This window comes from Silurus meridionalis, chromosome 4, assembly GCF_014805685.1.
Source record: "Silurus meridionalis isolate SWU-2019-XX chromosome 4, ASM1480568v1, whole genome shotgun sequence".
Classification (NCBI taxonomy): Eukaryota; Metazoa; Chordata; class Actinopteri; order Siluriformes; family Siluridae; genus Silurus; species Silurus meridionalis.
In genome coordinates, this window is record NC_060887.1 from 16,203,039 (window position 1) to 16,262,614 (window position 59,576).

Genomic DNA, 59,576 nt, shown 5'->3' on the forward strand with positions numbered 1-59,576 from the left:
TGAGGAAAAATTGGCCCATTACATTAGGCTCCTTTATCACACACCCAAGCATATAGCAAGCAATGTATAACATTCTACTGAGAACATGTTATCATTTAAATAAGATATATTCTTTGTGTTACAAGACATAAAAGACTAAATATGTTTTTATTTTTACACACACACACACACACACACACACACACACACACACACACACACACACATTTTATATATAGTTAAACACACACATTACTTTTAATAATCTTTTAATAATCAGAACATTTTTAAATTTACCTAAATGCACCTTAAATCAATACTTTTCAAGTTTTCAATACTCTAATCAACATGGACATGGAAAAATATGGATGCTTTTTGCAAACATGTGTTTATTATTAGTAAAACCATACTCAACGTAGAGCATAAAGACAAAATATTCTTGTAAATGTTTTAAAGTAATGATGGTGTTTTAAATTACGTAAATCATCAGGACACCAAACGAAACTTTCGCTGTGTTTCCACACGGACGGTTTTAATTGCAGGATGTGTGCATCATGGGTTTTTTTTATTTTTATCTGGGGATTAGGGAAACAAGTGTCTGATCCATTACCACAGTAGATGGCGGTAATACTCTACTTAAGAATGTGAACCGCCAATAAGAAGAATCATGATGGTATTTGGTGTTTGATTGGAGACTTAGCACATCAGTAAAACAAATATTTAGTGATAAATTATTTTTCACTGGAGTTTTATTTTATTTTTAATAAATAAAATAAATGTGTGCTGTGTTGAATGTTTTAATTTGCCTCTTATATTTATTTAATTATATTTTTATTAGAAAAAATATAATTTGCTGATTAAAATTTTTTGTTGTAGTTTTATAGTTAGTCTGATCACTTGAATTGAATGTGTTGAACACAACCTTAATAGCAATTCCAAAAAACAAAACAAAAAAGAACTGTGTACTGTATGAATTATTTAGTATTGGGCATAATGTGTGCTTTTGATGGACAGTCCAGGAATAATAATAATAAAAAAATAAATAATAATAATAAAAACTCTAAGGCTCCAGTTAATAGCCAAAATATTATTGCACAAATTTAAATAATGAGCCTGGAACTGGAATAGGTGGATCATGTTCAGTTTTGAATTTGTAAAGGACTTGGGCTGAGCATTGAGCAATGGATGTGGTACATTAGATTAGATTTTTTTTTATACTGGAAGCCATGGTTGCAGTTTTATTTTTAAATGTTCAGGCTTTGTTTAACCTTCTATTAATTGCAAAACTAACTGTGATGTTAGATTCCTACTCACAACTTTACATAGTCTGTACTTTATTTAGAACACTATTGCTAAAAGGCAAGAAGCCAAAACTAGGTGAGTATAATTCACATGCAGCGACACTTCTCATTTATCACTAACCCTCATTAGACACATGTAGGACAGCATCCTTTAACACAATGGTTCTGTACATGCAGGACCCAGCAATAAAATACTCACATATTTTTCACCACTCAGTTCATGTTCCTCTAAAAGTACTTGGACATCTCACTTGTCCAGCCATATCTGGTTCTTCCCCAAACTGTTACAGAGAAGTTGGAGACACAATTGTGTAAGATGTCCTTGAATGTGATAGCATGAAATGTTCGCTTCACTTGAGCTATGAGACTCAAACTTCCCATTTGCACAAAGGCAGCTCCATGAAAATATGGTAACAAGATTTGGAGTAGAGGATCATGAGTGGTCTGCTACAGAGCTCTGATCTCACTACTCTGCCTTTTGGTTTGGGCTGTCAATTGATTAAAATATTTAATCGAGATTAATCACATGATTGTAACGAGATAACTTGTGATTAATCGCTTTATCTGTTCTAAATGCACCTTAAATTAATATTTTTCAAGTTTTTTTATACTCTAATCAACATGGACATAGAAAAATATGGGTGCTTTATGCAAGTGTATGTTTATTATTAGTGAAACCAAACTACACATAAAGCATAAAGGGAAAATATTCTTGTAAATGTTTTAAAGTTAATTATGGTGTTTTAAATGACGTAAACCATCAGGACACCAAACAGAACTTTAGTTATGTTTCCATACGGACGGTTTTAATTGCCGGTGTGTGTGTGCATATCAGTACAACAAAATTTGTAGTGATTAAAAATGATTATCTGGTGCAGTTTATTAAATGTATATATAGTAAAGAAAGGACATCGTAAATATGTGTTGCATTTAATTTAGCCTATTTTATATTTATTTATTTATATTTTTAAAAAATACAGAAATGCACGTTGCATTAATCGTGTGTAAATTTTTTTTTAATTGTTACAAAATAAAAGATACAAACAACAAAATGTTATATGTGTGTGTGTGTGTGTGTGTAAAACTGAATCAGTTGGTTATGTTGATTTTTGCAAGATCTATACTGTACGCTAGCAACTCGTCTGTCATGTGACCGTCATGTGACTGCAGGCAGCCGAATGATCAGGAAGTGGAGGTTTTGTTTACAAAAATGTTGCTCATGAGTGCACATTAGTGGTACGTTTACAAATGGCTTGAATGGAAAAGACTTATGTACCTGTAAATAATTTACAGGTGAGTGTTCACGAATTATAGACACTGTGTATTGTAAAATATGATCGTTGATGACTGGGGAATATGAGCAGGTGTTTTCTCCTTCAGCAAAGTAAGCTGCAGCAGCAGAGGCAGTATGAGGAATACGGATCTGTTTTTTCTGATCCTTCTACTAACGGGGACATTCACACACATCAGAGGTTGGTTAATGCATTTCAATACTGAGTGTGACTGATTAATTAATTAAAATTGCTTTGTGAATATTTTCTGATCAACAGTAGTGTGGGGTATGTCTACATCTAATGGTTTTGCTCTTGACAAGTGAAGTTTACTGAAAAATAATATATAAAGCTGTATACATAACTCAAATGTTCCAATCTAAGGTTAAAGTTCGGCGAATTTGAGTGTGTTTGTGTGTGTGTGTGTGTGTGTGTGTGTGTGTGTGTGTGTGTGTGTGTGAATTTGTCCCAGCAGGCAGCAGTGAATGTAAGGCGAGATCTTTTGGACAGAGCTCAGTAGTGTGTGAGTGTAATGCTACATACTGCGACTCTGTTGGTCATGTCAGCTTGCCCGCTGTGGGCCACTTCCTGTCGTTCCTGAGCAGCAGGGCGGGTGCGAGACTTCAGAGGAACCAGGGACCTGTGCAAAAGAACAGCACTGGAGCAGGTATGGAAAACTGCAGCTGTTAGTAATCAGTGGATCATCCTGTTCTCAGCAGTTCTCAAAAAGGGAAAAGATCTCCAGAAAACAAACCACCAACAAGTGAGATTGTGGTATTGTAAATAACATCATGGTGAAACAATGTGCACATATAAGAGTGGCCAGAATGTGTTTTTACTGCTCAGATTGCAGAATTGCAACTAACTGGTGAAAACAGCCGTGTAATCTCCTTTTAAACACATATCAGCTTCCTCTTTCGTAATACCTCAGTAAGCCACCAAAATAAGAGATAATAGATGTTTTCAGTTCCACGTATGATACACTCCATGTGCTGTTATGCAGAGTGAAGAATTCAACAAATATAACAATGTGTGGAAGAAAGATTCTGAACTGTAGCATTACACATTTATTAGGACATCATTAAAGTTGCTAAGAATAAATCTAAAGTGACTATTCCCAGCACTGACCCAGTTTCTTTCTTGCCTGCTTGTCTCTCTTAGCTCTCAGGATCACTGTGGTCCCCACAGAAAAGTACCAGCATGTTAAGGGCTTTGGAGGAGCCATGACAGATGCGGCTGCCATGAACATTCTCTCGCTGTCGAGTAGAGCCCAGGACCAGCTGCTCAGACAGTATTTTTCCCCAGAGGGTGAGTGAGAGAGAAAAAAAAAAAACAACAGAGAAAGACAGAATGGAAGAGTTATAGGTTTTACGGAATAATAAGGGGATAAAATTGTGTAAAATTAGTATTCATTATAAAACAGGATAGACGTATAAACGCTGTTACTAAAATTAATAATCTTTTAATATTAGGTAACAATTATAGTTTTACTTGTCACATATTTTGAATATCAAATCTTTTTTATGCTTTACATGTAAAACACTAAAAGACACAAATAAGGCACAAATGAAAGAAAAAACAACAACTACAAAACGTTCCAAAAACACAAATAAGTTAACAATAAGTATATTTAATCTGGGTGTAAATCTTCATAAGGATGGGCAGTGATGTCATGGTTTTAAATTTGCATATGAAGTAAGCCACATGAACCATTCGCATTCTGCCTGTCATATGTTTATAGGTATAGAATACAACATGGTCCGAGTACCGATGGGAAGTTGTGATTTTTCGACTCGTCTGTATACATACGCCGACTTGCCAGAGGACTACAGCTTGCGTAACTTTAGCCTGGCTGAAGAAGACACGCGCATGAAGGTAGAAAGGCACGATTGATCCTGGTTGTGCATCTAATTACGGTAACTTTGTGCTAACAATCATTAATAATCCTTCACAGATTCCTTTGCTGCAGAAGGCACAAGCCCTGTCTGCTCGTCCACTGTCGCTGTTCGCTTCTGCCTGGAGCTCACCAGCTTGGTTGAAGACCAGTGGTGTGCTCATAGGGAAGGGGTCGCTTAAAGGAAAGCCTGGGGGCAAAGCGTATAAAACATGGGCGCAGTACTATATAAGGTAAGCAAACTGTACTATTAGTATGCTTAGTCAGAGTCATCACATTTTACTATTTATTTTCTCATGTCCAATAATAAAGGAGTGACTATCCAATCTGTTGTGTCTTTGAGGCAGCTGAATACCCAATATACATTGTTTGAAATATATTTTTTTGTGCTTTTTACACTATTACTAATCTAATTCCAATGAAAACATGCTCCTAATACTTTTTGAAACAAGTAACAAGAGTTCCTTTACTCATTTTTTTTTCTTCATCTACCTACCTGATATTCCTCTCTCAGATTTCTGGAAGAGTATGAGAAGCACAATCTCTCATTCTGGGGGCTGACCACAGGAAATGAACCCACTGCAGGTGAATTGACCAATTACAGCTTCCAGGCTTTGGGTTTTACTCCTGAGCTTCAGCGCGATTGGATTGCTATGGACCTCGGTCCTACACTCCATTCATCTCCATATTCCAAAACCCGCCTTATAATCCTAGATGACCAGAGACTCCTGCTTCCTTACTGGGCCAGAGTGGTAAGTAAAGTAAAAATGAGGGGTGGGATGGTGCACATTTTGGATTAGCCGAGACTCATGTGCATGTTAGGAGCTAATAGGCATGGTACATAAAACAAGTAAATCTTAAGAATAAAAAGAGAAAAAAAGGTCAGAGCTCTCAGTGACTCTTTCTTGCTGTAGGTTCTGAGTGATATTCATGCCGCTCAATATGTCCACGGCATCGGCGTTCACTGGTACTTGGATCAATTCGTTCCTGCCAAATTCACACTGACGGCCACACATGACCTCTACCCTGAGTACTTCATTTTGGGCACAGAGGCGTCTACTGGTTGGCGCAATATTGACCGTGGTGTGCGTTTGGGCAGCTGGGAAAGAGCTGAAGATTATGCCCATGACATTATAGAGGTATTCCAGGGTAATTAGTTCATGGCCATTTCTATTCTAATTTTACATTGCATAAAAACGCTGATGATGGCTGTTTATTTATTTATTCTTTTGTCTAATTTGTATTTATCAATGCCCCAAAGTAGCATATTAAATATTCTCTGAGCTTTATTCTTCCATTGTTACTGAAATATATCTTTATATCTTTGTTTTAATGCAGTACAGACACCTTGGACTACAATGTAATTTTTTTTATGTGAACATTAATGTTTCTTATTTTGCCAGCATTTTGTTTAAAAAAAAACACCAAAAAACTCTTGCTTACAGGACCTAAATAACTATGTGGCTGGATGGACAGACTGGAACTTAGCACTCGATATGAGTGGTGGACCAAACTGGGTCAAGAATTTTGTGGACAGTTCCATTATTGTGGACCAGAGCAAAGACGTCTTTTACAAGCAGCCGATGTTTTACAGCATGGCCCACTTCAGGTGAGCGTGTTTTAGACAGTCACATGCATGTCATAGAAGGTGTGTAAAGTTCAGATGATGTCATGTGCTGCAGTGTTCATTATAGGCACTTGATGACTTTTTGATGGATTTAATTTGTTCTTTTTTTAATTCGTTCCTTTCAAATATTTAATTCAACACTCGCAGCAAGTTCCTGTGGGAGGGGTCTCGGAGAATAGGGCTGTCTACTTCTGAACACACCTCGTTGGAAACATCAGCCTTCCTCAGACCTGATGGTTCAGTACTGCTGATTGTCTTAAACAGGTGAGAAAAACAACAGTTATATATAGTTTTATAACCACAAATGAGAGAACATTACTCATAATCTTACACTCCAGTACTCATGTTAGTTCTCACTCTCCAGTGTTCTGTATTGTTGAAAGATTTGTGATTAAACTCTTGATGTCACACAAATGAGGATGGGTTCCCCTTTTGAGTCTGGTTCCTCTCAAGGTTTCTTCCTCATAACATCTAAGGGAGTTTTTCCTTGCCACAGTCGCAGGCTTGCTCATCAGGGATAAATACACACACACCATTCACCTTGACTGTTGGTTTCTGTAAAGCTGCTTTGAGACAATGTCTGTTGTGAAAAGCGCTATAGAGATAAACTTGACTTGACAATGGATGTACTTGAGTTAAATTGAGAGATACACTTTGTAAAATATGACTCCAGTAAACATAAAAATGTTCCCTTTAAACTTTCACTTGAGTAAAAGTACAAATGTATTTGCCTTCAAATGTACTTAAGTATCCACAGTACTATGATTTATTATGGCTATAATGTTCCTATTTTTATTTCTGTCACAAAACTGTTGTTTAATCAACTCAGTTTATGGGAAAAGCCTCTGTTACACCAATCTATTAATAGAATGATATTAGAGTTAAACACTGATTGATATTTATAAAAAATTTGCAAATAAGTCCAAGGGTGTTGTAGTAAGTTTTTCAGTAGTAAGTCAAGAATTTATCCATCACCAGCAAGCGCCAATCAAAACTATTTGGTGGCTTGCTGTGTGATTGACCAGTTAGGTTTTTTCCACTCATACGTAAAAAAGGAATGATTGATTTCACAAAATGTAGTTGAGTAAAAAGATATTTTACTTTGAAATGTAGTGAAGTAAAAGCCTCCCCAAATAAAAAATACTTCAGAAAACGGATTTCATTTCTTTTGTTTTTGTCCACCACTGATATTTATATTAAAACTGATGTCGGTGATAATTTGTAATTGTCGTTATTCCTGTGAGGTGTTAGCAGTTGGAACTTGTCCCCACGCTGATGTCATGGGGGATTTTGCTCGTACAGGTACAAAGACATTTAAAAGAAACAGTTTTGCTGTTAAGATGATAAACACATAAGCAGGAGCTTCTTTTCTTACTCACGAGTGAATGTAGAGATCGGGATTTGAAAGAGCTGGACAGGCTGCATGACCAATGTTCTGCTGCATCGGTTTCTTTTTATATGACTGCAGATGTACGCTCTAATTCCCTCTTGAATTGTTATCCACTGCATTGTGGGTAATGTAGGAAGCCATTGCCCAAAGTGAAAATAAAGCAACATGATGTTAAATAAGTTTAATTGACAAAAGCCAGTTATAAATGATAAACATTCATGTGCCATTTAAGATTTTTTCTTTAACCTTCACAGCCTTTACATTGTGGACATGGTTTTTTTAGTAATATAATTGTAAAAATATTAGTAATACTGTATAAATCATGAAAATATTTACATGGTGATTCATATGCTTGGGGATCCTGGGTGTGTGTGTGTGTGTGTGTGTGTGTGTGTGTGTGCAGGTGTACTGGTGTAACTGTAAATAAACAATGGATAGATAAAATATTCACCTTTTCTCAATCCACATTAGAATACACTATATTGCCAAAGGTTTACAGACATCTGGTCATAAGTACGGTATGTGCTTTTTGAGCATCACATTCCGCATTTAGTCCCAATTTACTCTTATAATTCCCTCCACTCTTTTGGGAAGATGTTCCACGAGACTTTGGAGTGTGCTTGTGGAGATTTCTGTTCATCAGCCATAATGGTGTCAGTAAAGTCAGGTATTGATGTAGGTGAGGAGACTTGAGATCAGAGCTCTATAGAAGGCCACTCATAATCTTCCTCTCTAAACTATCTATCTATCTATCTATCTATCTATCTATCTATCTATCTATCTATCTATCTATCTATCTCTCTCTCTCTCTCTCTCTCTCTCTCTCTCTCTCTCTCTCTCTCTCTCTCTCTCTCCTCTCCTCTCACTTTGTACACAGGGGCATTGCCATGCTGGAACAGGTTTGTGTTTCCGAGATCCAAATTATACATCCAGATATTTTATTTCCTACATTGTGGTAATAGTTTGAAGAACCACCACATACAGGAGGAACAGTCAGATGTCCCAATACTTTTGTCCATATATTGTATCTTCAAGCTTTATGAAAACAATACTTTTTTAATGCATCTCTATGGTCAAAATAACCTGAATATGATCCCTGTACTATAAATGTTTTTTTGCCTTAACACAGCATTTTATAATGTTTTTTTTTTGTGTGTGTGTGTGAACCTACAGGTCTGATGCTGAGGTGCAGTTTGAAGTATGGGACCAGACCCTGGGCTTTCTGCCTACAAGTGCTCCTCCTCACTCCATCCTCACACTACTGTGGGCCACATCTTAAATAGCAGTATTCAAGTATAGGTACATTTATGCAACCATTAATGGAACACTAAACATGCAAATATTTCAGCGATGCTACAAATAATCACACTGGAAATCACTAAATCACTCTAATAAAAATTATATCTAGCAGTCATGACTGTTATTTAGTTAAGACACAGCAGTGAAAACTTTTTTTTTTGAGGTCACAATGATGATCTCTTGACTAAAACTGAATATAATATACAGTATTGTTCAAAATAATAGCAGTACAATGTGACTAACCAGAATAATCCAGGTTTTTAGTATATTTTTTATTGCTACGTGGCAAACAAGTTACCAGTTGGTGCAGTAGATTCTCAGAAAACAAACAAGACCCAGCATTCATGATATGCACGCTCGTAAGGCTGTGCAATTGGGCAATTAGTTGAAAGGGGTGTGTTTAAAAAAATAGCAGTGTGTGCCGTTGACTGTACAAACTCAAAACTATTTTGTACAAACATTTGTTTCTAGGATTTAGCAATCCTGTGAATCACTAAACAGTTATGACCACAGTTTTTTAAAACTGCTTCACATCTGTGTGGCATGGAGTCAACCAACTTGTGGCACCTCTCAGCTGTTATTCCACTCCATGATTCTTTAACAACATTCCACAATTCATTTACATTTCTTGGTTTTGCTTCAGAAAACAGCATTTTTGATATCACCCCACAAGCTCTCGATTGGATTAAGGTCCGGGGATTGGGCTGGCCACTCCATAACATTAATTTTGTTGGTTTGGAACCAAGACTTTGCTCGTTTACTAGTGTGTTTGGGGTCATTGTCTTGTTGAAACAACCATTTCAAGGGCATGTCCTCTTCAGCATAAGGCAACATGACCTCTTCAAGTATTTTGACATATGCAAACTGATCCATGATCCCTGGTATGCGATAAATAGGCCCAACACCATAGTAGGAGAAACATGCCCATATCATGATGCTTGCACCACCATGCTTCACTGTCTTCACTGTGTACTGTGGCTTGAATTCAGAGTTTGGGGGTCGTCTCACAAACTGTCTGTGGCTCTTGGACCCAAATAGAACAATTTTACTCTCATCAGTCCACAAAATGTTCCTCCATTTCTCTTTAGGCCAGTTGATGTGTTCTTTGGCAAATTATAACCTCTTCTGCACATGCCTTTTTAACAGAGGGACTTATGGGGATTCTTGAAAATAGATTAGCTTCACACAGACGTCTTCTAACTGTCACAGTACTTACAGGTAACTCCAGACTGTCTTTGATCATCCTGGAGCTGATCATTGGCTGAGCCTTTGCCATTCTGGTTATTCTTCGATCCATTTTGATGGTTGTCTTCCGTTTTCTTCCACGTCTCTCTGGTTTTGCTCTCCATTTTAAGGCATTGGAGATCATTTTAGCTGAACAGCCTATAATTTTTTGCACCTCTTTATAGGTTTCCCCTCTCCAATCAACTTTTTAATCAAAGTACGCTGTTCTTCTGAACAATGTCTTGAACGACCCATTTTCCTCAGGCTTTCAAATGCATGTTCAACAAGTGCTGGCTTCATCCTTAAATAGGGGCAACTTGATTCACACCTGTTTTTTCACAAAATTGATGACCTCAGTGATTGAATGCCACACTGCTATTTTTTTTAAACACACCCCTTTCAACTAATTGCCCAATTGCACAGCCTTACGAGCGTGCATATCATGAATGCTGGGTCTTGTTTGTTTTCTGAGAATCTACTGCACCTACTGGTAACTTGTTTGCCATGTAGCAATAAAAAAATCTACTAAAAACCTGGATTATTCTGGTTAGTCACATTGTACTGCTATTATTTTGAACAATACTGTAATATCCAATCTGGAATGTTTTGCAGTGATTTTAAGTTGATTCTGTAGCTTTAAGGTACTTAGAGGCTGCAATATTTTCAATGTAAAAAAAAAAAATTCCAAAAAGGTGTTATGTCCACGTGTGAAAAAGAGATGTAGAAGCTTTAATATGCATAATTGGTCATTAACAGAATTTACAGTGACTTGAAACTTCAACATGTGCTTGACCTGCTTTTAATGTGATAAATTGATGACAGTTTGAAGCAACATGTACATAATTGGATGGAAACAATTCCATGAGGTTTTGACAGTAAAGGCTGCCATTATCTTGAGAAGACAGCACTGGTTCTAGGAATCTAGTGATGCGTTTAAAAAATGCATATGCCATAACAGACTGCTCAGTCAGAGGAATGCAAGAGGCTACAGTTCAAATACAAACAACAGTAACCTTTGTAAACCATGTCTGACTTTCATTACATGAATCTCATTGTTGTTAACACAGCTAATTGCTATTGCTTCTCGATCAAACACAAGCACAACGACCTTGTGTGTAACCAATGGCAATTTATCAGGCTAAAAACTTGGAAAATTACTATTAAATGAGTATTAAAATGCACTACAATAAGTTAGGACAGGGGAAATAAAAAGACATAAACAAACTTGTATATGGATGCTGTAGACAAAGCGACCAACAAAGCATTTCAATTAAATAAAATGCTGAAATCAAATGGTGTCCTTGGCTTTTGTACATATGAATCATGTAAAATTTTATGTAAACCTGTTTTAACCAAGATCAAGGTTAACTGATTTTTATTCAGTTTTATCATCATCAATACAATAACAACACATGATTTATATAATATATATTTTAATATTTAGGGATTCACCATTTTATATGCAGTATTCCTTTCCTTTTGTTTTTTTTTTCTCCTTTGAATGAGCTTCTTGAACTAAAATTATTTACAAAAAAAAAAAAAGAAAAGAAAAGGAGTGATGCCAATAAGGGGACGATGAGAGGGACACCGTGTGTGCCTGTGATATTTACACCTGGGAGAAGTGCACAGATGGCAAGAGGGAGAGGAAAGAATAGAGCTCCGAGACTGGAAACGACTACCAGGACAGGACAACGTGACCCAATGAACAGGCGCGCTAAGCGGTGAGAGAAAAGAGGTCAAGGGCAACCAATCAGTAGAATAAGCCTTGGGGACCCACCGAACCCCACGGCTATTAGGCTGAACAGCGGTTGGCTCTTTGTAGCGTGTGCAGTTCAGCTTTATGGGTAGTGCATAACACTGCACATTTAAAAGGAGGATGGCTCAAATAGCGTTATGCCTACAAGATGACTGGGAACATGGACGGCCTTCAGAGTCAGTAGCCTGGGAAAGCAGACGCCAGGACGAGAGGTGTTAAGTGCAAACACCTCGGAATTAAGGTCAAAGTGTCGATGCAGAGACGAAAAGGAGGCTACAGACAGGCCACGACAGACGAAGTGTTGAGCGATAAAAAGTAAAACGGTAAACAAGCCATAGTAGACCATATGAAAGTGGTAAGATTGAAAATGGATAACGAGAGAGAGAGAGAGAGAGAGAGGCTGGCGTTAAGACAAGGAATGCCGAATATTGGCAAATCCTCACGCGTTTGTTGTATTGAGAGTTAGACTGAAACAGCGGAGATGAAAAGAGGCGTGTGTGGGCATCTCAGTAGGACCATCTTTCCTGTGTGCGGGGCTCCGTGTTTACGGAAGAGGGCTCTGAGGGGGGCTGATTGCTGCTGTCCTCTCCACTCAAACTCTTCCTGCATACCGGACATGTGTCATGCTGCAGAAAGAAAGGAAGAGAGAATTCAATAAATGTGAGGCTTGTGGACATACATATTCATCACATTCAAATGGTAACCTAGTTACTGCCAATTACCTGCAGCAATCAGTCAACTTGATATATATTTTTCTCCCATCATTCACTCCACAGCACATAGCAAAGCTACCACTACTTGAAAATCAACCTAAACGGCTCATATACAGGAGACCTTGAAGACCGATGTGTGAATAGCAATATCAAATAATCTGCAACACGGGGGAGGAACATGGAATCACATTTATTTCCAAGTTATTAAATGCTGTAGCCCTAAATAGCTGGCTAGAAAATGCTTGGAATGGCTTTTCAGGCACTTTTATGTAGATATTTGTGAAGACTTTTTGCATTGTCGCAATACAGGTTTGCACACATTAATTGTTCATAATCATTTACACAACCTTCTGATCCAAAGTCCAACATCTTAACCACTGAGCTTCTTCCAGTCATATTTGGGGTCATGTCTTATTGCACTTTACAGAGAGGAGAGTAACCTTTAAATCCAGTCACATGTATAGTGCTTTCTTTTAAAATCAGGTTATATAAAATTTTGGTTTAATAATCACCATGAGTACACTTTTACCACACCTCTCTACATAATGATTTGCCAGGACAAAAATTAGATAATATCATATATAATATAGTAATGGCTACTGTGAAATATATCCAAGTTTCATTTTCATAGTATTGTCCCTTAAGAAGATATCCTAAATGGTTGCTAAAATGTGAGGGGTGTACTCACTTTTGTAAGATACTGTATGTTTTAGTAAGTATGAATAGCCCTCATGCATCTTTTTAACAATTTAAAGCATCTTCAGTAAAACTGGCAGACTACATTTTAAATGAAGTATTTTGTAAAATATAAGTAATATTATTGGCACTAAAATAAATGGTGATTTTTGGTAAGACTCCCCGACTCCCTGTCCAGACCCAGTCTCACCAGTTCTAACCAGGGTACAATGCAGTCACTGTGGAAGAAGTGGTTGCAGGGCAGCTGCCTGACTGGCTCCCCGACTGTGTAGTCCTCTTTACACACCGGACACTCCAAACTGCTGTCTGTGTAAGGAACAGAGGAAGGAGGATTCGTTTACAGATGCAAAGTGGCCTTTTTAAAGTGTTCTAATTTTGCAAAAGTCCAAAAAGCAACACTAGCTAGCTTTTTGTGGGGTAAGAAAAGGAAGGCCATGACAAGGGGGAACATAAAGAAACTGACCAGCCTGTTCCTGAGAAACAATGACTGTGGGGAGGGAAGAGATTTTCTCTTTCTCTGCAGGAGGAGGACCTGTGTTCTCGAACTGACCCAGTAACTGAGCGTGTGTGAGCGAGAGAGAGGGGAAAAGTTATTATTTAAAAAACAAAAAAGAACATTTAATCAGTTTGTAACACTCATACTACTTTATTTGCAAGTACCTGTGTAATGACTGCATCCAGACCCCCCTGCCCCCAGGCATAGTCACCAGGATTTGAGTGCAGCATGCCTGTCCTGATATCACAGGGACACACACGCACACACACACACACACACACTTTACACAATGTCACTGATTAAAAATAACATATTACGATGTCAGAATGATGTTTTTATGGTAACAATTATTGTATATATTATTTTGACCATATTTGTATTTACCATGAGAGAGGAGGTGAACCTGGAGCACCTGAATTGGCAAAAAGGCCAGCAAGAAACTGTTGTACTATTCTAAAAAAAACAAAATAAAAAACACAAAAACAATACAGAGTTAAAAAAACAACAACATTCCTTTGCAATTTATACACCATTTTCTCTTATATACACTTTACCAACCAAAGCATTACTTAGTCATAATGGATGCTACAGCTTATAAAAGCATTGTGTACTATGAGGTAACAGTTTTGGGAACCGCCATATTGCTGTCCAGATACTTTTGGTCATATAATGCATCATACTTACATCTTATAGTCTTTATTAGTTTACACACACACACACATATATATACACACACACACACACACACACACATATATATATATATATATATATATATATATATATATATATTACACACACACACACACACATACACATACACATACACACATACACACATACACACATACACACATACACACACACACACACACACACACACACACACACACACACACACACAGTACAGACCAAAAGTTTGGACACACCTTCTCATTCAAAGAGTTTTCTTTATTTTCATGACTATGAAAAAAGTAGATTCACACTGAAGGCATCGAGGGCTATTTGACCAAGAAGGAGAGTGATGGGGTGCTGCGCCAGATGACCTGGCCTCCACAGTCACCGGACCTGAACCCAATCGAGATGGTTTAGGGGTGAGCTGGACCGCAGAGTGCAGCATCTCTCGGGGAACTCCTTCAAGACTGTTGGAAGACCATTTCAGGTGACTACCTCTTGAAGCTCATCAAGAGAATGCCAAGAGTGTGCAAAGCAGTAATCAAAGCAAAAGGTGGCTACTTTGAAGAACCTAGAATATGACATTTTTCAGATGTTTCACACTTTTTTGTTATGTATATAATTCCATATATAATTCCACGTGTTAATTCATAGTTTTGATGCCTTCAGTGTGAATCTACAATTTTCATAGTCATGAAAATAAAGAAAACTCTTTGAATGAGAAGGTGTGTCCAAACTTTTGGTCTGTACTCTATATTATATTATATTAATATATATATATATATATATATATATATATATATATATATATATATATATATATATATATATATATATATATATATAAACTGAACACATCATTAATTAAAAATGGCATTTAGCAAACATCCTTATCCAGAGCGGCCTTACAATTATACCAACGTATACAGTACAGAACTGAGCAGTTGAGATTTAAGGGCCTTGCTCAGGGGCCCAGCAGTAACAACTTTGTGATACTGACCTGACCAACACCTTTACCACTGAGCTACCGTTTGCCTATATTAAAAAGTGTAAGGACTGCCAACATGAGACACGCAGCATGAACAGTAAGTGGGCTCATTAAAAGAAGCACACGGTGACATGAACAAAAAAATTTATTTGAAAGGATGTAGCAGTGAAGCAAGTGTGCAGTTCTGCAAATAAGACACACTGGCTTTCTTTCCTTTTCACCCTTATCAAGGAAATTAAAGTCAAACAGCCAATGTATTCTTGTTTAAATAAAAAGCAAAACAATTTAAGCTGGACTAAGTGAGAGACTATATTTAAGAAGAATGGCGTTCATTCCTCATTCCATCGCTCTGTGTGGCACAGCACCTTAGTGAGACTCATTATACTGGATAACAGCGTACCTATACCATGCAGTTTTTATTGTCTACCTCTGGAATCTAACCATGTATCATTCTTGTCTTGGTAGCTCTGTTCCCTTCTTAAAGACTTTAGTAAATCTCTCTTAAATTAAAGACCAATAAGATGACTTATTACAAGACAGATGAAATTCATATTTCATATAAAGTGACTTTACAACTAAACAGAAGAGATTAGCATTCAAACTTGGCAACAGGCAAGCAGGAGGCACCTACAACATTCTTGAGAATAACCTGAGGCGATACAGAGAAAGACAGAGGGAAGGGAAAAAACAAAAACCAGACAGTGTGTGTCATATCCCGATTAACTGATGAAACCTTTACTGGGGTGTGATATATACAACTGTGTCAGAAAAAAGCTTGAAGATAAATGGAAGTAGTACCACCGAGCCAAAATGGGTGGAACCCATAAGGGCGGGACTTACCCCTCTACAGCAGGAGAACGATCCGGCCGACTGCTTCCTCTGGATCTGTATCTCCTCTGTGTGTGCAGGCGAGGGGGACGGCTGGGACCCCAGTGCTCTCCTCCCCCTCCTAACGGGCCACCGAGGGTCCCGCTGAGGCCCCCAGGGACAGAGCCACCAAATGGTCCTCCTCCCAGACCTAATCCTACAGCACCCCCTGGAACCCGTGGCTCGGAGTCGGGGCTGTCCAAATCCACTGTGAACGGCCGCTCCACAAACAGAAGCTGCCAGAGCTACAGCAAGGAGATGTGTGGAAAGAAAAAGCTCTTATTACTACAAATATGTAGTCAAGAGTATAAAATGTGCTATATGAAATCGAAATGATGTTGAAAACTAAACAACATTCCTGCTAAAGATGCAGATAAGACAGAAGAATTTACTACTAGTGAAGATAACGAAGCTGGACACAGAATCAGCAAATGTTCCTCCTGCAAATGTGTTAAATCACAATCTCTATAAAGCTCTGAAAATGCCCACCTTACATAACAAATCAAGTGAATACATGTGTAGCACTTAGAGAGGAAGGCAATACGTCGAATAAACAAAACACCATAGAATTAGTTACACTACGACCAGAAGTATGTGGACACCTGACCATCACACCAGCAAGTGCTTGTTGAACATCGTTATAGTTATAATAACCTCCACTCCTCTGGGACCGCTTTGCTACTAGATTTTGGAATGTGGCTGTAGAGATTTCTGTTCATTCAGCAACAAGAGCAATAGATAAGTCAGACACTTGTGTTGGGTGGGGTGGCCTCGTGTGCAGTGTTCCAGTTCATCCCAAAGGTGTGAATGAGTAAAGTTCATTCTGAGTTAAGCCACGAACCCCGCCTTCATAAACCCTGCCTTCATAAACCCCGCTTTGAGCGCATGAGCATGTGTGGGCCCTGCATTTCCAGGGAAAATGTAGTGTAACAGCATGCATTTATTTTTATTTTTTTTAAGACATGCTATATTTTTGTGTGCTTCGAATTGTGTGTCAAAAATCTGAGGAAATCACATATGGGTGCAGTGGCCAGGTGTCCACAAACATTTAAACTCATTAGCAAAATAAACAAACATTTAAATAAAACAGGGAAGCAAAAACACTCTTGGTCTCATCAATATGAGATACATTCTATGTATCTCTATGCTATGTCCTGCGTCATTAATAAACAAGCTTCAGTTAGTCCAGAATGCAGCAGCCAGAGTTCTTACAAGGTCAAGAAAATATGATCACATAACCCCGATCTTATCGTCCCTACATTGGCTTCCTGTTAAGTTTCGAATAGACTACAAACTATTACTTCTCACTTATAAAGCACTAAATGGTTTGGCTCCCATGTATCTATCCAGTCTTTTAACTTGCTACAATCCACCACGCTCCCTTAGATCTCAAAACTCTGGGCTTCTAGTAGTTCCTAGAATAGCAAAGTCCACTAAAGGTGGTAGAGCATTTTCACATTTAGCTCCTAAACTCTGGAATAGTCTTCCTGACAGTGTTCGGGGCTCAGACACACTCTTCCAGTTTAAGTGTAGATTAAAAACATATCTTTTTAGCAAAGCATACACATAACACACATCACATATCATAACCTTGTGCTCCAGAACGTCTGATCACATGCACATTATCAACTTGTGCTGTTAATATCATGAACAGCAGCTACGCTAATTCCTCTCCACTGCTTCTCTCTCTTTCCCCATCCCGAGACACCCTGAGGTTTGGCCAGCTCCAGTCACCTCCCACCATCTTGATGATTATGGACCTTTGAAGAAGTAGATGCCGAACTCGCAAACATCCCGAACCATCTAGAGACGTACCAGTGCCATTTGGATCCCGCTACATGTGTGGAGTTTGACATTGGACCTCCTGGAGTGTTTAAAGGCTCTGGCATGGAGAAGCTGATGCTGGATCTATGATGATCACAAATGCTGAGCTCATAAAACTAGGAGCTACTAACCATATAGACTGTATAAGACTGCAGAAAGAACATCACTTATAATCTTATACTCCAGTGCTCATGTTAGTTCTCACTCTCCAGTGTTCTGTATTGTTGAAAGATTTATGATTAAACTCTTGATGTCACCCAGATGAGGATGGGTTCCCCTTTTGAGTCTGGTTCCTCTCAAGGTTTCTTCCTCATAACATCTAAGGGAGTTTTTCCTTGCCACAGTCACCACGGCTTGCTCATCAGGGATAAATACACACCATTCACCTTAACTGTTGATTTGTGTAAAGCTGCTTTGAGACAATGTCTGTTGTGAAAAGCGCTATACAAATAAACCTGACTTGACTTGACTTAATAATGTTATAATTTTTAGGCAGTGGAATGACGTGAAAAAGCACAAATGATAGTAGTAGTAATAGAGTTTAATGCAGAACATATACAGTGAACATTGCTTAATCTTTGCTCATGTCTTGTTTTAAAAACAGAATGAGTGCATGTTGGAGATTTTATGAATTTCATGTAATGTATTATTTATTAAATTATTAAACATTGATTGGATGTTAAATCGGCGTGCCGTTGGTGTTTATCAACTGGAAAGATAATGTAAAAATAATAAATAATAAATAAATAATGAAGCTTCATCTTACTGCTAGAGACCTAATCTTGACTAATGTACATTCAAAGCATCTATTTACGAATAACAACCAAATATCAGTTCAACTCTAAACAGGCATGTTCAGTCTTTTGTTTTCTTCAACCAATGATGTGCTGTCATTTAGAGAGAAGTGGAAAAAAATGGGTTCTTTTTTCCCCCCTTCATAAAAATGATTTTCAAAGAAAAAAAAAAACAACAACTTACCTCTGCAAACTGTGACGCTGTGTCATCAAGGCCATTTGTATTATTGTCCAAAAGACTAAAGAAACACAATCACAATGTTATTCATCGCTGTGTCTAAACCATCACTATTTCATACATTCGAACTTTCCAGCAAAAGTATTGAATGTCACAGACATGGACTCGTGACATGTCAACCAGAGCTGCTGTAATCACACTTTCTGTAGTGTTATCATGAATAAAAGCTGAAAGAATGTCAGTTTAAAAATATATCATATTATAGATATATAGATAGGTACACACATACACACACATCCATACGTATACAAGCCACATAAAAATTATCTTCACCTGGAGTCTTCGGGCACCTCCTCAATAAATCCAGAGTCACATCTGGGGCAGATATACTCCTAAACACAGGAGATCTATCAGTATGTAGCAGTGGAAGTAAATTAGAAGTAAACCACGTGAGATGTTGGCATGACTGTACTTCCCCATTCTAGGGGTTGTTTAGGGTGTATATGATCTAAAGCTGCATTAGGGGCAGCTGGAGTCCAACTGATCGGGTCAGATAATCAACTTGGCAAAAGATTCTCTGTTGAACCCAAACCACAAGTCATGAATCAGTGTGTGTGGCAGTCATTTAATAAGAGGTAAAAAAAAAAAAGTGAAGAAGACCCAGCACACAGTGTGACCTTATTAGGGAACGAAGTGCTTTTAATTTCAGTTCAGTGTCAATCAGAAGACAGATGTATATCTACTGAGAAGGGCTGCAAAATGAAAGGGGCTGGGAAAAAACACCATACACGACTATTTACTTTCGATTTAACTATATGTTACTTCATGAAAATAATGGCCTGGCTGGACTATTCTGTGTCACAGAATTGTGTATTAATACACCACAAATAAACAAAGCCTCACTTTATAAATAAATAAACCCTCAGCTGTGGATCTGACCTTCCACAGACACCGAGTTCATCCGTCCACAGCCAAAGAACCAACGACAACACATCAACCCACGGCCTAGAAAATACAAAACCCCAACAAAGTGTGTGTGTGTGTGTGTGTGTGTGTGTGTGTGTGTGTGTGTGTGTGTGTGTGTGTGTGTGTTTCGGTTGCTATCGAGGCCCTATTACAGCCCAGGCACCTAGGACAGGCTAGCAAAGTTAGCTCGCAACCCTAAGAGTAACGCTAGAGCGTTAGCTGAGAGCGGCCGAGCTAGCCTAGCCTCGTCCCCGAGCCTCGACACGGCTCAATCCCGTGTCACACGCTCGGGGGAGTCGGACACGCGTTCGTCAGCCACCGTATCGAAAAGACCGCTCTAAGACAAACGTGCAGGCTTACCGGGAGTTTCGGTCTCACTTCGCCTTTACAACAGTGACAAAAAAAGCGATGCGGAGGAACCGCGGCAGCCTCCGCCATCTTTCCGAGAACCGCACACAAACACTGACGTCGCTTCACCAGGGCGTTATACGTTTCCCACCCGTATTCGGGGGAAGACATCCCGCCTCCTAGGTAAGGATTGGCGAGTAGTTCTGATCGTATGGCTTTCAATAAAGGTTATTGGCTCAAAGTCTGAACTTCTAGCCAATCACAGCACAGGGGCGGAGCTCTTTACATAGGGAATATAATGAATTCTCCTGGACTGGACTGCAGGAGAAGGCGGGGCTCTGGAACCGGAAGTGCCTTAGCTGTATGAGGGGTTGTGTCTGGCAGAAGCCATGTGAGTTGAAATGCAGCAGAAATGTTAATTGACAAGCCTCGGCTTCTTCTGTAAGCACCCGGAAGCGAAATCAAGAATATTTTAAAGGTGCGTAACATTTTTGTTTCTTTTTTTTCCCTACCGGATGGAAGGTAGCATCTATTGTGTTTAGCTAACAGCTAACTACAGTAGCAAGTTCAGGTCATGCAGGTGGTTTGGAGGCATCCAGCACTTAATCCGTAATTCCACTATTCCAGATGTTTCGAAAACCTATAATCGGCTCATTTATGTGAGCAAGATCAAGGCTACACAATACTCAAGGATCTGATCTGTCAAGTCAAATAGGCTTTTATTGTTATTCCAGCCAATATACAGTTCAACACAGTGACATGAAACAACGTTCTTCCAGGACCAAGGTGCTACATCGTGCAACATATCAAAAAGTAGCACCAAAAAATTACAGAACTACACAAAACTACCTAAGGCACGATATAAAGTGCACGTGTGCGACATTTGGTGCAAACAAACTGCATAAGAGAGTAAGACTGGAGACTCTGTGATACTGCAGCCCCGGACAGTCTAATAGATTTCTGTTAGTGCAAATAAATTGTCTAGATGATAAATACTGTACATGTAATCACTATAATGAGTTTGTTCATTTGTGTGTGTGTGTGTGTGTGTGTGTGTGTGTCAGTCCAGTCCCTTTGTATTGAGTAGTCACATGTCTCCCCTGAGTCCTTCAATTTAATTACATTTGCACTCAGTTACACACAGTGCTTTACACACACAGTCCTTCACACACATGGTCCTACACACACACACACACGGTGCTTTACACACGCAGTCTTACACACACACACACGCAGTCTTACACACACACCCAGTCTTACACACACACAGTCGTACACACACAGTGCTACATTTAGTTACACACAATTGCACACAGTAATACAGTCACACACAGTTGGACACACCAACACCTTGTGTGCTACACAATTAGACTCAGTATTAGAGTTGTAATTACATACAGCTGCATACAGTAACAGTGTAACACAGTTACAAATAGTTACACAATTACTCAATGTTAAGGAGTTTTTATTCAGATCCCATTGTGACTTTCAGATGACAGTGCAGGAGGCGCGTCTGTGTGGACTCCTCCTGAGGGAACACTTTGGTGAAGTGGTGGAGAAAGTCGGAGTTCACCTGCTGCGCAGTGGCACTCTCAATCTACGTGCTCTGGCTCATGAAACCAGCACTTCCCTCGACCTGGTAACCTTAGGATTTCTCAGTACATATACAAATATGTTATGTTTGATTATGAACTTAGATTTGTGGATTTTTCTCTGATTCATGCTCTGGAAGAACTGAATATATTGTTATGGATGATCAGAGACAAATCTTTCCTCCTTTCTTTCTGTATTCCATACTTGTACTTTACTAGGTGAAGAAGTGTCTGTGTGTTCTGGTGCAGCATGGTATGTGTAAGTTTGGTCCAGGCCGCCGGGGTCCTGCTGGTCCTGTTGAGTACCAGGTGAATTGTGAGCGCATTCTCTACATGCTCCGGTACCCACGCTACATCTACACGGCTAAGAGTCTCTACGGAGACACAGGAGAGCTGGTTATAGAGGAGATACTGCAGAGGGGTCAGATGACCATGAGCAGTGTGGTCAGGACTGTAGCAGACAGACTGACACAGAATATGGAAGGTGAGTGGTCTGTACTGTAATACATTATGACACATGTGCCATAATACAGAGTCCATCTCACTGGCGCATGTGGAACATGTGAACTAATGTTCTTGTTATGCAGTGAGGCTACAAAGCTGCTGATATGACCTGCTGGATGTTTTTCTTATTAAGTCATTAGCAAGCAATGAGTATATTAAGAGCATGAGTTAATATTTTGCTGCCACAAATTTAAAATCATAGCCTAAAAAAATTTATATTTCACTAAATAAACAGCGTCTAGTTTATTATTTGGCAGGGATGTAAATGGTATTTTTCTTATTGACACTACTTATGGCAGCTACATGTTTCCAAGCTTGAAGAAATGTAATATAATCAGTCATTCCTATGTTCAGGTTTTAGTGCTAAAATGATTTAATATATTATTTTTTTGTCTATGACTCATTTTGATATACAAACCATTCCATAAATTTAACTCATTGCTATGAGAAACTTAAAAATATAGTAATTTTTCCTAATTATATCATTGTTCCTCATAATAAAAACAGGATCTGTCTATCTATCTATCTATCTATCTATCTATCTATCTATCTATCTATCTATCTATCTATCTATCTATCTATCTATCCTGTTTTTATTATGAGGAACAAGATAGATAGATAGATAGAGCGAGCTTTTATGTGTACACACAGCAACCAATAAGGAGAACTGAACGGTTTTTATTGCACAGTTTAATAAACAAGTAATAATATATAATATATAATCCATAAAAAAAAATGTATATAACCAAAAATCTTACAGCTGAAAAATAAAAAGATTTTTGCTTAATCCTTTATTGATGGTGTTTAGATTTTCCAGGCTAAAACAGTAGTATAAGACTTTGAAAACACGGCCCATGCGAGTTTCAACAGGTTTCTTTTCCTGTTGATCCAGATGCTTCAGATGTGGCAGGATTGCTACTTGTTACTTTCATTAAAGAAATATCTACATTATCTCATTTAAATCTGATAAATAAAAATATGTAGATTTGATGAGAATTTAAATGTCATTGTGTCGAACTTGGATAGATAAAGTGTAATCTGTGACTGACATGTTCTTGGTGCAAGTTGGCCTGGTATCTTAGTGATACATTTTTATTTGCCATTCGAACGAAAAAACAAAAAAACAAAGTTGTAGTGGTAAGATGCTAGCTAACAAACTATAAAACTTTTTAACTTAAAGTCTATCCTGGCTTGTCGTGTATAACAAAATTATATTGAAATAAGATACAGAGACATTTGCAGTGAAGACATGGGGAAAATGCTTTGTAGGTGCATCTCGTGTGTGTGTGTGTGTGTGTGTGTGTGTGTGTGTGTGTGTGTGTGTGTATAGATTGAACATGAATGATTTACATGGCCATTATGCTTTTGTTCCTAGCTTTCACTGGCAAGATTAACGTGTTCAGTTTATCACATTACAAATTGTATTGTTATCTTTTACACAAGAAAAAGAAATGTTTGATGCACTTCAATGTTTTTTTTTAAAAACCTTTTGATTTTGTGGATTTAGTCACTGTAGGTAGATGCTACCTAATTTCTGTATTGTGTAAAAATGTGGAACATAGGGTGAATGAATTTGATGAGATTAGATTCGTTATGAAGAATGAACACAATCAATTTACGTCATAACATATGTAAATTATGTTATGAAATCTCACCACTATAGTAATACATTACCATGTATGTAATTTGAGATGAAGTAGTGCAGCAGTAGTGTGAAGACTGATGAATGTAAGTGATCTGGGTTTGATCATCAGCTCAGGCGAGGGCACGGAGTTTATTCAGTGCTTCATAACTACACGATGAACATCATGTTGGATGTATACACAATAAAATGTGTCTATGTAACACAGTTAAATCATGTAGAACTGATGGAGGTTTTTTAATTAAAGTAAATACATACATACTAAAAACTCAACTTCGGGGCATTCTTGTAATTACCTGAATAATAGCTTAATTTTAACCGTTTTTAAGTAAAAGTACTCATCTATGAGAAATGTATACAGTTTATGCAATTCAATGTTCTATTTTCTTGCACATCATTCTTTGTAGGCGAATATTCTGTTACAGGTACACAGTGAGGAAACCCTTAATTTGTGCAAACAGTAGAACTGGGATCTCGCAACTTGTGATTTCACTTCACAGTAACGACGAGCAGCATGTTTTTCTGAACTGTAGTAAATGTATTAATCATTAAAATGTAGTGCATCTGAAGGAAAAAATTTCAAGAAGGGAAATGTTGTAATCAAATAAGAAAAGTTAGAAAATATTCTTACGCACACAAACAGTAAAATGTTTACTATACTGAATCCTGGTATGTATGTTTAGTTTTTTCCAATGGAATAAGTCTCATAGAAGCTTTCAGGTTTATGAGCTTTTACTTCACTTCGTTGTTTCAGATTTTAATACTTTAATCGTTTGAAACAGTATTCTGAAAGTATATTCACGTGGTCTGTGCTGAATTTCTGCGTTCAGATGGCCAGAGTATGGACTACAGCGAGGTGGTGAACGCGTTCTCGTGCTTGGTGGAGACTCATTTCCTTCAGCGCTGCCCTCCAGTGGATAGTTTGGGATCAGCAGTCTCAGGAACATCATCCACAGGAACTTCTGAATCTTCTGCCAATACAACACCTCCGTCTGCTCAGCCAGAGAGCCACCCAGACTGTTATAAACTTCCCCAGGTCCACCTCTCTGGTCAGTATCTTCCACTTGTCTGAACACTATTTGGTTTAGAAAATACTAACACCCAGCAATTTGCAAAGAAATGTTGACTATAGCTATTCTGCTTCGAAAAACAACAGATCACATGATTAGTTAAAGCTACACTGTTGTGTTTTTATTAGTTTTTTTTAAGTGAAATTGTATAATTTTATTTGGGGAGAAGAAATGTCTTACAGCAGTATGTTGTTGTGCATACTATGAGTTGCTTGGACAAAAAATTTAATTCACTCTTAAGGCAGTGTGAGGAATTTTCAGGGAATCTGAACACGCACATTGTACATAATACATAATTTCGAAAGTGGTCTGAGACGGGGTTCAAAGTAATGCATCTTGTAGTTCGGATGAGCAGTCTGTTTGGATCTCTGTGTGCTCTCTCAGGTCGGGGTAAACGCAGGCGATCAAGTGGTGATGCAGAAGGAAATGATGGGGGAGCAAAAAGAGCCAAATTGGAAACCAGAGAGGTGAATGTTTCGGCTAGAAAAAGAGACTGTATATAAGGGTATTTGCTACAGCATCAGACCTGATGAATTCCACCCAACGCTGTTCTCTCTGCTTTCTTTCAGGTGTGTGGAGATGAGGGAGTTTACTGGCAGGTGAATTTTGAGCGGTTTCACTTACATTTCAGACATCAGGCCATCATCAGTGCTGTAGCCTCCAAACTGGACCAGGTAGAGCTCAACCTTCCAAATGCTTGCCATCCTTCATGGTGTCTAATAGCAATTACTAAAATATCAGAACACTATTTTATAAAACGTATAGTTTCTGTTATATGAAGGGGTTTATTTATAGCCATGTCTGAGTCGTTGATTAATGAACGCCGCTTTACAATAATTGAATTCTGGATTAATGTTCCAACCATGTTCAGAACACGTCTTTATTAATTACCTGCTTCGCCGCCAGTTACATTTACCCATGTTCCTTATCCCCGTTTTCACCACAGACCAGCAGCGAGATCGTCAGGACCATGCTGAGAATGAGTGAAGTGACGACAACGGCTAATGCTGCATACACACAAGCTGTTTCAGCTAACGAGGTAAAACCCATGCATAAATGTATATTTTGATTGCTGTAATAACATTGCTTTTTTTTTTTCTAAACGTCTTGTTCTGTAGTGTTAAAACATGTTAACCTTTTTCTGTAAGATCTTTCGAGCGCTTCCTCCCAGTTACAACATCGGCAGACCCATACTGGACCAGTACTTGACTCTACTGGTGGATGATCCGGTAAAAAACATGAAACGGAATTACATACATGCTTATATACGTCAGCTCAGTAATCGTTTATAATCTCTCTATTCTGTTCTGTTTCTCTCAGATGGAGTTTGTGGGTAAGGCGGGTGACAGTGGAGGAGGAATGTACGTCGTCAGTATCCTTAATTGCACTGTGCCGAAACTCAATTTGAAGCTACACGTTGCATTTGTTTGAATTAAAATAGCGATTAGTTGATTTAAAGTGTAAAACACAAGTGATAGGAGACTTAATCAGTATTGCACCTGAGCTTATGTTCAGATCTGCACCGAGCATTGGCAAACCTGGCTAGAGCTACACTGGAGTCTGTAGTCCAGGAACGGTGAGTGTGATGAGCCTCTGATTTATGTAAAGTCACCAACTGTTTTTGGTGTGTAATTGCATCTTTTTTTAATGATGGGAACAGTTTTGGATCGCGGTCAGCTCGGATTTTCCGCCTGCTGATACGTAAGAAGCACTTGGAGCAGAAGCAGGTGGAGGATTTTGCAATGATTCCAGCGAAGGAGGCTAAAGACATGCTGTACACTCTGCTGTCTGAGAACCTGGTCCAGCTACAGGTGACGCAGTCACAAGAGCATTTATAAATGAATCATTGTTGTGCCACCGGCTCTCTGTTCTCACTGTGAAGACGCACAGTAGATGAACTATACATTCATTCATGAAACGACCCACTTCTTCTCTAAGACTCTGCCCTATACTCACAAGTGCTGCTTAACCACATTCACACGTAGTTTCCCATTAGGGGGAAGCTGCAGTTTATAAAAAGGTATTTTAGTAACTAGACTACACTTTTTATTATCCACCTTCAGACACTCAGTTTAAACAATATAGATGTTTAGCAACATGAATGTGGAATATTGAGAAATGTACAAATTGACCAGAGTTCATCAAACTTTTGTTTTGTTTCCCTAGGAAATCCCAAAGACCCCAGACCATGCCCCTTCACGTACTTTTTACCTTTACACTGTTAACCAATTACCCACCGCCAGACTACTGCTGCAGAACTGCTACAAGGTACCAACCAACAACCGCACACACACACACAAAATCACATGGATTATTTTGCCTGATATACTTTCCCCCCATAATATTGATAATAAACAGCTTAAAGGTTACACGTAATAAATTGAATATATGCATCCATTTTTACCAACAAAAAAAGACGATCTCTCCAGACACTCTGTTTTCATATAGGACTTGTTAAAAGGGCTATTTTAGGTTCAAGGGAAGCTTCTTGGCTGAAACTTTCACCTTGATTTTGCTTAAAAACTGCAGAAAGGTTTATCAGGAATGCTGTTAATAAATACAAATTCTCAATTTAAATGAGAGATTGGTTTTGATTTGTAGAGTACTTTTTTGGTCATTGCGTTCATTTAAAATATTATTTCATGTGTTAAATGTAACCCTTGCAGAACATTGAACGGACATCAAATGAACTACATCCTTTTGTTTGGATGTCTGGTCTGATTTTTGATGTAGTAATAGATTGAAACAAACAGAAATGTTTTGAACAAGGTGCAAGCAAAATGATTCCATCTAATCCATAGATTCTTCTTCAATTTTGCAGACATATCCCTGAATTAAATTTGGATAGAGTTTTGATGTGTGCGTGTTCGTGTGTGTGTGTGCTCACAGGCTGTGGGTAACCTGATAGAGAGGAGACTGTTTGAGACCAAAGAAAACAAGTGAGTTCCTTTCTGCCTGCTAAATAATAAAATCAGATATGTTGGAGGTTTAGAGGTTCAAGTCATTGCAGGGTTTAGTGATTGTCCCTGCTCCTACCTCTACTTCTGATTAAATAAAAAAAAAAAATACTGCACTTCTGTGTCCCTCTGCAACGGCTTATGTTTATTTGTCTCGTGTTGTGTTTCGGCTCATTTGGTCGCTTCACTGACAGACGTCATTTAGAGAAGTCGCAGCGTATTGAAGCAATCCTGGCATCCCTGCAGGCCAGCGGGGCCGAGACGGCGCAACTTGCCGAGGTGGAAGATATGATCACTGCACCTGAGAGACAGCAGCTAGAGGCTCTCCGTCATCATATTAACAAGTACTGTAGCACTCGCGTTTATTAGATCTAGTCATGGACAGACATTACATAAGTTATTATTCATTAGATTGTTGTGCAATTAATATTCAACGACTTCCAGCCAGAGTGCACTACACACAAACCACTAATCTCAGTGTAGCTGGTATCTATGTAGTGTGTGTGTGTGTGTGTGTGTGTGTGTGTGTGGGGTTGCTCAGGTTAAATGTTCCACATCAGCAAAGATTTACAATTTAAAACAGCAATTATTATATAACAATTAGCACTACATAATGTTTGATTAAAATACAAAACTCTTTTGTGTCTTTCTTTAGGTTGGATTCAAGCGAGAACCAAGTGGATGAGACGATATTCCTTCTAGAGTCTTATGTTAACTCAGCTGTACGATGAGAGTGAGAAATATTTCATATGGATAAAAACAGAACCCGAACATATGTACAGTAATAATAATGCTAATAAAAGTACTTTGTTTCAATAATGCTTATGTGGGCGTCTCTGGCAAATACGTGATGGCAATTCATGATGAACGCAGGCGTACAACGATTTACAAAACTTTATTCAACATCATCTTTTGACTCAAAAGCATTCGAATTGCAAACCTGAGAAATGAACCCCTACTGAATAAAAACGTTTTTGTATGCAGATAAACACAGCAAATATGATTTGAATTACACCTCTTGCACCATATGTCTGAATAGTGCACTTCATTGCACTTCCTCACCCTCCCCACCCGCCTCTGCAATCCAAATACAGCCTGGTATTAGCAGTGCCTCAGTGTAGCTATATTAAGCTCATTCATTACAGTGCCCCAGGAAGCCTGCTTGAGATCTTTCATTTGACTTCTCAGCAGAGCTAAAATTCTCAACTCATTGCCTGCTTTATTCACATAGTGCTCACACTCAAGACATTTCTGCTTCCTGTAATCCAATACTGTTTTCAGCGCTCATTTCTCTCCGAGACATTGAGCAGGTATAATAGGTAAATGTTCTGCTCCCAGAGGAAGGAAAGGAGTCCATTTTTTTTTACACTGTGCACTATTAGATCACCATATTAGACCCATCAAGTCAGTGCTTCAGTGGAAGTGAAACTCAGTCCTCATGGTCCTCGTCATCTATAATCTGTTTTCTTGTGAAAAAGCCCAGCTGGAGGGAAGATGGAAGAAAAAATAAAACATTTTCAGAGGCAAAATGTCATATTAACTGTTTTGGGGTGCCTGTGATAAAGATTGGATGTATTTGTTATCATACTTCACAGTAGTGGTTTGTGGCTTTTATGAAGGGCTTTGAAATAGAAGACTTTTCATTTTGCATTAGTATTTCTTTCACCTAGCCTATTTTGTTATACAATTTCCACAGTAACATTGGTTAAGGTGTTTTACTATCAAGGTTTAAGGTGTTTTAGTTGTGCTGTATGATCTTCCAATGTTATTAAGAGTAGAGTTATAAATTGTAAAAGTTGTAAAGCCCAGGAGGGGGCTCAAACACCTTTCATTTCCCATGCCCCTGCAGTCATGTTAATCTAAACCAGGGGTCACCAACGTGGTGATAATTATTATGAGAAATCATTAACATGATCAGTGTCTCCACATAGATGAATATTATTAATGATAACATATAATAAAAGGTAAATTGAGCAAATTTGTTATTTCAGATCAAACTGAAAACTGTGTGTATCAAACTGGTAGCCCTTCACATTAATCGGTACCCAAGAAGTAGCTCTCAGTTTCAAAAAGGTTGGTGACCCCTGCTCTAAACAATCCCATGTTTTTCTGAGAATTGTTATAAATCTTATAAATCTGGCTTGCAAGGGCATTTTGAAAAGAGTTAACCACCATAATTGGTTGTGAATACATGCACATTTCACAATGAGAGTAAATCTGCATTTAACACATTTCATGGAACTCAACAAGATCATGTTGCACTACTGTGTTTGCTTCATTTGAAATATTTAGCCTACACTTTAATAGTTAACAGTTAATTCAAACAGATGTTTTGTGTTGGCAGGACAAATGTAATGTGAGAGGTTATCAGGAGGTAATTGTGTTTGGGTTTGCTGGTTTAATGCAAAGATGTCCCTAAAATATAAAGTTTTCTTTTATGTGTAAATGTAAATCAACAGTGTTTGAATGACTTTAAATGAAAAGTAGCATAAACCTAGGTGTTAAGAATGCATGATGACGAAGTCTGATCAGGATTGAATAATAACCAATAATCAGCACACACAAATCAATATCTCCTTAAAAAATATTAAGTATAATGTCAATACCTTCCAAAGTATGAAAATGATAAGTGCTAGCAGAAGCAACCCTCCGATGATACTGCCAATTAGGATCCACAGAGAAATTGGAATCGAACGACCCTTCAATACCTCCAGCACAGTCTACACACACAACACAGTCACAAACTAAACGGCTTGGTTCTTCAAAAGCAAGTGTCATATGAACTATGAAAATTAGTAATGTTGGTTGTGTGTGAGTCCATGCAGTCCTCTTACCTCCCTCCAAAGACCAGCATTACCCAGTGTGAGCAGATTAGACTCCTGAGCTGACAGGTTGTAGGAGCCAACGATCATCACAGTTTTGAACATAGCCTAATACAGAAAGAAAAAACAAACAAAATGTTTTATTTACTTTGGGATTGTAAGGGGTTAACGAAGCTTTGTGTCTGGTAAAAAGATTTGCAAGAAATATAACTTGACAGAGCCTGCTGATATAAGAAAATAATCAATATTTGAGTGATGTGATGCATCCTTTCACTGCTCTTAGATTACAGCAATAACCCAGCAATTTAAAGTGAATAGACACATTGTTTTAGTTTGCAGTTACAGTTAATGTAATGGAACATCTTCAAAATAAGTTCCTTTTATTACTTAGAATATAACAGCTATAAAGAGTTCCCTCACCAACCACTCTTTTTAACTTTCTTTCGAAGTTTGTAAAACAAAACAAAAAAACAGCTTGCCAAGTTAGAGTTAAACCAAAAAGCACTATTCTGAAGACTTCCCCAGTGGTGAAAATGACTTACTATTTTGGTTAACAGTGAAATAATAAAAAGGGGAGCAGATACCCATATATAGGCACTCTTAAAATTCTGTTTTAAGAATTTATTTAACCTTTACATGTACTTATATGTAGACCTACAGCTGATGTGTGTGTGTGTGTGTGTGTGTGTGTGTGTGTGTGTGTGTGTGTGTGTGCGTGTGTGTGTGCTCCTTACCTGTCTGAAGAAGCTGTCATGCACCCTTCTAGTGATGCGAATAACAGCTGCTTGTCCCTTCAGCAGCTGGTGGATATGACACGTGACCTCCACACACCAAGAAGAGCTGCAGTTCTGCAAACACATACATTTCCAATAATACCTTAACAATAGAATCAGGTTTTTATTAAAGTATGCAGTTCCATGTATTTGACCTTATAATGCGAAGCATTTAGAGATGAATATATAAGTTGATAAGTCTCTTACTAAAAATTCATTTTTCTTCATGTCATCAGGATGTAGCGGACGCACGTGTCTCTGTGCAGCTTTCAGCTGCGCTAATTCGCTCTTAATACTGCAGTTCACACCAGAGCTCTGCACACGCATATACACACAAATCCCAAACAAATATTGAGTTAGACTGTATGTATGTAACCGTCTATTTATCTTTTTAGCCATTCCCCACATTGTGTTAATACTCACATTGTGAGAGAAAGCCTCAACTACAGAAGCGAAAGCTCTGTCTGCACCAGCTACAGAGGGTAAACTAACACTCAGCTCCAGATTGTTGACCGTGTAACAGCCTAGATTCTGTACCTAAATACACAAATCATCTTATAAGCAAACATGGATGATGATGCTATTAAAAGCACTTAAAACAAATATAGATTTTTATTATATACAACTATAAGGCTGAATTATTAATCAGAATTAATTGACTGAGCATTACTGATGGCACACACCTTGAAGTTTGTGTAAAATTCAGGGCCTGTCCCCTCTGATACAGTTCTGGTTGGATGGACCTCATAGCGGTTTAGATTCGAACCACTGCATGGCCCAAAACAATAGAAAGAGTGAAAGATGAGGTATTTGTTTGTAGAAACTTCATACACACTTCATACAACTGAGTATTCTTAATGGTAATACAGTTTTTAAATCACATTTCATGTGTTTAGAAACGTTAAACGTGAGAAAATCTAGCATCATATCAGGAAATCTAACATCACATCATAAATTTTTGTTCCGACTATGAACAGCTAAGAAAAGACAAAAGCTTCCATAAGCATATGCATACAAATAACAGAAAAATAACGTGTGTACAATGAACTCAAGATTAAGAGTCTAAGTGACCCTAGCGGGAGTCACTAACCTGGTGATGAAGAGATCAGGCTCATACTGAACTATGCTCTGTAACTGAACGGTGTTGTCTGACAGAGTGTTCTCTTGCTCAACACTGTCACTGTGAACATACACCTACATATTAGTACCAGTATTTAGCCCCAACAGCATATTACATATTCAGCCATCTGTGTTGAAGCACATACACAACCCTGCTACATGCATTTGGTCAAGAGGCTGTACTGTTCATACTGTAGCATTGTTAGATTCACAATTCTGGATGTGATCATGCTATGTCAAGTCACGTTTGTCAATGTGTTCATTCTAATGTGCCTCATATTCAAGCACTTACAAGTAAGTAAGTAAATAAATAAATAATCGTTACAGAAAAACGCTTGGATGTCATTAAAGAAGCAACATTTATACATTTTATATGTTTACATTTTATACAAACCTAAAAATACAATGAAAGCTGTGTATGATTGTATGTGTGCATCTACCTTGTTGCTACAATCTTCAGTTGAACTTTACTGATAAGAGATGTGCAACTATATTCAAATTCCAACATAAAGTTCACCTAATAGACAAAAACAGACAGAATGACAGATGAGAAGATGGAGTTGACAGAGGATGAGATGAGATTAAAAAAAACAGCTTTTTTTAACTGAAAAAATATAGGAAGAGAAGAAGTAGAACTCGAACCATAGACCCAGAGCGAAAGACTGGATAGCTGACATTGCATGAGTGAATGTTGGGACTCAATCCAGTGCACTCAATTTTAAATTGGCCATCCTCCTGAAAGAGAAAAAGAGCATTTCATCCTTATTTAGTCAACTGCAGTCAACTTTTTCAGTGAATAAGAAATAAACATGCTCTTAATAATAGAAGTGTGTTTACTCGTATACTCAGGCTGCTAAAGTGTAGGTTTTTGGAGTAATAAATAATGAGGCTGGTGTTATAGGCATTCTCTAACTGGTTGTGAAGCTGAACCTCCACAGCCAGGCGTCTTCGAGGACTGCGGATCACATAAGGCTGCTGCCTGCCAGCACACAAGATATTAACCGATATTAAAGATATTAAATGCAACAAAACACAAAATCATAAACCGAGCCTCTCTAATACTCAGTTCTTGTGTTTCCTCTTTAGACCTTGTTCAGACTACCCTAAGATGTTGACATTACCTTGTACCTTTGACGTCCATGTGAGCTTGCAAAACCAGGTTTGTAACACACACATCATCTTCGCCACAGTCTTTATAAAATGGAATCTATCAAACACACATGGCCAGATATTAATCACAATTTCCAAGATCTTCTGTATTGTTTTTATTAGGACACCTGCGTTCAAAATAGGCAAATAAATAGTCAAATAAAAGAATTTAAATAGAAATTACATTTTTAGCTATAGAATAAATGCAAAGCTACCTATTTAACCACAAATCAGTATCCTGAATGTTTTTGTGATAAAAAGAATGCTCTGCCATTTACGGCATATGGCATTTACTATCCACAAGCTGTACTAGAAGTGTCATTCATCCAAGCTTTGTTTAAACATAAATTAAATTCCAAACACTAACTCAATTTAAAACAATTTGGTGTAAAAGAGGCAGATGTAGAGAACAGGGGGTATGGAGATGGATGATCTGCTGTGGCTTTGTCCACCTACTTTGAGATATCACATCACTACTCCTATGAACACACTGTTACAATTAAAGGGTTTATTCTTAATGGTCTGCTCTTCTGTAGTTTGGGTAAAGATTGTAGACAGCGTGAACTCACAGTTTGTTTAAGTGTGGTTGGCCAGCCTTCATCGAGCACTGGGCCACTATCTGTGTCATTGATTTTGAAGTTCAGGGAGAAACTGATTGGTCGGATGTAGTCTGCTGTGTCCTAATGATCAAGCAAGCAGAGACACAGAAACAGTAAGTATAAGTCAATATCACAAATATCTATTTGTCTGTCTATGTGATTGTCTGAACTTACAAATACATGGAAGGGCAGCATGTGGCATACAGACTTTCCTACTTCGACTCTGACTCCTGTCAGAATCTGTCTCTGAGAGTTAGTATCAAACAACGCACGTGCAGACAATTTTCTGTCATCCAACATGGCTCCCACTTGCAAATCTGAAAAATAGCCATGATGAGAACTGAAGAATATGAAGTAATATAAGTTCATGCATGCTTACATAGTTAGAAATAAAATAAAATTCATCTAATTTAATTGTGTGTAAAACTGAGAAAAATACAGACAAAACTAAGAAAGACATAGTGGTTGCTTTGAAAGAGCTAGATGTAGAGGACAGGGTGGTATGGAGAGGGATGTTCCGCTGTGATGACCCATGATGGGAGCATCCAAAAGAAAAAGAAGACGAAGAAGAAGAAGAAGATATACAAACTGATAGTTGTTTGTACCAAAAGTTGTGCCATGTGAGCCTGGGGAACGGGACACGGCTCGGAAGCAGGCGGTGGCATTAAGACATGCTGAATCTCGGCCGCCCTTGTGGCAGTTCTTTTGTATAACATTGATGGAATGTGGCTGAAAGGACAGACTCATGTTGATCTGCACTATGCTGCGAGACCTGCACATAGGAGTGAGCTGTCATATAAGAAGTAGGAAACACTAAGGGATAATGAACTGTTTTATGTGCCAAAGATGTAGAGTACCTGAGGAGGATGGCATTGCCATGAGCTCCAACAGCCAGATCCAGTAGTTTGTCTCCATCCATATCCAACAAAGCACTCAGACTGCGGCCAAAATACTGCAGGCCTGCATAGAGAGAGGAGGCAGAGATACGCTACAGAAAGAAACAGGCAGAAATATTGAACAAGATAGCAAAAGAGTGCAAGAAAGAAAAGAAATGTCAGATTAAGATGACAGAAGCAGTGAGGATTGAGTGAAAATAATACAAATAAAATGAGCTTGTGGACACACTGGTATATTACATTATACAGAATTTTTTTTTGCATGCCATTAATAATAGACTGTCTTGAGTATTAACTGTCGACACCATGGTGTAGTACACACTCATCATCTTACCTGCTTGTAATGGGGTTTTATATAGAATTCCTCGCCATGGTAAATATAAAGCGCACCCTGGTGATCATCTTCCAGTGGAGCACCCACTAGAAGATCAGAAAAGCCATCATAGTTGAGGTCTGGAGCCACAGCCATGGCATAACCAAACCGAGCATCTTGGGCTTTCTGCTGAGAATACAAGGTCCCATTCGGTGCAAAACCACTCTATAGAGAGAATTTAGTCACCTTCAAAACTTGACTTCATGAAAATGATTAATAAGAATAATAGAAATGTAAAAAGTGACCTTTGTTTTCCTTTCTGCTTCTTACCCCATCTAGACAGTAGACATAGACTTTGCCAGTTTCTCTGTTTCCTGCTCCCAGGAACATAGGGGCCGCAATCAGGAGAATATCTGTTATACCGTCCTGATCTACATCTACCACACACACCTCACTGCCAAAATAGGAGCCGATCTTGAAAGAGAAAATAACAGAAATTAAAACAGTTATTTAGAAGTGGGAGAAAATTATTGAGTTTGTAGATAAATAAATACATGGTGTGATGAATGGAAAATCTCTACCTGCTCTCCTTCAATAGCCTGTGTGATGTTGACATCTCCATCTAGACTCAGGTCAAACAAAATGACCTTTCCTTTGTGTTTGAACCTGGGTGCCCCAGCTACATAGAGTCTCTTCCAATCACCTACTGTCACTGAGGACACAGTATAACCTGAAATACACAAACATACACCGTACAGCAGACACAGCATTTATGAAGACACATTCAGGTTGAAGATAATTTGAGTGTAATTTATTGAAATTAGGAATTGGGTTTGACATGTTCTCCAACAAAACAGCCTTATAAATGATAATGGAAATATCAGAAAAGTTACCTAGGTATGCAGCATGATTCTTTAGCTTCACAGGAAATTCTTCTTCAAAGGCTTCTCGAGGGGGTGTAATGCTTCCATCAATACCCTCCTTCAAAACCCCTCCCTCCCAATCATAGGCTCCCACCATGCCAAACAAGATCCCATCCTAGAAATGAAAACATTATAATATGCATTATTAAACTGTGACATCAAAATCCTCCTATGACCACATAAAATCACCATCAAAGTTACTCCTGTTTTAAATATACAGCTGCTGTTTAGATTAAAATGTATGCATTATCTAATGACAAAGCAACAAGTGAAAAGAATACTCACATTTAAAATGTGTGTTGAGAAGCCAATTTGTGACATCTCCATGAGGAATGTACTTTGATTAAATCCCAATGTCCCTGTCAGCACATAAAACAATTCTATTCCATTCCAATAATATCAGTGATAACCCTCAAAAATCATGCAGAGTATGTGGCATAAACACGTGCTCAACAAAACAATGAATAATACATCAAAATTAAATGTTCATCAAATGTAAGACAAAAAAAAATGTATTGTCCAAATGAGTAAATGCTTAACAATTGAATCCATTATACCATTCTGCCTCGAAACTGATAGCAGAGTAGGTACTTTTCTCATTCTTATATTTGATTACTCAGACAATTTTGTAATGCCAACAGCCAACTCCATACTGACAGACACCCCTTTCCTCATCTCTATACCATCCCTCCCTTCCTTCCTTCCTCTTCTAAGAGGTAAGATGGCATGAAAACTTTCAGACCTGCACCAGCTCAGGCATCTTTTCCTGAGCCTCTTTTTTTAGTTTCCAATTTTATCCACCCATCCTATAAAATGCAGGCATTTGCTTGCCTATCTCTTAAAATAATTATCACTCAGTGGCATTGGAGGCAGCCTAGTGAGATGCCACATCCACTTTTATATTAAAATCAATATAAGGTTGTTTACATTATGCTGTCTATAAGAGTACAATTAGTATATGTACCTTATATTTATATATATTTAAACTTGTGATAAAACCAAAGTCCAACATCTAACGTCTTCCATGGTAGCCACATTTTTTTTAGCAATTCACATCTACTCACACAGATTATTGTTTCTTTTTTCATAAAGATTTAAAGCTGACATAAATATTTGAATATGAATTTCCTGTACAGTTTTACCCTTTTGATGGTTCTTTGTTTTGTTAAGATCTTATTGCATTATACAATATAATGTGAAAGCATTAGATACAGTTTTGAATCCTAAACACAGACACTTTTAGAGTGGCCCAAAATAAAAAAGCTTTAAATTTCAGTAGTTTATCCCTAAGCTGTTTTATTTCTTACCTTCCAAACTAAAAATCCGATCTCCAAGTGCATCTACAATGTCATTCAATGCCGCTTCATCCGTGACATTAAAAAAGTATTTTTCATCAGGATCGCTGGCAATGGATTTAATCTCATTGATAAACGTCTCTGGGTCTTGCTGTCTACGAATGTAGTGACCCAAAACCTAAAAGAAAAAAAAGAGAGACTATGAGAGACAAAAAGAAATATGATAAACGGAAACTGAATATTTGATAAATATATCTGTTCTGAGATGATGCTAATAAACGCGATTTCCATTCACTTCAGAGGTAAATGTTTGATTTGATGCTTTTGATAAGAGAATAACAACAAATATTCTCATGCAAGTAACTCAGCATGTGTATTACATTCCAACAAGAGCCAAGCCGATTATGTGATGCATTAATTCACAGAGGAGTAGTAGGAAGAGCAGAAGAGAAGCCAGAACACCTCCACATGACGCAGATACAGAGAACATCACTTACTCCCAGGCACAGGAAAGACACTTACTGGAAATGTAACACTAATGAGAAGTCTTTATGCCACCTTGGATGCTATCCAAGCATAGCTAGTTGAAACATTCACTTCCATGTGCAATAAACTCTTACAGTAGGCCTTAGGATTTAAGTAGATCTTTTAAACTTCAGCTGGCTTGAAGCAAATATTTAAGCAAATATTTTTTTCACTAAAAGTCTGTTTTCTAGAAGAATTGATTTCTTGTCACAATTTCTGCATTCTAAAAGAATTATTTTAAAAACTGGGTCAAGGCCAAGACAATACTTGATGAGATCACTGCTAATGTCCATGGTAAACATGCCAAAATACAAATCTAAATGAATAAAAAAAAAAAAAAAGAGTTTTTATGTTCAGGAATTTTGTACATACACTATACAATTACAATATTTAAATAAGGTGTGCAAAGGGTTCCCGGGTGGTCTAGTGGTTAGGATGCGGCGCTCTCAACGCTGTGACCCGGTCAGGGAACCAACCCCAGCCACTTTCAGTGCCGGTCCCAAGCCCGGATAAATTGGGGAGGGTTGCGTTAGGAAGGGCATCCAGCGTAAAAACGTGCCTAATCAAACATACGGAGGATCCGCTGTGGCGACCCCTAACGGGAGAAGCCGAAAGAGAGAAAAAGAAAGAAATAAGCTGTGCAATGCCTCTTCCAAGTATGCCTTGGTCTAACTACTAGAGATTAGATTTTTGTCCCATTCTGATAATGATGTGAACATTACGCAAAAGCTTCTGGCCCATATCTGCATGACGTTATGCGCTGCATTTCTGCCACATTTTTGGATGATTAGATAATTGCATGAATGACTAAATAATGTGCTCCTAATAAAATTCTTGATTGTATTTTCTGTAAGTAAATTAATCTGCCTTAGTCCCATAAATCTCCCAGAATGGCTGAATCAGCCATCAGGATGCAGGCAATCCAGTGCCGTCTTCTCAAAAAGCCTTTCTCAGCTTTATCCATAAGTACCTACAATTGAAGGTACAGAGCAATTAAGTGTCTTGTATAAGGATGCAAGTGGGCAGGTTAATTAAACTGAGATTTAAACGCACAGCATTTTGATCATTATCCCCATGCCAACTCTCACACACATACTCTTTTTCACTTACCATATCAGCCTGTAAACCATCACCAAATCCATGTGTTACTCTCCTCTCCCCCATATCACTAATGTCTAAAACACAGCCTTGCTCCACGGCACTACTAACATTGTTATTTTGGTGAGACCACTATTTGACACTCCCTTGAACAGTTTTTATTATACAGTCGAGTGTTTTGGCCCCTGCTTGTACAGAGCTGGATGCAAAGGAAAGAACATGAAAAACAGTGCTTTTACTGGCAGTGCATGAAAACAAGCTGTCATGTTTAAGCAGTTCTCCCAAGGAACTTCTGAGAGTCAGAGTTTGCATACAGGTGGAGAAGATTTTATTCAGTAGCTGGATTTTCATTAGAGTGTATGAGAGGAAATTCACAATTGAGTCATAGGTTAGAATAAACAAAAACAGTCTTCCTCCATCCCTTCCTTTAACAGAGACTTCATCTTGGGTTATAGTGTGTCTTCTAAAAATAGGTGACAAATTGCAAAATAACCAAACAAAAGTGAAGGTCTAATACAAAACACCAAAACAGCTTCAATGTGCCATTTACAAGTCCTTTAATATGTTCTAGAGGAATCATCACCATTCTCCTCTTCATAGTCTTAATTATGGTGTGTGTGAGAAAGTGCTGTCTAACACATCTGTCCAAAATCTTCAATAATTGTTCAGTTGGGTTGAGATATGGTGAGTGTGAAGCAGATACTCTAGTGTGTGATTTATATCATTTAAATTTTTATCAAATAATTTGATGCCCTGCTTATTGGGGGTGGCCATCCTAGAAAAACAACTCTTATTGGGATACAAATGTTTAATTATGGCATAAATTATGGTCAGTATCGATTGAAACCATTGCCATAAAATACCTCCTACAGTAGTGAACATGGGGATGGAGTATTCTCAGTGGAGATAATATAAAAAAGTGGCCAACGCTGTACCAAGGCAGCAGAGATGCAGAGATGTTATTGCACTGAGATATATATACACAATTGATACCAATATAAAAAAAATATTAAAGAAAATTCAGAATAAGAACTCCAATTCCATACATGCTTTGCAGCCTACAAACATCTCTAACACTGACTTCACTTTCCAGAACACACATTGCCTCATTTTGGCAGTTTAGCCCATAACAGAGCACAGATTGCATATAAAATTGGTAAAGGTAAAGCTGTGGGAGGGTACTGGAATAATCACACTTGGAGGCAGAATGCAGCAAATGTGCCCAGTGTGAAAACCATTTAAGCCGCTGTACTTCTGATTAGGGACAGACACACACACACACACACACACACACACACACACACACACACACACATGCTTTAAAAAAGGTATTGCTCAGTTTTCTGTGCTTCTGACATCACAAAGTCCATTTTCTCTGACACAGCCTTGTTGTTTTGACCTGTATCATTTTCCTTTTTCTGTATTTTGCCTAGCCCAGGTCATCCTGTTTGCTGATCAACTGACTTAGCCTGTTTGTCCTGGTTGCATGGACAATCGCTAAAGCTGTTCATCCTGCACATCTGTCTCAGTCTCTATAACATGACAGTCAGAAGAATGAGTATGTTTTACCTTTAAGTTAATTAATTAAAGGTGGATGTCTTTACTTCTCAATTTGTCCTCAGTACCTAAACTTGACCTATCACCTTTAATCACGCAATTCCCTCCACAAAACATCCGTTCTTTCAACGCTTTCAGCTTTGGGAGGGAGGGCCTTTCCATAATTTGCTTCTTCTCAATGTTGTGGTTTTGGTGTAATACTAGGGAGCTACTGCAACCATGGATCCACCCACTGGGCTTGTGCATGGGTGGTGAAGTCTAGAGTCTTTAGTGCTATTTCTGAACTCTGTTTTCATCCATGTCTGATGAAAAATCCAGTGGTTACAATTGTTTAAAGCATGGCTTTAAACGGTAGATCCGAGTAAAAAACAATTGGAAAGCAAAGTGCAGCTGAATCTCGTAAACTGTCAGTTGTAGTCAGTTTTGTGGACAGTTCGACTTTCAGCGTAAAAAAAATTTATATCTGGATCTACATATATGCTTTTATTATTCATGTGAAAATGTAAGTATGCCCTCTTCGAATTCATCAAAAGCAATCGTTACTCACATCAAGGAATTTGGGCTCACTCTTTTTTACAATGTTGATTCAGTTCATTGAGGTTTGCAAGCATTTGTTATACGCAGCTTTCCTATGGTCCTGAAACAGCATTTCAATTGGGCTGAGGTCTAGACATTGACTGAGCCATTGCAATACCTTGAGCCTTTTCTTTTTTGGCCATTCTGTTGTAGATTGTCTGGTGTGCATGGGACCATTATCCTGTTTCAAGAGCCAATTTCAGGCAAGCTTTAGCTGTTGGACACATGGCCTCACATTTGGCTCTAGAATAATTTTGGTATACAGTACAGGAGTTCATGGTCAACTTAATGGCAGCAAGTTATTCCTGTTCTATTTCTCCAAAACAAGTCTAATCATCACCCCTCCAACACTGTGCTTGATAATTGGTATGAGGTGTGTTTGGTTTTCGCCAAACATGGCACTGTGGACAAACATCAACTTTTTCTAATTGTATGGCCATGAACTTCATATTTTAAGATTCTAACAAAGGCCTGCAGACTGAGATGTAACTTTTGGGTTTTTTGCAATTTCTCTAAGCATTGCACGGCCTGACCTTGAGGTGAATTTGCCAGGACATACACTCTTTAGAACATTTGTAACCTTCTGGAATGTTTTTCATTGTAAATAATGTATAATATATAATGGCCTTATAACCCTTCTTAGATTGATGGACAGCAACAATAGCTTTTTAAAGATCATTGTTGATGTCTTTCCTTTTTGTCATTGTGTTAACACAAGGCTGAAAGCTAGAGACTAGCAAACTGCAAAAACTTTTATAGAGGTGGTTTTGTAGAGGTGGTCACGCTTGTTGATTATCAGTTAATCAAGAGCAATGGATTAGCAGCACCTGGCTGCTTACACTTAAATCTTAAACAGTAAGGGTATACTTAGATTTTCACACATGGATTTTCAACAACTTTGGCTTCATTTTTGCAAAATAAATAATCACAAGGTGTAAAATGACATGTGCTCTTGCTCATCTGAGGTTGTATTTACCTAATTTTAAGACCTGCTAAAGACCAGATAATTTGTATTGTGTCTGAATACAGAAAATCATAGCATTCAAAACTTTCCATTTTCAAATTAATGCATATGTACAAGATCAGACTGGTGTTGTGAGTGTAAATATGTAAAGGGAACTCACAGCAATAGCGTATCTGGTTATATTGCGATTTTCACACTCAACCAGAGTATCAGGAAGCTCATCACCATCATGTGACTCTCCATCTGTCACCACAATCATCACCTTTGTGGCTCCATCTCTGGCTCCTCTTTCGGCACTGAATGCCTCTGTGCTGTAGATTTGAGGACATATTGACAAATAAAGCATTACAATACATTTAGTTTGCTTTTATTTCAAAAGTCAAATGAGAATGAAAGACAAGTAATGATATGTTAACAAATACCTAAAACAAATACTGTCTCTTCAGTATGTCAATATTAATCTTTTTCTCTTTTTTGAAATACTTTTAACCTCCATAGCCATTTTGGCAAAATGGTAAAGCCATCACAGATACAGTACATGCACAATTCCATCCTGTTCGTGTGACCTTGGACAATATCTTAAAGTGGAAAGTGCATGGCGACCTCAGTGTTAGTCAGCTCAGTGATTTTCAGGAGGCTGTCCAGATCTAGGCTATATATATCACATGGGCTCTCCGCAAGAGACGCCAAGTTTGAAAACACCCAGCAGCCTACCATCTAATTACATACAGAGAAAGAGAGAGCAAAAGAGACAGAGGATGCAAAGAGAGCTAGATCACAGGGTGGAGAACAGAATAGGACCGAATAAAATAGAATACAATAAACGAGAGGGGGCAATTAGAAATGCTGGGAGAAGTGGTGATAAAAGGGGAAACTTTTTGTTAAATTGTTATTAAAACATCACACAACTTTCAAGAGGGTGTATAGAAAACCAAACTCATATCACAGACACCGCATGCGAATAACATGCTCATGACATCAGATCTGTGGAAAAGAGGCATACTGATGTGGTTTTCAGAAACACGCATAGGCGTGTATTCAGTATAAACATCGACTCACAACACAAAGAGCAGGGAGGGATGGAAGAAGGGAAGTTGTTATGTTAATTAGTTTATGAAGATTATTTACAAAGGACATTGACAAAAATGGCACAAATGCATATTGTTATTTGTATTAGATACCTGGAGTTTTTATAAGCTTGTCAAATGAGATTGTTAAAGTGAGAGAAAGTAAAAAAAAAGTGTTAACTGGTTCTATTTAAAGCAAGTACATGACTTTAAAGAGTACTCCATCTGTTGAAATGTGGTTTTCACTCATGCTGCTTTTACTTTGCAGTATGTTTGAGTTAATTAGTGTGCTTGGCATTTAATAGATATTAGAATGGATCTACATGTGAAACGTGGTTAAGCATTGTGAGAAAGTATATCAGTGTATGTATTCATTCAAAATTGTGTTCATGTTTGCACAGCTGCAGAGGCTAAAGCTAGGTCCACAGTGCAGTAACCACACCTGCAGCTATGCTGACCTAGCATCCTATTACCCTCTGGGTCTCCCTCAACAACAGAAAATGCTAATATTATTATAACCTGATGGCCCCACTCATACAAATACTTCATCATTAGAGAAAAAAAAGCCCCATCAAGTAACATTTTGAAAATGTTAACATAAATGGGTTTGTATGATTTTATAAATGTTTCCTCAAATAAATTGTTGTCTAATGATCTTACAATAACATGGAATACATTAATTATACAGGACATACTGTATATTATGTTTAAAAGATAATACTTTAGCTATTAGTTAGCTATTACATTATATAAATCATAATGCAGGAAATTATTGAATATATTACTGCAGCAGTTTTTTTGTCCCTGAGAGAAATACACTGGCTGAAATATAAAGTAAAGTAATATGTACTAAACACCCCAGAAATTGTAAAAAAACACACCAAAGAAACGACAGAGCTGTGTTAAATGTATAGCTATCCATAATTCTGGTGTATGCAATGCGTGTAACAATCTTAAAGATGACCTTCCCAATTATCCATCACTAGAAAACTTGTAAGTGTGTGTACCTCTAGCCCTAAGCTTTTGTACCCTTTGTCAAAATCTGGAAGAAGAGCTATGAAAACACTCTTGGATAAAGCAGGGTTGGTAATAGCAACAATTTCACTGGCTCTGCATTTGGAAAAAAAAGCACACAAAATGTAGAAAACCACAGCGTTGCTAGTATGAAGAACATGAAGAAAATGGACTGAAGTCTTGCCCAAATTGTGTGCATTACACAGAATTCAGTGCAATATTAAATGCCTTTTATAGCCTGATCTAATTAGCATGGCTGACAGCAAGTCTGCAGTTAAATGACATGGCTCTGTGGGTCCAAAGATATAGTGGTTTTATGAAATCACTATCTGGATTACAGCGGAAATGGCACAGTAATAGCTCTTTTCATTAGAAATTTACAGATTATTGTAAATTTGTCATGCATTCTGGTGATTTGGTGGAGTTCAAATTAATACGTTTTTACTTTCTGCTCGAGCAGCTGTTAAAATAAAGAGGAAAAAGAATGACAGATACTGATAAAAGAAAAAGACATAAGAAAAGTGAAGAAGAATAATCTTGACTGAAGTCTTTGCATGTTTGTGCATGTCCCTGGGGTAACTATAGTGTTACAACTCCTGGAATGTGTTCTTTTGAGGTACGGAATTAATGACAAAAGTACTATTGAGTGCGCCGGTTCTATATGCACACACAAAAACCTGACTCTGGTTAAAAAAATAATCTGACACATTACATAATGAAAGAGAAACAAGAATTTAAATATTGTAATAATGACAGAAAGATCCTATGAATGATGAGAGGATGATTGGTATCTTTACCAGGCCATCTTTATCGCCTCTGCGGTGCGAGTCTCTCGCCCTTCCTGTCGATTAATGTTTTTGGCAGCTTCCACCACGTCCTCTGTAGACTGATAGTCCTTAAGAGACCACTCATGAACTACAATCTCTCCATACTGCAGTATGCCCACCTGAGATAAAAACCATACACACACACAAACATTTCAGCCAGTTACAATGCAGTATGTACAGGTCAGAGTGACTGAACAGCTACTTCTTACTCCACCATACCAAACCAAACACCTAAAGAACTCACTCTGGTGCCAGGAGAAGAAAACCCCCATGAACAGAAGTATTTCCATTTAGTCCTGGTTGCTCTCACACAGACTGCTGCTTTTAAAAATGCACGCACATGGCTTGGTTACTACTGTCCTTCCTCAAGGCCCACGCTGACAAGGACACATAACCACTGTTTGGTTTCACCCTGTCTGTCACACATGTACACAACAAACACAAATGCCCACACACATCCATAAGATCCAACTTTTGCCCCCTTCTCATTTTCCACAACAAAAACCACAGCTCTTGTCTATTCATTTTAAAATGATCATTTATCTCCCAGAGTTTGGCAGAATGGTTTCACTCTTTTGTTCTTTGTTGATGGGCTTGTGGATGTACTACATGTGCACGCGCACACGCACACGCACACACACACACACACACACACACACACACACACACACACACACACACACACACACACACACACACATTTCTAATACTCCTGACTTCAGCAGTATATGGTGAAAGAGAAGGAGATGAGTGATATAAACCCATCTTTAAACTAACAGCTATTTAGTTAACCTATGTGTAGCTATTCTGGGCAGATAATGTATTATATTAAAGATCAGGAGGTCTAGTGGCTTGTAAATGTAGCACCTCTCACCGCTATTCAGATAAGGGGGCATTATTTAACGATGTGTGTAATGAGCAGTAGGGTTTTTTCTTTAATTAATTATAAATTATTTTATTAAATAATTTATTTAAACTATAATAACCCTACTTCTATATTATTTCTTGTTTTGGGTAAATCCATGACATACACTGATCAGGTATGACATTATGACCACCTCCCTAATATTGTGTTGAGCCCCCTTTTTTTGCTGCCAAAACAGTTCTGACCCATGGAGCATTAACAGTATTAACTTCTTCCACAATTTGGTCTACAGATAGCACGTGCATCAATCAGCCTTGGCTGCCCAGGACCCTGCCAACAGTTCACCACTGTTCCTTCCTTGGACCACTTTTGATAGATTCTGATCACTGCAGACTGAGAACACCGCATATCAACTTTGAGGACAAAATGTTCTCTTGCTGCCTAATATATCCCACCTACAAACAGTTGCCATGATGAAGAGATAATTAGTGTTATTTATAATGTTATAATGTCATAATGTTATGCCTGTTTGGTGTACAATCTTAATTATGTCAATTTAAGTTCTAAAATGTCTCCACAAGTTCTCTCCACAAAAAGGGAAAAGTTAAGAGTTTTGCAAGCCACTGTATTACTTTAGTTACCACTGAGTTTATTTAAATGCACCAGATAAAAATAGAAGATAGTAGTAGTCCACTAGATAAAATAAGTATTCACAGATGTACCATGTATTTATTCTGTACCTTCGGTATAATAGCTATATTTATTATCTTCATAATACCTGTATCTAATCTGGGTCTTTTTGTTTAAACTATTGGATGTTACTTATTATTTTAATCAATAATATTTATCAATTAACATTTTCTGACAATGCCTATGCCTTTAGGGTGACTTTGGCAGACTTGAATGCACTGAATAATGTTTGTTAGATCAGTGAATGCACAAAATGTCTAAATATTGTTATCTTAGCATCCAACTTTCCTTGTAGACCCATAAAACAAGTTATATAATAGGTTAAAATCAATGTCAACCCACACATACCTGCATCTGCTCTGGGCTGATGTGGAACTTGCTGAGGATGTTCTTGAGAAAGTTCTGCACTTCAGACCAAGGATAGATACTGTTGGAACCATCAAGGACTATTACTATGTCCATATAGGTGGTACATCCTAGAATACAAGCAAACATCTATTATAACCAATAATAAATAGTCAAAAACGTATCATTTGTTTAGCTGTTCTGGACTTAGCTGCAGCTTTGATTCTCTATAAGGTCAAATGTCTTTTTTTATTTTAGCTTGTAACATTTAAATTGTGGCCTTTCTCACTTTGTGCTGTGGGGGCGATGGTCATTTTAGGTTCTAGGTCATTGTCGACAGACGCGCAGATCCCTGTGCTGAAGAGAGATGTGCCACACTCCTGAGACCAAAGTGGGGCGCAGGCCTAAAAAAACACACACACACACACACACACACACACACACACACACACACACACTCTACAGCTTGGCAATACATATACATATATGCATATACATATTGGCAAAATGTAGAAAACCCCTTCTGTGTTGTCCTTTTCCCTGTTGTACTGAATTCCAATTCTAAATTCTCACCTATTATTAACATAATGGTAGAAGATGCTGTTTATCCTATATGGTTGACACTGGTGCCACTTGTACCTCATTTGAGAAACCGTACAATAGACCCACATTACAATCTTGTATTAACTCTCTGGGTTCCTGTCCCCAGTTCCAAAACATTTTCTCACAGGGTTTCTAGCCCTGATGATCCTCAATACTTTTTAACCATATATATGTTGTAATTCTATACTTGTCATTGAATGCATATTTGTATGGAGGATACCATTTGAATGTATGAGTTAAATTGCCTGCAAGTTTGGGTTTATTTATGGCCAAGGGCAGTTTTCTGTAATACACTCAGAGCTATTGCTGCTTTCCATAAAGACCAATGAAGTGAACAGAAGGAAGCAAGGACAAGAAGATAAAGGAGAAATAGATCACATGGAAAAAGGAATAATAAGTAATGAGGGAATAAAGGGGGAAAAAAAAGACTATGGAGATAATTGTTGACAAATGTTGGTGTTGGTAATAAATGCTTTAACAGAGCTGGAAACTGCACTCCAATGAAGCAATTAAATTGTTTGGAATTGAGAGAAAGAAAGAAAATATAAAGAGAAAGCTATTTACATTTTCAAAGCACACTATTTATTTGACACAAAAAAACAAAGAGGTCCAAAGCAGGAGAGAGCAATATAAAGGTTAAAGATAGAGAGGGAAAAACATAAAGATGAAAGAAGAAAAAGTGTGGTCTCTGGTCAGGGTGGGTTGGAGAGGGTAGCTGGGGGACAAGAAAACATATTGTGAGTGCCACATATTTGAAAATGGTTAAGGGAGAAAGAATGAGACAGAGAGAGTTGAAGAAATAGAAAGAGGTACAGAAAGAGGGAGACAGAAATAGAGACAGAGAAAGAGCAAGAGGTGCCTTGGCTTTTGCAAGGCCTGTCATTACAAAGATCTAGAGCCGTATTCCAATCCAGTTATAGCCATGACCACCACAAGATCTATTCAATATACACACATGCATGGACAAAGTGACACACAAGACCACAGAAAGAGTAATTTAAAGAACACAAACCTGAAGCATACTCGAACTGGAGTATGATGTACCGTATTTCAAATATTAAGTGATGTTTCAACAATATGCAGTGTCTCTGTACAAGGTGCTGCACTTTGGCATTCTGTCACTCGCTATCTTGCAAGCACACATTCAAACTCTTACTCACAACCCTTGGCAAACATTCCCCATCTTCCCCAAGTGAATTATTCATACACCATACAACTATTTCTTGGTTACACACATACAATAGCAGCAGCCAACAAGCAATTCCACCAGTTCTCAGTGGAACAGACGACTGAGATGGGGTTACTTAGTCCTGCACTACACAGAAGCCTGTGTTTGACTGAGCGGAGAGTGAAAGAGCAGGAATGTGTAATTAGGTGTGCAAATTATATGTAAATACACCTTTTCTGTCTGAGGTTAGGCGAGGTTTCCGCTATCCTAAGCTTGGCTAACATCTGCCTCTGCCTGTTTCCTTGCCCAGCATGAGGGGTGTGGTGTTTTTACTTTTGGCTGAGTTAACTTGAACCAGGTCAGCGTATATAAAAATATAACAATAGAAATCAGCACAATAACACAGAGGTTGCATTAAGTAGAGGAATTTCACCCCATTAACAGGTGCAGCAAATTTAGCAAATACTTTCTAGTTATTACTTCTCTGATGTCAAATGAACTCAAAGGAACTTATGAGCTCAAAGGAACTTATGAGCTCAAAAATTCTCACACATTTATCATTTATGTAAGCACCTGGGACATGTCACTGGGTGTGACCTGAGACAACCTCTGAAAAGGGATGCTTTATTTTAGCCAACTACTTGCATATTTTTGGGGAGAAGATGCACAGAAGACTTTTCCTGCATTCTTCTACAGAAAGTTTGATCAAACTTAATTTAGTTGGATCTAATCCTCCCAAAATATTTGCTGAATATGCAAAAAACAGATTTTTGACTGCACCTACATCACCACCACATGAAGTCGGTAGAGCACTTCATAGGAAATTAATAGCATCCTATGAAAGCAGGCATGTGTCATAAAGGTTGATTAGTAATACCACTGCAAGAACAACACATTCCATTCCGTGCCATGAAGAACCGCAAAACCATGTCAATGTATTATAATGTTTCAGTAAAAATATTTTTCAGCCTGTCACGTTAGAGCATCAAACTTTAGAATGGCATGGCTATATATATATATATATATATATATATATATATATATATATATATATATATATATATATATATATATAATGCAATAAACACTAATACATACACATTTCTATTTGTGTGAAAATAAAGCAGACAAAATTTATAAATAATAAAAACAAATATCTAGCTTGGTGCAATGATAATAATGGCTGATTTTGTCTGATGTTGAATGCTAAGCATTGAGAGGGATAATTGGTCTTCAAATGGAGGATCACTAGGTGAGTATTTCTGCAAGTCATTTAACTACATTTGGGGCTTTGACTAAGTCAGTTCTATGCATAGTAATCAGCATTAATAAAATAAATTTTTCCAAGTTGTATTTAGTCTTACCAGAAATCCGTTTTGATTATCCGGTGTAAGCGTCATGCCCAAGTGAGAGTTTTTTAGATTCCGTGACACATTCTGAAATGCATTGTCAGCTGTACACAAAAATTAAGGAAAACATTTGATATTGTGGGATTACTCTAGGCATTAATTTGTGTGAATTGTTTACATAAGAATACTGATTCTTTGGTCATTCTTCTTACCTAGATTCACTTTTGAGCAATTGGAATTCAGCTCCTCTCCTACTGTACATTTGTAAACATCCCCCTTTCTGTTTTTAGGTGGACCATCCCATGGAGCACCAACCAACATCCTGTGCCAAAAACAAATACATTGAATTTATATGAAGTTACTTAAACTTATGTTTATACAGCATATGCATTAAGTGTAGAACATATTCAACTTAATTGGAATGGATTTTTGTAAACAAGTTTTATAATGCAGAAACTTTTTATATTTTGATTGCAACACATACAAAAGAGGAATATATTTCAGTTCAGGAAAACGTCTATATATTATAGGGAATGTCACATGTTTTCCATTTGAAAGGATTTTCCAGGCAACTACACAAACATGTTGTATGTTCCCTTACAGGTAGATACAGTTTGTCTTTCTGGGAAAACTTTATATATTCTCTTGCCAACTATTTTCAACAAAACCAAAGTCATTTCAATTATACCATAGTGCTTTTGAATTGTCAAATGTTAGTGGTCAGAATGTGTTGATTAATCTTCTATAACACTATGGCTTTGAAAGAACCACCAGCTGTAATTGAAATGATAGATTTATACTGTATTAGAATATGTTATTGTTTCCCATTTACAGGGACTTTTAGGCAAGCTGCAAGTGCAATAATAAACAGTCTATAAACAGTCCATTATCATTCCAAAGAAACCCCAGTCTGCCTGCCTCAGTGACTATTGCCCAGTAGCCCTGACCTCAGTTGTGATCAAGTGCACACAGCCCTGTGCCAGCTGGACACCAGGAAGTGAGGCAGTGTGCGTGGGCAGACATGTCTCACGCACCAACATTCTTAGCACTGAAACTCACCAGGGTTGTATCCTGAGCACCCTGCTGTACTTATTATTTGTTTGATTGTGTGGCCACATCCAGTTATATAACCATTATCACGTTTGCTGATGACACTGTTGTGGTAGGCCTGATACATGTTCTCAGTGTACTACTACCTACTTAAGATTTAAGGGGGGACCCCAGTCACGAGAGTGTTCACATTACACAGGAGTAGCCATTGTCCTGTCACATTAAAATTCAGGTAAAGAAAGACCATCAATGTCTTTAACACCTAAGATGTTTAAGGGACACAAATCTCCAGCTGGCATTTTTACACCTGCACCAAAAAAAGAATCCTGATAGGTCTTAAACTTTTTTGTTTATGACCTACATTCCTGTTGATATATTTGTATTACCCCACATTTATTATACAGTAAATGTTGGTATGTTTTACATATGTTCCATATGTAATACTAATAAGAAAAATACACACTTTGGGTGGTAAAGATGCCAGGCTATATGACCCCATATACAAAGTGGGGTTACAGCTTATAGCAGTGGTCCCCAATCCCCGGTCCACAGGGGGTGAAAATATTGTCATTAATCCGGTCCAAAGTTTTAGCTAGCCTAACTCTCCAATAGAATAAATGTATTTACCACAAAAGCTGAAACCATTCATTATAAATGACATTGATTACTTACGTCGGTTTCTCTCCCCCAGCTTTGTGCTGTAGCACAGAGAACCCAAACAGAGTGTCCTCTGCACCACTGAAGATGCGTGGCTGGCTCACATCAATGTTAAAACATTGACAAACTCCTGAAGACATAAGACATAACAAAAAAGACATGGACAAATGCACGATTACTGTAAGAAGAGGAGAGAGTGATATACAGAAATGCATGTCACCTTTAGTAAAAACTGAACATAATACGTCCCTGTATGCTTAACAGACCTTCCTTTAATACATGTGAGAGAGAGAGAGAGAGAGAGAGAGAGAGAGAGAGAGAGAGAGAGAGAGAGAGAGAGAGAAAGAAAGAAAGAAAAGAAAGTTTTTCATACCACTAGCCAATGTACATTAAAAACAACTTAAACCAGCAAAACAAGTGGCAATGCGTAACATGTACCAAAATATTTTCCTGATTGCATTCTATCAAAAAATGTGGCTGCAAAAACAAAAGCTCAACCAATAGGGAGTTTAGAATACCACAGCGCTGTGTGTGTGGTGTGTTTTTAACCCATACACATGCCGGCAAGTCATTCCTTCTGGTCAGCGATCTGCTTTGGTTGGGTTTCATAGACTTGTTTATTTAGGGACAGACATGAAAAGGCAGATATTCAAAAGACGGCAGGCAAAGGCCCAAACCCCATCAACCTCAAACATGATACTGCCGTTACTTCCCTCAAAGGGACTCTGTTTCCTCCGAGTTGTTTTTTTACTGATTGTTTGTAAGGGAGAAGGTGCTATTTAAAGAATCCTTTGTTTCCTTTTATATATGTATATAAAATTCTGTGCAATCCTTCATTATAATTTTTTTCTTTCCCTAGATTCAGGTCCACTAGATAGGATTGAGACTTTAGAGCTTAAAAATGAAACTGGATCCATTCTGCGATTTTATGATTATATAAATATGATATTTCTTTGCTTCCTGGGAAGTGTGGGGTTTTTTTTTTGGTCCATGCCTCCGAAGCTGTGTCATGACAACTGTAAACATTTATGCAGTGTGGTTTTGAATGGTTCCAATAGCAGAGCAGATCTATCCCATAAGCTCTCACTACAGCCCACACATCTACAATCAATTACTTGCATTTCTAAGCCAATAACATCCTAATGACCACATTTTAACCTTTGTGTAATGGTCTCTACTCTCCTCTAAAGCCAGAACCAAAGCTCAGCACTAACCATGATCCTGAATGCTAATCAAATGAAATGTTTTTATTATTTTTATTTGTATAGCATTTATAACAATGGACATTGTCTCAAAACATATAAGCTTTTCAATACTGTTTTACCCCTCACCCTTAACTGCATGGTTTATTTTCCTGTTGCATATTTAATTATAGAGAATATGCACACACCATCCACTTTAGTAAGTACACCTGTGTATTTACACATTCAAACAGTTAGCTTATCAGCTAGACATCCGACATATATATATATATATATATATATATATATATATATATATATATATATATACATACATGCATTTTGTCATATCGTATCATATCATGTCATATCATATTTTGTCAAATCATAGTGCCATAATGCATTATGATTTTCGAAACAAATGATGTTAGCACATTGCGAATAAGTTTCTATTAGGATACAGGAATACTGTAGACATTACTGTTGGATGTCTAGCTGATAAGCTAACTGTATGAATGTGTAAGTACACAGGTGTACTTACTAAAGTGAATGGTGTGCATATTCTCTATAATTAAATAAATATATATATACACACATATATATATATATATATATATATATATATATATATATATATATATATATATATATAGTATAGTTAGTTTAAGATATAATGCATGCTGTGCCAATATGAAGGTATAATATGCATGTAAGCGTTAAGGGTCACGGTCATAATTACTGGCAATGGTGTTAGTAATTATGACCGTGACCCTTATCCCTTACATGCATATTTTTTTTTTTTATACAAAAAAAAAATGCTTATTTGGCTTAAATGTTGCAAATTGCAGTAGCAAATACGCCAACTGCAGGCATGAAACATACACTACTATACATCCAGTACCTCTATAATAAATCTGTTTCAGTCAGTTTTTCTCTGACATAAACTTTCTTTTATTATTTTCTTCTCTCTGGCTTCCCTATGTACATCTCTATAGAGTTAAATGAGTAATAGATGTTCATAAGAGCATTATATAGAGATTAATAATCAATACCAAATTAGCTAAAATTTAGACACATTCCAAAGAGAGCACAATTTTCTTGTTGCTGTTTAGTTATCACTCACTGCTATGTGTCAGTGGAGATATACCAGGACATAGGCTGATAAAGACATAAACATGACTCACTTATTACTTTCCCATCTTGACTAAATGTATTAGCTTTCCTCCGATGTCCTCCTTCTCACTGTCACACATGTTAAGTTTATTGCAACTAGTTTCCTTTCTAATTTACTTCAGAAGCTTTCTTTCACAGACCTGTCCTCATTGTTTTGTGGGTATTTTCTTGCTTATGATGATTTATTTTCATCCTACCAGTCCTCTTGAGAGGTGTGGGTTGAAAGAATGAATAAAGGGGGAGTGGAAGATTTCCCTGAACCAGCACCTGTGTTCTTCATCTAAATACAGCTTAACATAGCGAAACTTGTTCATCACAGACAAAGTTCTGTTGAATCCATTAACAATACCATACTGTACACAACACACACACATGCTAAAATCCACAAGAGCTGGGATTTATGCATGTAAATCACTTGACACAGTACAGCAGCTATGAAAACTTTGGTCAGCAACTGTCACGTGGAGATAATAAAATATTCAGATGTGAATTTACAGTGGCAATTAAAGACATTAAGCATGAGGTGGTATGTAATTTCAACATTGCTGTTTACATACAGTATTACCTGTCTTTTTATTATAGCGATTTATGACAACACTTTACAGTACTGTTAAAACCACCTACCTTATATTGTGTAGGTCCCCCGTGAGCGTACAAACAGCTCTGACAGTCAAGGGACAAACTCCTCAAACATCAGAAGATGTGCTGTTGTATATGGTTCTTATTTGCCCACCACATCCCACAGATGGTGAGATCAGAATAAGTATGAACCATAAAGGCCTACAACCTTCATAGGTCTTGTGAAGTTGATGCCTTGATGAGTCAGAGCTGTTTTAGGGCATAAGGAAGACCTACAGAATGTTCGACAGGTGGTTGATTGTTACAACTGATCAGTGTATGTGGCAATGAAAACGCAAGAACAACAAACGTAAAGAAACAGCTCAACACTGTAGTGAATCTACAGTGAATATGGTCCACCCAAGATAAAACAACAATGGAAAAGAAAGGTGCAATGAAAAGGTGCAATGAAAAGGCTGATTTGACAACTTAATTTCAGAGTCATTCAGAACTCTCTATACCATCCCTAAAATCTGTCTCCCAAAAGAAATGGTAAGAAAACACCTTTAAGAGAAAACCTTGTGTACAACTTTCTGAGTTAATGGATCAGGGTATAGGCAGGTTCGTGCAAGAATTAGAAATGAGGACAAACTAAGGGTCTCAATTTGAGATGCACCACTGATGGAAGAAAAACATTATGGTTAAGTACTAAAGCATTCTTAAAATAAGACAGTCCACTGCCCCCACAGAGTATAACATGTAAATACAATGTTTACCAAAGAGTCATCAAAAACGAGACCGATGGCACAAAAGGTTACTAAGCACTGCATAAACCAAAAGGGGCAAACCACCATCAATCTACAATATTAATGATGAGATTCTGGTGAGGCTCAGCAAAAATCATAAACTGTCAAAATTTGGTAAAAGCCATATCTTTGGTAGTTATACTACTAATTATTTATTGAATTGGAAAGATATATTACACTTGCAATTCTTGCCTAATTCATAATGAACTCTGACCCAATTCTTTTGCTATTAGTTGTTTAATTACCCATTATTTATTAGTAGTGGTGACTTTGGTATTAATGTTGCATTACTCACTTATTCCTGACTAGTCCCTGTTAGTTATTTAGCATTGAATTATTAGCCATTACTCTAAGCGGTTACACACTTAAAAGTTTTCAGAAAGTTACATTCAATTATCAAAATGTATTGACCATGCAATTGCCCTGCTGTGTAAAAGATATAAAGATATATAGAGATTTGAAACAATATAGCCTTGCCTAAACATCCACAGAAAAGCATGCTCGAGTAGCATTTTAATTAGAAGCATATGTTTCTCTGACATACATGGACCATTAAGTACCCTTAGACCTGCCATTATAACTTGAAGATAAACTTAATCTTGAGTCTTATGTCTCACTTTTGAGTTTTAACAAATATTCCTTGACAGGTTTCCAGACCAACCTGGCAATGTTACGCTAGATTTAAGGCCATTAAACCTGAAATAGGAAACAGAGACAGACAGAACTGATGTTAACACTTTTGAAAAACAAAGCCTCCACAGAAATAGCAAAGCATGCTGGCCACACTGGGGCCAAGTGCATTTAGTCAAATAGGTGTGTTAATGTGAAACAACAGAAAAAATGAAGTTTACCTGACTTAATCTATAGTCAAATACTTAATATAAAGCTGCATGTACAATTTTTAAAACACTATTTTAGGATACTCTGGTTTTAAATTCGGTGTAATCTGTGAATTACTGCAAACCGATCAATATACAAATAAAAAAGAATTCCAGGCTGTGCCCAAAGTTGCACTGTGCACACTAAGTATGTCTAAATAGTACTGACAAAGGCACACGCATTTAAGGCAATATCTTGCAGCTTTGTTTTATTTTTTTTCCCCTTAAATATTAAAATGATTAGAAGAATAAGATGAACAATTCTGTTACTATCATTCTTCTGTTACTATGATTCAAAATTAATTTCACAATTGTTCAAATTAGACTAGACACATGACTGATTACTGACAGATCTACTGAATCTAAACATTATTTAAATAGAATTTTTCCAGCAATGTGATGTAGGCTAAAGGTTCCCAAACGGCAGAACATTATCTCATGATCAAGAGGGAAAAAACAGATGAGACAGAAAACTACTGAAATATATATGTGGAATGGGCTACAAAGACATTTCCACAGCTCTGGGACTCAGAGAACTTCAGTTAGAGGCATTAATGTAGAAAACTGTGTTGAATCTTCCCAGAAGTTGTCGGCCTACCAAAATTCCTCCAAAAGCACATCAACAACTAGTACAGGAAATCACAAAAAACACCAGATGACCATCTAAGGAACTGCATGTCCACTTCAGATATGATTTTGAATATAGTATCAATAGTATCAATGGTAGTAGCAAAAACACTGCTAACCAAGAGGAATACAAGGGGTCATTTCATACTGGCCAAAAAAGTGTAAAAAAAAAAAAGCATGTTTATGATCTTCAGGCCTTTTGGGATAATGTTCTGTGGACTGATGAGTAAAGATTTTTGGAAGACATAAGTCCCATCTGGTGTAAAGTTAACACAATATTCAACAAAAAGGATGTTTCATTTACAGTTCAACAAGGTGGCTGGAGTGTGATGGTGTGGGGATAGATACTTTCCTGTTCATGCATCAGCAGAAGTGGCAAAAGTACACACATCCTTTACTTAAGTAGAAGTACAGATACTCATGTTTAAAAGACTCTGATCTGATGTTGAAATACTGACTACTTTTTTACTGTAGTTAAAGTAAAGAAATTTGGGCTCTGATATGTACTTAAGTAAAAAGTAGCCATGACTGCTACCTGTTTTAGTGTCATGCTGGTAAATGGACATCACATCATATTAGTTTATTAAGCAGGGCTGTTGGTTGATTAGCCATTAGGGTTGCACAAGACAGTGCACTCTTATATATATATATCATTGATTCATCCAAATAGTTGTTAAAAAAGATTATTTCGAATCAGCTATTCAACAATGAACAAAAAGACTTTGTTTACAAAATGAGACATTATTAGGGTTTATAACGGTTGTCGACATCCAACGTGAATGTTTTATAAATCAGACTGGAAGTGCGCAAAGGGGAAACCCACCTTTGAGCAGAACGATGATTTTTAGTAAGAGCAGGCACTCGCGTTTCTCCATTTTCTCCAAGCCAGGCGAAGTCTTTTCGATTCGTCTTCGAGTGTTTTTTTTTTTACGTTTTTTCACGTCTTTTTTCTTCTCCGTCTTGATCAACTTGCAGCCTGTGCACTATGCAACGCCATGCCAGCGCGCGCGACTCACCTTCAGATCCAGCTGTGCGCAGCGTACACACTCAATCCCCCGTTACACACCGCCTAGACAGGAAGAACACACTGTTCACAAACACTACACACCTGACTAAAAGCGGTACATGACCAATAACAGACCTACATCTACCCCTAAATGCACACTTTAGCTATCCAAACCACCTGGACTTGATGGAATTAAGGTTATTAGGCACTGAAGGTTGTTTTAATTCTGAAAGGTAACTTCAGCACAGTTTCCTTTGAAAGTACTATTACTATTACTATTACATCTACAACATCTGTTTCATAGTGAAATGTATGTGTTCTTACCTTTTCCCTACACACGGAAAGCTGAAAGTGCCTGAAGAACAGCACAAACTCAGATTAAGCACCTGTTGTGAAGAACAGAGGCTTTATGTAGGTCCCATTAAAGCGACAGGACGGACAGTGACTTCCTCACACACACACACACACACACACACACACACACACACACTACTGACTGGTTCCACTGGTGTTGAGTCCAAGTCCAAAATGCTGATCTGATCTACTTAGTTCTGAGGTGTAATGATGTAACTGATGCTTACAGTTCTATAGCTGATTATGACGCTACTCCTGTCCCTCTCTAGTTGTGTGGTTCCCTCCAGAGCGCACACAGGCAGACTGAAAGAGCCCTTTATACTGAAAAACCTTCCTAGAGCTCCACGTTTCAAAACCCAAACCAACCAACCACAGTCATCTCTCTCTCTCTCTCTCTCTCTCTCTCACTCACACATATAGACACACACATATCCCTGTATACCCCCTCTCTCTGTGCCCTAAACCCCTGAGTGTCGAAATTTTTCTTACTTAAAATAACAAATACATCATAACCTTGCATGGAAACCTATACTTTAACTTATTATTAGTGAGATAACCCGTCTAAAATAGGATGCTTTTAAATAAGGTTATTTTTTATAACTATTTAAAATTATTAATTAAAAGAAGGCCAGTGCTGTATTCTTAATAGTAACCTCATTATTTGTGGTTATTGTGGTTGCTTAACAAATTGTGGTTGC

At 37.7% G+C, this 59,576-nt stretch overlaps 5 protein-coding genes across 7 annotated transcripts in view; 3 read left to right on the plus strand and 2 right to left on the minus strand.

Annotated features, from left to right (window-relative positions):
• The window catches only part of dap3 (death associated protein 3), a 4,280-nt gene extending 4,270 nt beyond the window's left edge, over positions 1 to 10 (plus strand). Inside the window, exon 13 of the mRNA XM_046848375.1 lies at positions 1 to 10. This exon is cut by the window's left edge and continues 195 nt beyond it. The gene's annotated coding sequence lies outside the window, so the exon portion shown is untranslated.
• Positions 11 to 2,428: 2,418 nt separating this feature from the next.
• On the plus strand, positions 2,429 to 8,872 carry gba (glucosidase, beta, acid). Of its 2 annotated transcripts, none has more exons than XM_046848370.1 (11): positions 2,429 to 2,573; positions 2,661 to 2,752; positions 3,024 to 3,218; positions 3,713 to 3,859; positions 4,293 to 4,426; positions 4,506 to 4,678; positions 4,960 to 5,197; positions 5,360 to 5,584; positions 5,891 to 6,054; positions 6,220 to 6,336; positions 8,636 to 8,872. In XM_046848370.1, the coding sequence occupies exons 2-11, from the start codon at positions 2,689 to 2,691 to the stop codon at positions 8,739 to 8,741; spliced, it is 1,563 nt and encodes a 520-aa protein (XP_046704326.1). In that variant the 5' UTR covers positions 2,429 to 2,573; positions 2,661 to 2,688; the 3' UTR covers positions 8,742 to 8,872. The 2 variants fall into 2 exon arrangements, with proteins under 2 accessions (XP_046704326.1, XP_046704327.1); XM_046848371.1 differs by having other exon boundaries at positions 3,027 to 3,218.
• Positions 8,873 to 10,654: 1,782 nt separating this feature from the next.
• On the minus strand, positions 10,655 to 20,447 carry rnf115a (ring finger protein 115a). Its single transcript, XM_046847041.1, has 9 exons — positions 20,299 to 20,447; positions 19,306 to 19,364; positions 18,979 to 19,033; positions 16,150 to 16,421; positions 14,031 to 14,099; positions 13,811 to 13,883; positions 13,614 to 13,707; positions 13,341 to 13,456; positions 10,655 to 12,367 (listed from the first exon to the last, which is right to left on the minus strand). The coding sequence occupies exons 1-9, from the start codon at positions 20,374 to 20,376 to the stop codon at positions 12,248 to 12,250; spliced, it is 936 nt and encodes a 311-aa protein (XP_046702997.1). The 5' UTR covers positions 20,377 to 20,447; the 3' UTR covers positions 10,655 to 12,247.
• A 159-nt stretch (positions 20,448 to 20,606) lies between these two features.
• Positions 20,607 to 28,870, plus strand: polr3c (polymerase (RNA) III (DNA directed) polypeptide C). Of its 2 annotated transcripts, XM_046847039.1 has the most exons (15): positions 20,607 to 20,764; positions 21,779 to 21,925; positions 22,098 to 22,362; positions 24,855 to 25,073; positions 25,479 to 25,561; positions 25,664 to 25,768; positions 26,041 to 26,133; positions 26,243 to 26,323; positions 26,415 to 26,466; positions 26,610 to 26,670; positions 26,755 to 26,905; positions 27,261 to 27,362; positions 27,984 to 28,033; positions 28,246 to 28,395; positions 28,707 to 28,870. In XM_046847039.1, exons 2-15 carry the CDS (start codon positions 21,779 to 21,781, stop codon positions 28,780 to 28,782), a joined length of 1,635 nt encoding a protein of 544 aa, XP_046702995.1. In that variant the 5' UTR covers positions 20,607 to 20,764; the 3' UTR covers positions 28,783 to 28,870. The 2 variants fall into 2 exon arrangements, with proteins under 2 accessions (XP_046702995.1, XP_046702996.1); XM_046847040.1 differs by lacking the exon at positions 28,707 to 28,870 and having other exon boundaries at positions 28,230 to 28,361.
• Positions 28,871 to 29,018: 148 nt separating this feature from the next.
• On the minus strand, positions 29,019 to 59,148 carry itga10 (integrin, alpha 10). The gene is made up of 31 exons (XM_046847038.1): positions 58,849 to 59,148; positions 58,342 to 58,587; positions 52,311 to 52,425; positions 50,801 to 50,910; positions 50,604 to 50,692; positions 47,758 to 47,872; positions 47,472 to 47,599; positions 45,539 to 45,687; positions 42,821 to 42,971; positions 37,953 to 38,118; positions 36,931 to 37,004; positions 36,616 to 36,760; positions 36,304 to 36,452; positions 36,053 to 36,196; positions 35,744 to 35,947; positions 35,371 to 35,501; positions 35,119 to 35,285; positions 34,688 to 34,830; positions 34,484 to 34,594; positions 33,887 to 33,972; positions 33,603 to 33,744; positions 33,408 to 33,500; positions 33,206 to 33,282; positions 32,737 to 32,826; positions 32,330 to 32,414; positions 32,070 to 32,183; positions 31,854 to 31,961; positions 31,608 to 31,721; positions 30,886 to 30,981; positions 30,658 to 30,771; positions 29,019 to 29,534 (listed from the first exon to the last, which is right to left on the minus strand). The coding sequence occupies exons 2-31, from the start codon at positions 58,391 to 58,393 to the stop codon at positions 29,481 to 29,483; spliced, it is 3,516 nt and encodes a 1,171-aa protein (XP_046702994.1). The 5' UTR covers positions 58,394 to 58,587; positions 58,849 to 59,148; the 3' UTR covers positions 29,019 to 29,480.
• Positions 59,149 to 59,576: the final 428 nt, after the last annotated feature.

Excerpts from the sequence above, each read along its gene's own strand:
- polr3c (XM_046847039.1), top strand. The coding sequence starts at position 21,779 with ATGACAGTGCAGGAGGCGCGTCTGTGTGGACTCCTCCTGAGGGAACAC. Across the intron at positions 25,562-25,663 it reads CCAAATTGGAAACCAGAGAG|GTGTGTGGAGATGAGGGAGT; the intron begins GTGAATGTTTCG and ends GCTTTCTTTCAG. Across the intron at positions 26,324-26,414 it reads CTCTACTGGTGGATGATCCG|ATGGAGTTTGTGGGTAAGGC; the intron begins GTAAAAAACATG and ends TGTTTCTCTCAG.
- rnf115a (XM_046847041.1), bottom strand. The coding sequence starts at position 20,376 with ATGGCGGAGGCTGCCGCGGTTCCTCCGCATCGCTTTTTTTGTCACTGT. Across the intron at positions 13,884-14,030 it reads GGTTCACCTCCTCTCTCATG|GACAGGCATGCTGCACTCAA; the intron begins GTAAATACAAAT and ends CTGTGATATCAG. Across the intron at positions 12,368-13,340 it reads TTGTACCCTGGTTAGAACTG|CATGACACATGTCCGGTATG; the intron begins GTGAGACTGGGT and ends TTCTTTCTGCAG.
- itga10 (XM_046847038.1), bottom strand. The coding sequence starts at position 58,393 with ATGGAGAAACGCGAGTGCCTGCTCTTACTAAAAATCATCGTTCTGCTC. Across the intron at positions 33,973-34,483 it reads CAACCACACTTAAACAAACT|ATTCCATTTTATAAAGACTG; the intron begins GTGAGTTCACGC and ends TGTGTTTGATAG. Across the intron at positions 30,772-30,885 it reads ATGCTGGTCTTTGGAGGGAG|ACTGTGCTGGAGGTATTGAA; the intron begins GTAAGAGGACTG and ends TTGTGTGTGTAG.
- gba (XM_046848370.1), top strand. The coding sequence starts at position 2,689 with ATGAGGAATACGGATCTGTTTTTTCTGATCCTTCTACTAACGGGGACA. Across the intron at positions 5,198-5,359 it reads TTCCTTACTGGGCCAGAGTG|GTTCTGAGTGATATTCATGC; the intron begins GTAAGTAAAGTA and ends TTCTTGCTGTAG. Across the intron at positions 5,585-5,890 it reads ATGCCCATGACATTATAGAG|GACCTAAATAACTATGTGGC; the intron begins GTATTCCAGGGT and ends TCTTGCTTACAG.